Raw genomic sequence first — 72,089 nt, forward strand, 5'->3', positions numbered from 1 at the left:
TGTCTCAAAATGTCATAATAAGTTATCAAATCAACTGATGTCAAAACATATCAAAATATATGAATAAAACTCCCAGGATAAACTGAAGCTGTGGTGTGTGCCATGTCATCATCCCGAGCTCTTCCCCTTACTAGCGGAAGTACCTGAAACCAAAACTGAAAACTGTAAGCACGAAGCTTAGTGAGCTCCCCCAAACTACCACACACCATACAATAACATATAAAGCACATATTGGGCCTTGCCCACTGCATCGGACCGAAGCCGGACTAACTGGGGCCTTGCCCCCTGCATCGGACCGAAATCCGGACTAACTGGGGCCTTGCCCCCTGCATCGGACCGAAGTCCGGACAAACTGGGGCCTTGCCCCCTGCATCGGACCGAAGTCCAGACTAACTGGGGCCTTGCCCCCTGTATCGGACCGAAGTCCGGACTAACTGGGGCCTTGCCCCCTGCATCGGACCGAAGTCCGGACTGACCGAACATAGCATAACATAATCATAACTACTAGCATAAACACATATACTGCATACTGCATCGGACCGAGGTCCGGACTAACTAACACATAAACATGCCTGAATCACAAAGACATCAAGCATACTGTACTACTGCATCGGACCAAAGTCCGAGTTATCTTATCAACTCGCCGAGTTTACTCTGCAGACCGAAAACGGGAAAACCCGCTCCAACTCGCCGAGTCGCCAAGGCAAATCGTCAATTTTTCCCTTGTCTTAACATAATCAGTCCTTCCAGTCGAATCCAAACCTCAAAACTACAGATCTAGTCCCTTAATACTAAAATACCACGTAAAGTTGCAAACTTTACGTGCATGCATGGCCTCAAAAGGCTAAAACACTAAAACTAAGGTTCATACAATGCTTAGGGCATGGAAAAGGGGCTAGACTAGATAAAGTGAGCAAATTTATGTCCATGAAGACCTACAGGTGTCTAGATCTGGAACCATATCCTCATGACAAGTCCAAATCCGAGTATGACACCATTTTTGCACCAAAAGTTACCATATACTTTCATAGGATGAGATATAAGCAAATAGAGATCAAGTTAGCAACTTTTTACCTCCAAATGAATGCTAACACGAGGTAGATGTTGGATCTAAAGCCCTCTCCTCACCTCAATCTATTCAATCTTCTAGTTTCCATCCAAAAAGCACAAGATTTACTCTCCAAAGCTCGCACACACTCAAGAACGCAGTAAAGCGCAGCTAGGGTTTCTCTTTGGACAGTTAGGACGATGAGGGAGGCCACAAATGACGCATAAGTTCCTTAAATATGGTACAAACCCCTAAAAATTAGGGTTTTCCTTTACAGTGTCTACTCGTCGGGTTGGGGTCTTCCAACTCGTCGAGTAGACCCTAAGTCATGTGTCCAATATTGATCTCTACTCGCCGAGTTGGGCTCCCCAACTCGTCGAGTCCCACTACAAAACCCTAAAACATGAAAAATAAATGATACCTGGAACAAGCGTTACAAATCTCCCCCACTTGAACTAGACTTCGTCCTCGAAGTCCGCTGACACAAACAAATCTGGGTAGTGATCTCGCATCTCCTCTTTCGTCTCCCATGTCCATTCAGAGCCTCTTCGTTGCTGCCATTGCACTTTCACTAACTTCACTTCTTTGTTACGAAGGACCTTGGTCTTCCTATCCAGAATCGCAACGGACCTCTCAATGTAGTTCAGGCTCTCATCCACCTGAATGTCGTCCAGAGAAACAATTGCGGCCTCGTCTGTGACACACTTCCGAAGCTGGGACACGTGGAAGGTGTTGTGTATCTGGCTAAGCTCGTCCGGTAGATCCAAACGATAGACCACCTTGCCCACCCACGCAGAAATCCTGAACGGTCCAATATATCGGCGCCCTAGCTTGCCCCTCTTCCGAAACCTAATGACACCCTTCCATGGTGACACTTTCAGCAAAACGAAATCTCCCACCTGAAACTCGAGATCTGATCGACGCCGGTCAGCATAACTTTTCTGGCGGCTCTGTGCGACTCATAACCAATCGTGCACCTGCTGAATCAACTCGGTAGTCTTGAGCACCACTTCAGTGCTCCCCATGACTCGGTGTCCCACCTCACCCCAGCAAACAGGGGTCCTACACCTCCAACCATACAACATATCAAATGGTGGTCGGTCGATACTAGCATGATAACTATTGTTATATGAAAACTCTTCTAGTGGGAGGTATATATCCCAACTCCCTCCAAAATCCAACACGCATGCCCGAATCATATCCTCGAGCGTTTGGATCGTCCTCTCACTCTAGCCATCTGTCTGGGGGTGGTACGTCGTGCTGAAATGTAACTGAGTGCCCAGTTCCTCGTGGAACTACCTACAGAGATGTAAATCGAATATCTCGGTCAGAGACTACTGATACTGGCACCCCGTTCCTAGCCACCACCTCTCGCACGTAAATATCCGTTAATTTCTCAACGGATATGCTCTCGGAGATCGGAATAAAGTCGGCACTATTTGTCAGTCTATCCATAATAACCCATATGGCATCCACACCCCTCTCCGTCCTCTGTAACTTCATGATGAAGTCCATAGTGATATCTTCCCATTTCCACATCGGAATGGGTAACGGCTGAACCTTGTCGTGAGGTCTCTGATGCTCGGCCTTGACCTTCCTGCAGGTCAAGCACCGCTCCATGAACCATGCAATCTCCCGCTTCATGCAGGGCCACTAGCAACTTAACCTCAGATCCATGTACATCTTCGTGGCCCCCGGGTAAATTCAGAACTTAGATTTGTGTGCCTCCTCCAAAATCTTCTGCCTCACACCCCCGGTTACCGGTATCCACACCCGGCCACACTGTGTCAGAACACCTCGGACTATCCCGAACAAACAAGGGATAATGACCCCGAATCAGCTCTATCTTCCAATTCTCTTTCTTCACACCCTCCACCTGAGCTTGCTTGATCATATCCAGCAATGGAGAGATTACTGTAATCCTCAAACAAACGTTCCCGATCGGTGCACTTGCCGCTTTGCGGCTCAAATCATCAGCCACCACATTGGCCTTCTCTGGATGGTACAAGATCTCGCAATCATAATCCTTCAGTACATTCAACCACCTCCTCTGCCGCATGTTCAGGTTCTGCTGATCCATCAAATACTTCAAACTATTGTGATCAGTGAAGATGGTGCACCGAACTCCATACTGATGGGATTTGAGCATAACAACATTCCTATAGTGTACATGCAACCCTAAGTGCTTTGGAACTAGGTTTTTCTCTATTGAACATACAACTATGAATACCAAAGCAATAACCCTATGAACTAGCATACACAATTCGAAAATCACATACGATTAGGGTTAGGAACTTCACCTTACTTGTTATGTAGCAAAAACAAGAACAATCCTTCTTGATTTTGACTTCTGAAAGCCTAGTGCCCAAAGTGTTGCACCTCTAATGGAGTCACAAACACCTAATGCAAGAAGAATGACTTAAGAGAGAAGGATTTCGGCCATCTTATGGTTCCATGAAGCATGGGGCGAAAATCCTTAATATTGGGGTCTATTTATACTTATGGCTGCTAGGGTTTTAGGTGGAAACCCTAATATGACTGCTTAGGCCTTAACCATCCCATGGACACCTTCTAGAATACCCTTTAGACGAATTATTCATGGGTTTTCCATAAAATTTGTCCAACCTTATTCCAAGATGATCCATCAGCCCAATTGCAACTATCAGTGATTTGCAATATCAGTCCCCAACTATTTAATCAGCCTCTTTTGACCACGAAATTAATTCCAAATTAGTTTCTGATCAATACTAATTAAATAATGTGATTTCCAAATAATATATTAATCTTGTAATATATTAATAAAACCATTTTGAGTACTAATTTATTATTCATATAATAAATCCTACTCTCTCTCCTATTGTCATCCTATTAATTTGCATGAGTGAAGGCAACCCAAAAGGACCATGCTCATAATCGGGTCAAGTACATACCAATAATAGTTATGGGCTTAGACACCTAATCCAACAGTCTCCCACTTGGATAAGTCTAATAACTATTATTTCAAGTACGACTTCAGAACCTGATTAGCAATCGTAGCTTTCAAAAGCCGCTGTCAAACTTTGATCTTATCAGTAAAGCGTCCTTTAGATAAGGGATTATATATTCCTCCATTCTATAAGATATCGTACGAATTGAGACATGGATTATAATCATTCTCTCTGTTCATGTGTTGTTTCCCGATTTCCGATTTATGACGACTGACTAATTAAACAAATCAAATTAGTCCAGGCTTGGTCAAGCGCTTTAGGGTTGTCATCACTAAATCATCAAGGGGCCCACAGATATCGCTTTTATTCCTCTTAGGGTAAAAGGAACAGATAAACTTCGACTCATATGCTTGTACTATTTACTCATCAAATCACACACAACAATACGTTTTATAACATCAAGTTACTGATGCGTTTATGTATTATCAATGCGCAACCGATTCGTAAACAACAACTCATATGTCTCAATTTCAGGAATATAAGATATTATCGTCTCACAATTACTCATGATAAAATCCATGAAGTGATTCTAGTGAGTGTGGGTTTAATCCAATACTCAAATCTTATTTCCGGAGCACTCATGAATACTGTAACAAACTTTTGCTATGTCTAAACACTTTAGACAATCTACAGTCGGATTCATGACAACCTTACCTCATTACTTACTTCCAAAGTATGATTGACTGTGGATGTTTGAATAATCTTATTATTCGGTAAGTCAAAACATGCGAAGTGAAACACAAGAATAATCGAATCCAATATGGTCTCAGCACTTTTGAGTATAAATAAAACACTTATTATTTAATCACCATATTGATTACACATTATTCATTGTATAATGTTTCGACTAATCAACTTAACACTTGAATTAAAACAATAGTTATGTAACACCCTGAGATTTCCAGGTATTTCCGAACTCTCCTCTACCTTTTTTTCCTTGTCATTTATAGCTGTTGGAGTTTGGAAGTGAAGGCCAAGACAAGCATAAGGACCAAAGTTGTAACTTTGGGCCAAGAAGGAGTACGACGTGTGTACATAGGAGTACGCTAAGCGTATTAAGGTCCGCCTTAGTACGCTGGGCGTACACTTGTGTACGCGGGGCATACTCATGTCTGGAGGAAACCCTAATATTTAGGGTTTGGGGGCTATTTAAACAACTTTATGAGCACCTTCCCTTCCCTTACCTCAGCCTCCACTATTTAGAATCTTCCTCCCCAAAACCTAGCCCCTTTCTTTGAGTTTTGAGCTTATTGAGTGTTTCTTGAAATGTACTAAGAAGGTGGTGTTGCATCAAGGCTTTGGAGAAGAAGATCAAACTTATAGATCTGAAGTTAGAAGGTGCCTTAGAAGCTCCAGAAGGTAAAAAGCTTCAAACTTTATGCACATGTGTATACATCTTTTCTTTTTGCTTTATAAAATCATTTCTTGTCCCAAAAGGCCCAAAGATGGTGCATGTTGTGGTTAGGACGAATGATCTGTCCTTCTAGGCTCTTTTTGGGGTGTTCAGTGATGAAAATGAGGTCCCAATGACTATAGATGTCCCATGCACCTTGTAAAAAGGTCTTAATAGATTAATACCTTGGATTAAGAACTTTATGGGCATCCAAAGTGGTAAAGTTCGAGACTTTATGGGTCTTGGGCACATTGGGACTCTGGATCTGAAATTTGGGCTTAAGTGCTTAAGCCATTAAGCACTTAATGGAGTTTTGGCAAAACCCGGCGTAAAATCAGTACGCCAAGTGTACTGAGTCAACCACCCCGACGGTGGTCAAATTCCGGACGAGTACGCCCCGTGTACCAGAGGAGTACGCCCCGCGTACGTCCTATGTTGGGCTTTTGGCATTTGGACCTTAGATATTGGAATGTCTATAGACAAAAGGGGTTTGGGCCTTTGCTGGATTATATGAACATGATGATTTAGACCAAGTCTTGTTTATGGATCTAGAATTAAGGCCCAATTAGGGATTTAGGCCCAATTCCGTAAATTTGGCCAATAATGGGCTTGGTATAAGGACCTTTAAGTTAAGGACTTGGCTTTGGGCTTAGGCCCAATAAAGAAAATGGACTCAATGAATTGAGTGGACTCTTAGTCAAGAAGGTTATTTCATGTATTAACTGGATATTTATTGTGTGATAGTTCGGGATCTCCGGTGAATCAGTGAATCAGAGTTTCAACATTTTCAACACTATTTTTGAGGTGAGTTATCCTCACTATACTCAAGGGTCTAAGGCACCAAGGTCGGCCCTTTAGATTGTGATCGGGTTATGTTATGCTAGTATGATCTGTTAGATCGGTATCCTAGAGGGTAGGATAATATTATGTGCTATGTGGTATGATCTGTTAGATCAGTTGTTGTTTATAGACTATTATGTGATTATCTGTTATATGTGCACATGTTGTTTGGCGGTTGAGGTTTGTCTGCTTTGTGCGGAGGCCAATAGACTTGGGCATTCCAACCTGTTGGTTGAGGGCCATGAGTATTCCATCCCGAGGATGATTGGACTCATAGTATGTTGGCATTCCAACCTGTTGGTTGAGGGCCTGGGGTATTCCATCCCGAGGATGATTGGACCCATAGTATGTTGGCATTCCAACCTGTTGGTTGAGGGCCTGGAGTATTCCAACCCGATGGTTGACTGAACCCATAGTATGTTGTTTATGATTATATGTGTATTGTTGTGAGTATGGGTATTTTGGGGGAACTCACTAAGCTCTCGAGCTTACAGTTTCAGTTTATTGTTTCAGGTACGGCAGGGGATCGCGGCAAGGCTAAGGCGTGATCGTACAGCTCCTCATGTTTTATTATTGTTTCTGGGAAAAACTATGATATAAACTATTTTGGAAAATGAATTTGTAATCATTAATGGATCTTAAACGTTTTGAAAAGTTTTAAATTGGTTTGAATTTTTGGGTGTTACAAGTTATCCCATGATCCAAGCATGCACACTATGTTTACTTACGGTCCTTACTTTGTGAAATAGATCAATTGAACACATCTTCAATGATTCTCATTTCACAATTCCAAATATTTATCATAAGTGTAAGAATACCAAATTCTTGCCACTACTAGAATGTGTTAGATCCTAACATTTTATGCAATGATCCTTTTGTAATGTCATAGTACCAAGGTCACAAAGACTCTGCCAATGATATTACAAAGTGATCTATTGGAGATTGTTACAAGACAACTCCATAGATATGAAGTCTCACATTCAAAGTACATTCCTTTGAACATCCTTCTTGCATAAAAGTTTCTAACCTACACATAGATTCTTATTATCCAACTCCTATTATGGAAATATTTCCATAATTGCCATATGATTATCCATTCTAAATAGAATCTTATCTATTCAGAATTATATCAATATGGTCCATCCATTACTTATACTTCCAACTGTCCCAAGCAACCAATCTTTGGTAAACCTTAGATTGTCCTTGACAGTTGTTTAATAATTTTATTCATATCCGGTTCTGGTCCTTTTTCCTTCTTAATGCCATAGGCATTTGGAAAATCAGAACGGTCGAATATTACAGCATATGCAATCGACCCTATACCCGAAGTGTATGGGATATGATTCATGTCTTACATAAAGACATGACATTTTACCAGTCTCTTGCCATAATATTGTCATATATAGAATTTCCAATGTTGAAACATTTCAACATGGTAATCATATATGCTCATGACTGAGCTTGATTAATACTTCAATCTAAATTTTTAGATTCAAAATAAAGTATAAGTATCATTTCCCTTACTATAGCAAAACAACTTTTCAAACTCTGCAACTTTGAAAATCAAAACTTTGTTTCCTATAAATAGCATTGCTAATTCGCAACACCTGTCATAATGATTATGCTCCCACTAGCACAATAATTACGTCCTTACTAGAATAACACTTATTCTCCCACTAGCTTTGACATGTACCCCGAAATCAGCTAGACTTTTAGAAATCAATACTTATTGACTTTCTTACCAAAGTTTAGATTTTTGATACAAGATGCTTCGATAAGACTTTATCTAGGTTTCTTAAACTCATACACCTTTCCTTAGATAGCTCATATGTATGTCTAAACTATTTCAGAACTCATAGCAGTAAGTCCCGAATGTTCAGACTATTTGCCATTTCTCACAATTCGAACTATGAAGAGGGATGTCGTAATCATAATCAAATTTGAGAACGCAATCAACACAGTTGCTGTCCATTTAAAATCTATTTAGTAAAAGTATTTCCTCACAATCATTTTCATGAAGGAGAGAAACCTTTTGCCACTTAGATTTTATAGTGTATGTGTTCCTATCCATGTGAATTTGTCATAACAATAATCACAAGACAAGGTCTGTGACAAATCCAAAATCATATGGTCTGAACTTGTTCAATCTTAATTTCTTGCCATCTGGTAGCACAAGGGTCCTACCATTGCTTCCAAGTTATTGTGCAGCTCACTACTATAGATTAATGTACTTTCCATTGATCAGGGTTCTTTTCCTTATGCAATCAATTGAGAATTCACAGAACTCACATGCATAGTTAACTTAACTGGAATGGGCACAAAAACAAGAATATGTCAACACGATAGGTTACAAATCTCAAGTTGCACGCTAGCGATTAACAATAGGTTTACTCTTGATTAGTTCTTGAAACTTTTCAAGATCTGTAAGACTCCCAATGGCCTCTTGACATATAAGATTCTCTTCTCAAGAAACATTTATTGACAAACAAATATTCAAGAGTTAGTGCGGATTCTTATCAAGAATGACACTTCATATAATTGGTCTCAGTTGGTCTTTTTCTTATCCAATACATCACAACTACCAATTACAAATATGCAAGAAACATTTCTACACCACATTGTATGAGGTGTTATAAACCTGCTTAAGATATGTCACTCAAGTCACAATCCTGGAGTATGACTCTAAGACTCGATTTTGGAACGAAGTATGACTCACCTTAATTGATTTAACCATTTCAACAATTCCTGATTCCTCTTCTTAGCCACTCAAATGTACTAAGGTGTACTTAGAGGATCAATCGTGATATGGTTTCATAATCAATAAGATGATCATAAAACACGATACTAAAGTACTCTCCTTTCCTTTAGGATTGGAGAAACTTTTATCTTTTTGCCTAATTGATTCTTCTTATTCGTTCTGCTATACATCAAAACTTTGTCCAATGATTCAGAATTACACTTAATCTTGTAAGTATAACCATGTCCACTAAACATTTATTAAATCATGACGAACAATCTTATCGTTCTTTGTGGTGGACTTGACTAATGCACAACAATGTGTACTAGATCTCCTAGTCCTTCACTTGACTCACATCTTCATGTGAACAAATAATTAGTCTTAATTTCCCAAAGATGAAGGTTCTCATTCATCACACAATACAAGTCGCATGATTCCAAGTTTCTGTCCAATTGAACCTTGGGTGATGAGAAGCTTTCCTTATTTGGTAAATTTTTGACATTACCACAAATAACATAACTAATAATCACATCCATTTTCAATATTGCTAACAATAAAAACATAAAAACATCAATTTTCACAAATGCCATTGCAAGAAAATATAAAATAAGATAAAATCAAAAATTTTCTTTATTTATAAAAGTACGGAAAACCTTGTCCTTGCAATGCAATTACAAATGAAAACTATGTTTCTAAATATTCCTAAGCAATCTATCATAACTCCTAAGCATTAGCTCAAAAATCTGATCATCGAACCAAGCGATCCATTTCTTCGCGATCAGACTCAGCTCATTCTTCCTTTAAGGATCCTTTCTTTTCTTCGATCCTACAAAACATCAAAATGTAATCTTATCACATCATGTATTAAGAATCTACAAATAGGAACTTAATATAGTTAGATGGTGGAATTACTTGAAGTAGAACCATACAATTTGATTTTACCATCTCTCAGGTAATCAGGGCAGCTTCGCTTCTAATGTCCCTTCAAATGGCAGTAGAAACAAGTGGACTTTTTGGCATTCGCATATGGAATAATCTCATAACTGACTTTTCTCTTATGGTCAAATCTTTTGACCATAGCCAATTCCTTTCCCTTAGGAGAAGGAATCATTTCTGGACTATCTATGTCATTGCCTATATCCAGGGTAGATTGGGAAGTAGATCTTCCAATCAATTCCACCTTACCAGTGCGCCAAATCATTGCTGATTCAGCAGCAGTTAGCAGATATGTTAGATCGATAAGGGTCACATCGTGATCTGTCATATAGTAGTCCTTTACGAACTGACTATACGACTCAGGAAGTGATTGAAGAACCAAGTCAACAGCCAGCTTCCTTGGGAACACGACACCCAACATTCCTAGTTTGTCAATGTGTAGCTTCATCTCCAAGACGTGAGCACACATAGATTTTCCATTTTCATGTTTACTTGCCAATAGGGCTTGAGCGACCTTGAACTTTTTCAAGTTGATGAACACGTGGGTCAGGGAGAACTATTGGAGGAGGTGGAGGAAGTGAAGTATGGTTTCCATTTCCACGATCCAATCGTGGAACATCATCTTCATGTGGAAATCCTTTTCCAAAAGATTCGGGGAAACCATAGTTGTTAGAATAAGACATCTACAAAAGGGATAAATTCAAGTTAGTCGATTTAAGTCCTTAATATAACACCCAAATGAAATATTAATGCTAGGACCCGACACAATAATTCACAATTCGGAAGAGGGATGCCGTAATCCAATTGTAAACTATTTGTCGGTAGGTAAATGACGATTTACCAATTCCACCATGAAAAACGAAAATGAACATTAGGTTTTAAATGAATTGAAATTCCTAGATTCTTTGAGATTCATTGAACGTTTCAATGGCATGTTTAATCTCGATTATGCCCTTCAAGTTTGTGACTGGGATACCGAGGATCACAAACAAGGTGTGAATAACCATGCAAATTAGCTTGGTACTCTCGAAGACATTTATCACCTAATCAATGTGCCGGTTAACCACACACGCTCCATTGATCTATGATAATCTACGAGCTACCCATTGCCATCCTTCATTAGTCTCATATTAGTGTGTCGGTTAACCACACACGCTCCACTAACGACCAACAAGGTGCAATGTGCAATTTCATGGATTAGCACCAAATTCACATTTTTCCTAAGTAACTAAGTTTTGGGAATTTATAAAATATTTAGTTACTTTCTATTTCGTTATACTTATAATGGAAGTTTGTGTCCTATCCTACCCGTTTGGCTAACGACCCTCCACTAGTCAAGGGTGCGGTGGGTAAGAGTGGATACCAATGGCGGTCATTTTACATGCCGCTTCCTTAAACACCCCTTATAGACCAGCTTCGTGAATGCGGCCTACTAACGGTAAGACTGACCTTTTACTTATACATATATAATATATTAAACTTTTAATTTGATATAGTATAATGGTGTATTTTACACTTTTAAAATACTAGGTGGTTTAAACTATAAATTAGACTTTTAATTTAATTAAACCGTATTATTATGGATTTATTAATTCTCTTAATTAAACACTTAATTAATTTAATAAAATCCATAAGGGTATAATTTGAACTTTTCAAAGCACTAGGGTTTTAGAATTTAACATTTCAAATTAAAACTTTTAATTAAATTTTAAATTCCAAAACTTGAGGACAAATTTGAAACTTTTCAAAATATTATGGTTTAACTATTTAAATTTTCAAAAACTAAAACTTTTAGTTTCAAATTTTAAATAATAAAACGAAAATGGTGTAATTTAAAACTTTTTCAAAATTACTAGTTTAAATATTTGAATCAAAATAATCCTATATTTTTCATATTTAACCAAATTCACCAATTTTGATAAGAATATCTCATATCAATCATAAAAATCGATTTTAGGAAATAAAAACGAGTTATGATAATTATCCAAATCAAAAACTGGCCAAAAAATCGAAAATCCTAACAGCAGATCACACAACTCGTCGAGTCCACTATGGAACTCGTCGAGTTCATGCAACTCGTCGAGTCCATACTTGGACTCGTCGAGTCAGCCTGACAGACAGCATAATTTTTGACTTTTTGAGCCTTTGGCAGTTCACTTTTGCATCTATTCAATTGAAAAATGACCTAGGCTCTGATACCACTGATGGGATTTAAGCATAACAACATCTGATGGTGTACATGCAACCAGAATTGCTTTGGATCTAGGTTTTTCTCTATTGAACATACAACTATGAATACCAAAGCAATAACCCTATGAACTAACATACACAATTCGAAAATCGCATACGATTAGGGTTAGGAACTTTTCCTTACTTGTTATGTAGCAATAACAAGAACAGTCCTTCTTAATCTTGACTTCTGAAAGCCTAGTGCCCCAAGTGTTGCACCTCTAATGGAGTCACAAACACTCAATGCAAGAAGAATGACTTAAGAGAGAAGGATTTCGGCCATCTTAGGGTTTCATGAAGCATGGGGCGAAAATCCTTAATATTGGGGTCTATTTATACTTGTGGCTGCTAGGGTTTTTGGTGGAAACCCTAATATGACTGCTTAGGTCTTAAGCAGCCCATGGATACCTTCTAGAATACCCTTTAGACGAATTATTCATGGGCTTTCCATAAAATTCGTCCAACCTTATTCCAAGGTGATCCATCAGCCCAATTGCAACTATCAGTGATTTGCAATATCAGTCCCCAATTATTTAATCAACCTCTTTTGACCACGAAATTAATTCCAAATTAGTTTCTAATCAATACTAATTAAATAATGTGATTTCCAAATAATATATAAATCTTGTAATATATTAATAAACCATTTTTAGTACTAATTTATTACTCATATAATAAATCCTACTCTCGCTCCTCTTGTCATCCTATCAAGTTGCATGAGTGAAGGCAACCCAAAAGGACCATGCTCATAATCGGGTCAAGTACATACCAATAATAGTTATGGGCTTAGACACCTAATCCAAAACATACAAATAGTGCCTCCAAATCTTGAGGGCAAACACCACTGCCCCCAATTCCAGGTCGTGAGTGGGGTAGTTCGCCTCGTGAGGCTTCAACTGCCTCAAGGCGTACGCGATCACATGCCCTCTCTGCATCAGTACAACGCCTAACCCCGTGATAGACGCATCATAGTACACCACCAAATCATCCAACCCATCGGGTAGTGATAATTTATTATTCATATAATAAATCCTACTCTCTGCTCCTCCTCCTCCCTGCAACCTCGGATAATCGGCCCGTTTGTGGCTGGTCTGGTTGCATTTGAAACAAATCAAGCCCTTCTTGGGGCAATCCCTGATCACGTGGCCCGACTGCCACATGCGTAGCATCCCGAGCCTGCCGTTCGACAAGCCCCACTGTGCGGTTTACAGCACTTGGCACGCCGTCTACAACCCTGCTGGTGCCTATTGGAAGAATCCGAGGTCTTAGGCTTTTTAGCCTGACCTACTGTTGTCTGTGCCTGCTCTATCTTCCGCTTGGTGCGGAAGTCCAACTCCATCTCCCGCTCACGGGCCTTCTCTACCATCTCATTCAAGGTTTTGCACCCTGTAAAGCTCATAAACTCTCGGATATCATCCCTCAGCATGGAATGATACCTCGTCCTCCTCATGTCCTCACCTGTAGCATACTGTGGGATCAGCAGTGCTCGTTCCCGAAACTTGGCGGTGATCTCCGCCACAGTCTCGTTGGTCTGTTGGAGTTCCTAGAACTCCCTCACTAACCGTTACACCTCAATAAGGGGTGCAAACTCCAGATGAAAGTTTCTGACAAACTCTGCGCATGTCATCTCAGCCACACCAGCTGCTCCTACCTGGCTAGTCACCTCTCTTCACCAGTCCCGAGCTCGATCTCTCAACATACACGAAGAAAATCCCACCTTTGCAGCATCAGGGCAATAACTCGTGCGTTGGGCGTTCTCCATGTCTGCCACCTAGCGTCGGCTAACAATGGGGTCCCTGATCGCGAAAAACTCTAGCGCCCCGCACGCCTTGAACTCCCGGAACGAGGGAGTTCGGGCCCCGATCTGACCCGCAACAATCTCGGCTCTGAACGACCTGAGCCGCTCCTCCATGATCTCCGTCATCCCTTCCTTGATCGTCCCAAAAATCACTGGGGTAGCATCAAGGATTCCCTTCGTAACCTCGGCTACAATGATCTCGCGTAGCCTCTCATCAATGGGCGTTGTACCGTCACCCGACCCAGATCCAGATCCGGATCCTGATCCTGATCCCCCTGCTCCCAGTCGTGTCACCACCATTATGATCTGAAATACCATAAGACAGAATGATCAAAATGCCCAAAAGGGGATCTTCCTACATCGGTTCTCCTTAGAGCTTCCAGGTCTAACATTAGTTCGGGTACAGGTCATGTGCTTTCAGTAGTACGGGCCCAATACTACCTTCCACACCTACCTGTACCTTCCTAAAATCTCTACCTGAAAACCCTAATTCGTCCCAGAACAAAACATATCTCACGGGCCACTGTATAACTCAAATTCTAGGCTATCCTAAGATTTGTTCAATCCCATCAAATCAGATCTCAAATCGATCATAACAGGTAGCATTATGCATGCAAATTATACACATAACAAAATCAAATAGACTTTTAAATAATAGATTCTACCCTAGGACCACAACCAGACAAGGAACAGGAAATAAGGCCAAATCAATCATTCTAAGGCTATAAGCTCCTAACCGTATTCAATTTTTAAAGCATACGTATCGAAAAATCCATCCGGCTATCATAATCCAAATATCAGTATGGGAATCACTTACTTGAGCTCGGCCGATCACGTGTATTGCACTCTCTCCTTTTTCCATTTTAAAAGTTATTAACATTTGATTTTTGAAAAACAATTTTACCATTTCCTTAGTTTGAGTCCTGACACACCCGAGAGTATGCCCGAATCCCTCAAACCAAGGTTCTGATACCAACTTGTAACGACCCAAATTTCCAAATAAAATTTTCATTTTTAAATAATCAAAACATTTCCAATAAACCACAAAATCTCAAGAACAATTGTTTTCAAATTCATAACATCATCATTTTATTTCAAATATCAGAGAGTCCAATAAAAACGCCTGAAAGTGTGCATGTCGCACCATCAAGCCTTGCCCTTTCCCTTAGGCTCAGAAGTACCTGACAAATCAACAAACTGTAAGCTAATGCTTAGTGAGTTCCCCAGAGCATACCCCACACAATCCACATAATCACATAAACCATATTAGCTATAAAAGCTACATAAACCACATAAGCCAAGCATACAACATATACGGATGTCGTGGGCTCCCCCCCCCCCCCCCCCCAGGTTCTTACTCCAGGATGCCATGGGCTCCCCACATGGTCTTACACCTAAGTGTTATGAGCTCCACCATGGTCTTTATTAGGAAAGCCATGGGTTCCCCACATGGTCTTACATCCAAGTGTCATGGGCTCCCCCATGGTCTTTAATAGGAAAGCCATGGGCTCTCCACATGGTCTGACATCCAAGTGCCATGGGCTCCCCCATGGTCTTCCATACAAGTATAACACATATACATCTAACATACCACCTAGAATATAACCAACTAACATGCCACATAACACTACATCAACTAGTGTACCACATATCATAAAATGGGCCGGCCTTGGTTCCTTAGACACATTGGTATGGTGAGGAGACTCACCTCAAATGCAAACTGTAGCTAAATATGTCCAAGCTCCGAGTATCAGCTCTGCCAACTCCCTAATCATAAACAACTCCTTAGTATACAACTCAACCCTTCAAACCCTTAAAAGTCCAACTTGGTCAACCATGGTCAAAGTCAAAGTCAACGATCAAGGTCAACAGTCCATGTTGACCCAACTCGTCGAGTGCATATAGCAACTCGTCGAGTTCCTCCAGTATTCAGAAAACTGGGGAAAACCCTATTCAACTCGCCGAGTTATCTTATCAACTCGCCGAGTCACTCGTCAGACCGAAAACGGGAAAAATCTGATCCAACTCGTCAAGTTATCTTATCAACTCGCCGACTTTACTCTGCATACCAAAAACGGGAAAACCCGCTCCAACTCAACGAGTCGCCAGGGCAACTCGTCAAGTTTTCCCTTGTCTTAACATAATCAGTCCTTCCAGTCGATTCCAGACCTCCAAACTATAGATCCAGTCCCTTAAGACTGAAATGCCACGTAAAGTTGCAAACTTTACGAGCATGCAAGGCCTCAAAAGGATAAAACACTAAAACTAAGGTTCATACAATGTTTATGGCATGGAAAAGGGGCTAGACTAGATAAAGTGAGAAACTTTATGTCCATGAAGATCTAGAGGTGTCTAGATCTGGAACCATATCCTCATGACAAGTTCAAATCCGAGTATGACACCATTTTTGCACCAAAAGTGCTCATATACTTTCATAGGATGGGATCTAAGCAAATAGAGATCAAGGTAGTAACTTTTTACCTCCAAATGAATGCTAACACCAGGTAGATGTCGGATCTAAAGCCCTATCCTCACTTCAATCTCTTTAATCTTCAAGTTTCCTTCCAAAAAGCACAAGATTTACTCTCTAAAGCTCGCACACACTCAAGAAGGCACTAAAGCACGGCTAGGGTTTCTCTCTGGACAGTTAGGACGATGAGGGAGGCCATAAATGACCCATAAGTTCCTTAAATATGGTACAAACCCATGAAAATTAGGGTTTTCCTTTACAGTGTCTACTCATCAAGTTGGGGCCTTCCAAATCGTCGAGTAGACCCTAAGTCCCGCGTCCAATATCGATATCTACTCGTCGAGTTGGGCTCCCCAACTCGTCGAGTCCCAGTGTAAAACCCTAAAACTTGAAAAATAAATGATACCTGGAACAAGCGTTACAAAGCTGTTAGAAACTCAGTGCCCACGACATGGCCATAGGTCGTCGCGACGTGGCCATAGGTCGCCGCGACATGGCGACTAGGAATTTCCTGTAAGTTGGCTGGGTGAAGGCCACGGCGTGATCAAGGATGGCCACAACATGGCGGTCAGCTAAAGTCAACTCTGGCCGTAGACTTTGACCGTTAACGTTTGGTATGGGTTGACTTTTTGGTCAATCTCTATTTTTGGAAGGTTTAGGGTTTGCCTTGTATGGATTTGGTAGGAGGTGTTTGCACCATCTTTTGGCAGGAGAGCAGTTAGTTGTGGTCGACGTGGTTTTGAGCCGAGTGTTATTCGGTTTTGTGATTCAGGTGAGTCTCCTCACTGAACTCGTGGGTCGAAGGCACTAATGCCGGCCCATTACGATATGTTATGCTAGTTGTCTTTGTGACTCTTGCATGGTATGTTGGGCTAGGCCCATTGTATTATGGGCTAGGCCAATTTGTATGTTGGGCTAGGCCCATTGTATTATGGGCTAGGCCAATTTGTATGTTGGGCTAGGCCCATAGATCAGGAAGGATTAGGCCCATTGTATGTTATGTATGGTGTTAGCCGTCTTTGTGACTCTTGCAATTGTATGTTGGGCTAGGCCCATTACGGTGGGTTGGGCCTAATGTTCGGGATAGGCCCAATGATATGTATGGTATGTGGTATTTTGGGAACTCACTAAGCTTTATGCTTATGGTTTTTATGATTATGGTTTCAGGTACTTCCGATTCGAAAGGGAAGGGTCCGGCTTGATCGCAACGCATCCACCCATGTTTTCGCAACTCTATGATTTTGGGATTGTACTCTAATAGCTGTTTTTATTCTGAAATACTTTTGAAAGATTGGAAAAAAGGATAATTGGTGTTTCTGGTTGAATTAAAAATGAAATTTTTACCTTATATTTTTGGAACGTTACATTCTAACTATTTTTTATTTATTTGTTTGCTAACATTCACATATGGATTCTTTAGACTTTTCCGGTGAGCAGTTTATTTGGTACCCGACAACAGAATGTGATCCATTGGGCTGTTGCATGGCCAAAACTTAGGTCGTTACAAAAGACTCACTGCAACCAAATTTTACAAATAGACGACGTATGGTTACTTTATTATTTAAATAATTATTTATTTTATAATTTATGCTTATTTATAATTTTATAATTTTGCTACAGTGTAATAGACTTGTACCGAAGTTGGAGCCGACGTAAAATGAGATGCGTTCTCAATGGTGGGTTGTTAGCTCGGAGTGGATTGATCGCCCTGATTTTCCCGACCCTGAAGTTCACAGGGCACCTTCCCTAACATCATCACCCAAAAACTCCCCTACCCATGAGCATCGAGAAAAGAAGGCACGTATAGATGATCCATCTTACCCGCCACCACAACCACCGTCAGCCACTGACCCATCAATTGACAATGACCAAATTATTAGTGACTTGCAGAATGAGGTCGGTCAAATGAAAAATGAGGTCCGTGAATGTCGCGAGCAATTGCGGTCTCAGGAGAAGTGTTTAGTAGAGCATGATGCTACTTTAGCCATGGTTCTAAAACTTACCAATAAGACTCCTGGAGACGATGTTGGTACCTCGAAGGGGATGGAGGTACATTTTTAATTATTTCATCGTTTATGGTTGTTATGTTTTTGCATCGTTTACAAGTATACATTATTCAACCGTACATGGATACTACAATGACAATGAGTTATGGGAGCATGATTATGTCTTAAGAACCCTCGAAAAGCCATTGAATGTCGGCCCCGAACAGCCGTTGAATGACGGCCCTGAACAACCGTTGAATGTCGGCCCTGAGCAGCCGTCTCCGGTCATTCTCTCGTCAGTTGTAATAGAGATTCCGCAGGATGATTACAAAACACCAGTACAAGAACCTCTTAGGCGTTCTAAATGCCAAAAATTATGTCCATATAGTATAAGTCGTCATGGATATAAATGAAGAAGAAAAGTGTTACACGGCAGCAACCAGCACCGTTGGACAATCTTGTAGATCCTACCGTACACATTGTATATAAAGAACGAGATGGTTCGTTGTTGTTTGCTTACAATTATTTGACCGGTTTTGCTACGCTTGAGTTTTGGAAACTGTTATATGCAGATAGTCATGGAGGATGGTTGTCATGTGATGTAAGTAATATAATTATTTGCTTATTACATAGTACGCTTCTAATAATAATACTTACTTTACTGCAAAAAAAAAACTTAATTGGCAACACGTCATGATGTGGATCTCATTGCTACTAGAGCGTAGAGCAGATGATACTTGGTAGACGGTTGTGCCATCAGTTTTCAACACTGATACATATAACTGGAGTGACATGGTTGACGGATCCGTTTACCCAGCTTAGGCATAGTGTGATACAGTATAATTTTGTTTGGATTACATTACCTGAGTATTTATATACTAATTAATTATTTCTACCTTTTGTAGCTTTACATCTCAATCAACATACCACATTCTCATTGGTTTTTGGGTTCTTTGGATTTGAAGACATTCAAAATGACTATATACGATAGCCATTGGAAGGGCGACTATTGTTCGGAAAATGAGGATTGGTTTATAGGTCTGAGAGCCCGCATCCACAAACTGCTAGTGGGACTGAACTACTGGGTACCGGACCAACTGATTCAATCCCACTTGAGAGCTTCAATGTAACCCTCAAAAAGGCCCCAGACGTATCACAACAGATTGAAAACAGAGGGGATTGTGGGGTGTTTTTGTGTTGGTTCTTGGAGACGTTGATCACCGGAAAATCAATTTCTATAGAGGGTAAAACCACCGGTCCATGGGCTATGGGATATAGAAAACGACTAGCGGAAATATTTTGGGGTACTAGGACATAGATAATTTGAATGTTGTATTTGTAATATGACCTACAGACACATCCTTTATTTATTTTATGTTTTTATTAGTTGTTTGTTCATTTTAATTGCATTTTATATTTTATAAAACCAAAAATTATACATTTTATGAAAGCAAAACTTATACATTTTATAAAAGCAAACCTTACATGCAAAAAAAGTCAAATCTATTTCGGAACTATGGCCCGGAATCGTACTTTGGAATTCCGGAGACATTTCCAGAACAATGTGTTCCGAAGAATTGGTTATTTTATCAAAAAAAAACTGTGGTCATTTTTGTCAAAAATGTCGTTTATAAGGTTATATTACTCAATTTCCCATATATATTTGTCATTAATTAATGTAGAAAATAAATTTATATTTTACTATTATTTATTTTAATTAAATTGTTTTCAATAGAATCCAATGAAAATTTCCATAAAAATGATTAAATCTTTGAACAAATCTTTTTAAGTTAACTAATTAACTTTTATTTTTTTATCTTTATATGTTAATCAGGTCAAGAGGTCATTCATCTACATATAAATTATATAGATGTTCGATATTATTTTTTAAGGTGCGTATTAATGCATTATAGTTTGATAATGTTAAATGGCATTTTTGACTATTTGGGTTGAAGAAATGTGTGTAATATGTTATTTACATTTTAATATTACATGTGTATTGTATTTATATGATATACTCACATGTGCATATATCTTTTGTATATTATATGGTATATTCATATGTGATTATTAAATGTTATATTCATATGAATATTAAATGATATGTTCACAAATAAAAACTTTCGTCGCAATGGGAGGGTTCAGTCATAATACATTTTCCCATTTCCACCGAAAAGGTTACCCTAGAAACAAATGTCCATCTTTTGTCATGTTTTAAGAAACAAATGTCCATCTTTTGTCATGTTTTAAAAAAAAATCATCAAACATATACGAGAAAAGCATGTAAGAAAAAAGCATTTGGTATGAAGGGGGGTTTTAGGTACTTGGTCACAAAGACAAAGTGTTTATCCAACTTATGACTTAAAGAACTTGTAATATTTTGATATGTTATTAATTCTTCGAATTTCTTAATACTTAAAACGTGGGTTATTCATTAGATTGAATAAAGTATTACATATGACATAAAATTACATAAAACTTAACTACTCATCGTAAGGGAATTTGGATTTTACATCATCAATCTATTTCTTTTGTACCATATATCTTTCTCTACATGGTGTATGAACCCATATAATTTATAATATGAGTTATTTTATACCATGTCCATAACTTGCCTTTAACCCGATCACCATATAAGGTGGAAGGTTGTTTTAGTTTAGCATGCATTTTAGACAATTTTGAAGATATTTTCGATTTAGGGTTTGAAGTAATTGTGTTTGTGTTGGGAAACATTTACATTTCATACATATTTATAGTAACATTACTAAAAACAAAACACACAATACTAATCATTATATAATAGAGTGGACGGTTCAAACAAAAATACTAAATAGTATGAAAACTTAAAAACGCTACTTTTATGTTATTATTCAGCAATGAATAGATGAATAATCACACGTTAAAACTAATATTAGAATTACTACAATAATTGCACATACACAAAATGTATAATAGAATAATAACATTCTAATAATATATGAATAATCAAACATTAATATTCACATTAGAATTACTTCAATAATACACATATACAACATTCATTGCAGAATAATAACATAAACATAATGTTTTTATGTTTTCACACTATTTAGTGTTTTTATTTGAACTTACTCATGTAATAAATACTACTCATCATGTAATAGATACAATTTGTTACATGGTTTATGTTATGATACAAGTAAAGATATTTAAGTGGCTGTATTATATAAAAAACATACGACTCATATAAATGTATATAAAATAAACAAGCCACATTGTCTAGATAAATATATCGTTACGTTTTTACATATTAAAGTTATAGTTGCTAATAAAAATATAGGAATAAGTATATATATATATATATATATATATATATATATATATATATATATATATATATATATATATATATATATATATATAAGTTCAATTGAGAAAATAAAAAAGGTTGAGAATGGGGGAATCATTCTCAGTCACTCATTTATTTTTGCCGCAAAAGCTTCCATCGTACCGGCGGAAATGGGAAAGGAATACACATGTCTTTTCCAACAAAACATGTTTCCTTAAACTATGTTAATCATTCCCATATGTATATATATATATATATATATATATATATATATATATATATATATATAAACATTGTTTTTTTCGATTTTTTATTTTTTAATGAGTTATTTTTATCGAAAAATAATTTTAAATATATCAAAATTCATAATTTTTTATTCTTTACAAATAGACATCCATATTGATATACTTTTAAGATAAATTAAAAAATTTATTTTTTTATAGTTTCAACTATCGTTATTCATAAGTAAATAGAAATGCATCAGATTTTTACTACAGTACATTCGTTATTCACTTATGAATAAAAAATATTTTTAATTTTTTTTACAATTTAAGTATCATTTATACTACTTATTCATATATTAATAACAAATTAACTGTAACAAAAATCTAATAAAATGTTTTATTCATATATGAATATAAAATATGACGACAACTAATACACGTTTTATTCATACATAAATATAATATATGACGAAAGATGATGTAAAAAAAATATTTTAAGTAAAAAAACTTTATTACGTGTTATATTCATATATGAACGATACTCAAACTATAAAAAAAATTAAACAAACGTTTTATTCATAAGTGAATAACGAATGTACTTTCACTTATAAATAACGATGGCTGAAACTTAAAAAAAATTATTTTATTTTAAAACTATATCAATATAGATGTCTATTTATAAAGAATAAAAAATTATGAATTTTTATATATTAAAAATAATTTTTCGAAAAAAATAGCTTTCTAAAAATCAAAAAATCAAAAAAACAAAAAAAAAATATGTTATTTGGTATATTAAGGTAATGATTAGCATAGTTTAAGGAAACATTTTTGGTTGGAAAACACATGTGTATCCGTTATACATTTCCGTTGTTACGCGTAAGTGTTTTGCGGCAAAACAAATGTGTGGCGGAGAATGATTCCCCCATTCTCAACCTTTTTTTTCTCAATTGAACCCTCATATATATATATATATATATATATATATATATATATATATATATATATATATATATATATATATGAGGGTTCAATTGAGAAAAAAAAGGTTGAGAATGGGGGAATCATATATATATATAGGGTCGGCCCAATACATGGGCGAGTTGGGCGGAGGCCCATGGCATCAAATAGGAGAGGGCATCAGTTTAGCCCATCGTTTATTACAGTGGCCCAAATAAGTTCAGCATCCCATGTTATCGGCTGCGTCGCCTTCAAGACTGTGAGTAGGAGTCTGGTTCTCGTCTTTCCTGTCGCTGCCTAGAAAGACGAAAGGTCAAGTTGAAGAAGACGATGAGTCGATTGGTTTTTCCAATCATTGATTTGTCAAGAGGTACTTATGTGGATAGGTAATAACTATATACTCTCTCCATGTTTACTGTTTGTGTCAAGAACACCAGAAGAACAATAATTTTCCTAAACTCTTTTCTCTCGTCTCCCGATTTCTAAATACACCTCCATATCCCTATTTCTATGACTTTGCTAATGTTTCTGCTATCTAAACTCATCAGACCTCACTCATCACTCACCCCCTCATAATCTGATTTCTATTTTCTCTAATTTCTCTATTTTATGATTTCTAGATATCGAATTGGTTGTGGATTCTCCAATTCCTAATTTCTAGGACTGCAATCTAAAGAGTCATAAGAGTAAAGAGGGGATTTCTGAATTTCCGATTGGTTGATAATAAGACTCAAGGTATAATTTTTATGCCCAACTTATAATTTCTTATTTTCTAGACTTATGATTTCCGGATTTCTAGAGTTCGTGTATTTTCATATTTTTGTGTTTTGATTCAGGACTAAGGAGTTACATTTTTTTAATATTTGGAGTTTGGTGGAGGTATATACTTTGCAAGTATTTAGAAAAATGGATTCTAATTTCTGATTAGTTTTTTTGATTCATTAGTTTTTCTGATTCATTTGTTCAGGTTGTAATTCACACTCCGTTCTTTCCTTAAATAAGAAGTCAAAAATCTTTTAGCTGTTAGAAAGAACTCCCCATTATTTGAACCTGTTGTGATTTTGAAACTGCTGTGATTTTGAAACCTGTTGTCCACTTAATTACTTGACCATTTTGATATTTGGATAGGAGATTTGGTGTTCAAAGCTACTTCCTTAATTTTGTAGACTACTCATCCTTTTTGGCTAACATATAAGTATTACCATGTATATATGTAGTCCTTCAAAATTTTAAACTTGATTAAGGATTCGTCCTTATTTAATTAATTATTAATATCTTGTTTTAATTTTCAGAAGTAGGACATGCATAGTTTGCTTTTGGCTAAGTTATTGTAGATAGTGTGAGATAGATTCTCAATGGGTAAAAATGTTCTGATAATGTATTTCATTTTGAAGGGTATAAATGTAAAGTTGTACTTATATAGAATTTAATTAAATTAAAAAAATTTACTGTAATTCTATCTAATAAAAAAGATTTTATATAAACGATATCATTCGGTACAAACATATGGGCATCATCTATTCTTCTCGCCCTGGGCATGAAAAACCATTGGACCGGCCATATATATATATATATATATATATATATATATATATATATATATTTCATTCGACAATGAGTCACGTAAAATTTTAGTTTTAAATACATTTTCACCTCATTTGTTAGCAAAAAGAATATAATACTTATTTAGTTCACGAATATATATGGCCCATCTTTCTTCTAATACCATCTATCTATTCCAGACCGTCCATGATGAAGAATGAAAGAGCATTTTTGCTTCTTATTTGTGTGTGTGTCTGGGGGTTGTTCTAGTAACACATTTTTAGCCAACAAATTCGGAACTACTCTAGGTTTTTGGACCATCGCCACTTAAACAACCAACATGGTTGCTAGGATTCCAAAAACAAGATTTTCTTAGTTTGCTAACAACATAATATCCTAAAACCTACAAAAAAATATTTTATTAGCAAATTCACAGATGACAATTTTCAGCAAACTATTTACTTTTGACTAAGAAATGCTATTGTCACCAATCTCATCTGCATAATTAAATTTTTTCAACACATTTCTTAATGAGAAATATCATTTTTTCATATGTGATCTACAGAAATGTGATCGGTGTTTAGGGGTAACATTATCTGAAAATAAAATTTTGTAGATTTGATATTGCGAAAGTAGCATTTCCCAAGTTAAAAGTTTGCCTAAGAAACGTCATTTTCGTTGATCAGATCTGCGCAAATAACATTATTTTTGTATATTTTCGCTGAAAATAAATTTCTAGTACCTTAAAGTATGATTTTTGAAATGAGATTGATGTTTAAGGGTAACATTAAGTGTTGGGTCAAAAATATGGTTTATATTTTGCTTTTCTAGGCAATTGGGTTTTCGGTTATGTAATATGTGTTTGCAGTTGTGTGTTCACGGCCCAAGTGGTTGTTTACGGCCGTGAACCTGTTCACGGCCCATGTTCCATATAAATAGACGTAAGGGTGAAGAGTGCATGTGAGGCAATGTGAGAGTGGCTGGCTAAGAGAGACGAGGAGCTTAAGTGTGTGAAACTCAAGGTGTGTTCTAGAGAGAGAAAGTGAATTTTGTGTAAGGAACTTCATTCTAATCATCAAATCATACGAGATTCATATCATTCTTCTTCTCCTTCTTCTCTATTTTGATCTTGCATCATCCAATTGATTAGGATTCCGCACCATCAATTGGATATGATTGATACGTCAAGCAAATTTGGGACTTACAGTTGGTATCAGAGCTTGGACTGTATCAATCAATTTGGCCAGATTTGAAACGATTTTTATCTTATTTTTGAAGGATTTTTGCGTTTTTGGATAGTTCTTGGCAAAATAGTGGGGGTTTGTTCTTTGAGTTTTTCATAAAAAACGAGTTTTTGATCAAGTTTTGGAGCAAAAAGTGGTGAAAAACGCTGTTTTTTCGCGATACGAGTAAGGGTTCTTGAACACCGAAGAAGGGTTCACGGCCAACCGAAGCTGCTTTCACGGCCGTGAACCGAAGAAGCTTTCACGGTCCTCGGTGGGTTCGCGGTCCGCGGTTCGTGTACGAACGAGAAGCGTTCACGGCTCAGCAGTCTCGCACGTTCACGGTCTTCGCACGTTCACGGTTCTCACCTCGGATTCACGGTCAGCTTCATTTGTGGCCTCGTTCTCGGGCAGCACGTGTTCGAGTCTTCAATCAGCGGGTCTGAAGTTCGCAGCCATCAGCAATATTCAAAAAAAAATTTGGGGGTTGCTAGGGATCGAACCCGGCTCCCCTGATTCATCAACCACGCGCCTTTCCAACTCATCTAGCTTGCTAGATGATATCTTCTTTCCCGATTTAATTCATAAAGCTTCGCTGTTTCAACCTTAGTTTCACATTTTTAACCCTTTTAGCCCAAACATCAATTTTTCAAATTTTCAAAATCCATTTTCAACCAAAAATTTTAGTTTTTAATTTTTGACTTTATAAATTGACTTTTGACTTAAAAATTTTGACTGTGACCTTTAAGTTTGACCTTTGACTTTACGTTTAACTTTAAAATTTTCAAATTTAGCTTTTCGGTTTGACTTTTAAGTTTGACTTTTTAAATTTGACTTTTAAGGTTGACTTTTGAGTTTGTAAGTCAAAGAGCAATTTTTGGATAAACAATGAGTTCTTCAACCATCCCGGTAAATGAAGTTTCATGTACTCCATCTTGTGAAGCTACGATTAAATTTCTTCGCGAACAAATTGATTTGCTAAAAAGGGAAAATGATGACCTTAAATATGAAGGATATACACTTAGGAAGGCCCAAAAACCCCTAAAAACACAACTAGAGGACAAAACTAAGGACTTTAGAAAGCTTCAAGAAGAATATAGTAATAAATGTGAAATATATAGCTATGTTAAGAGACAGCTTGCCGAATTAACTGCCGAACTTGATGCATTGAAATTTAAATATAATGATGCTGAATTTAACATTAAAAAGTTTGATGTATCAAGTGAGGTAGTTGCATCCATGATTGAAAAACAACTAAAATTCAAAGATAATCAAAACAAGGGTCTAGGGTATCACAGTGTACCACCTCCCTTTAATGACAACTATAACCCACCCTTTGAGACCAACGAGGAAGAGACACCTGCTCAGTTTGGCCCACTCCCTGAACCAGCTCCAACTTCAGTTAAGACTAAACAATCAGGGCCAACTAAGGGTGTTGAGGTGAAGAATACTGATGCTTCTACTTCGTGTGCATGTAAAGTAGCGGAAGATGAGAACAAGGAGGACACTATTGAACAAACGAATGTCTCCTTAAACTCTGAATATGTTGCTTCTAACTCAGTTACTCCTAACAAACCTGCTGATAATAAATACAGGCCACCAAAACAAGCGAAACCGACGACTTGTTGTGTGTGTGCATGTGAGAACAACCAGAAGCGAGGCAAAGGCACGCCACCAGGGGCAGGAAGAAACAACTTCCCAGTGAAGAAAAAGACATGTTTTCACTGTGGAACACCTGGACACATTGCCCGAAACTGTCCAAATCGCACATACGTTCCCTACTATGCACAAGGCTGGCAAAACGCGTCAAGAGGGAGATACTTCAAAAGAAACCCTTCGAGGACACGTTCAAACAATGGTGACTGGAACGCGCAAGAAGGGAATGCTGGACCAGAAGTCAAGTTCAAGAGATGCTCCTGTGAAGCCAAGACCGGTTAGGTCAAAGCCATCTCGGTAGCCGACTTCAAGTTCAAAATCAAGTACCGAGGCACCCATCTTCTCGAAAAAGAAATGGGTTAAACCCAACTACAAATGGGTACCAAAGGTTCAATCTCCTAAATCGTCTAATGATTCTAACATTTCTTTGCTTTCTGTGTGTGATAAGCAGGATATGTCATGGGAGAGAGTACCGTGCGTTGATGACAAAGGTCAAACCAGTTTCAAAATGGACTGGGTTCCAAAGACCAACTGATCCCGCTCTGTTCTGGAGCAGCTATGAAGGCATATCATCAGACTTCGTTTTGTTGGTAGTGGCTATTCCAGGTACATGATAGAGGACATCTCTCAACTGTACAACATTCAAACCTTTGCTTGAGAGTATGTGTCCTTTTTGCGGGAAAAAAAGAAATGAAAGGATCACACATGGGGTTTGTGCTTAACGATGTGAAAAAACTTTGGATCTGTTCTGAGATTTGCGTGCTGTTCTCAGACCTTCTGGATGCAAATTAAATCGGTGACTTACGGTTTGAGTTTTCTTCTCGATTCTCCTGAGTTTTTCTTACATTGATTCGTTTTAAAGATAATTTTTTATTTTCTTATAGTTTTTCGTTAGTAGGTATTGTTTGGGAAGTGATATCAAGTGAGTGATAACGGGCAGTCTAAACATGTGTAAGGGGCTGAATCTGAATTGTCTAGACTCTGTCTTCAATGTGCTGGTACGCACGAAGGATTTGACAGTGTGGATTTAGATAGGATTGTTTGGACTGGCCATACGACGCTCAGGTAGATTGAGCAGTGAGATAAACATGGGAACCAATGGGATACATTAATTAATACGCATCTAGAACTGTGGCTTAACTTTTCCTTGATGTACGGACTTATGTCATTAATTCTGGTTCTGATAGTGCGACTGGGGGGTTCTGATAAAGTAGGTTTGTAGGAAATTATTTTCTTCCTTTCTATCTGTCAGTCATATGTTGCTTCCTCTGCGTGATTGGAAGAGATCCGACCTGGATTGCAACATATGCAACTCTAATTCTGCGCACCTCCTTATCTATGAAATTCTTTCTATCTGTTAGCCATATGTTGTCCCCTTTGCGTGATCGGAAGATCCGACCTGGGACACATCATATGCAACATTCTACCTCTCAATCCCTCTATCTCTGTTAGTCATATGTTGTCCCCTCTGCGTGATTGAAAGAGATCCGACCTGGGACACAACATATGCACCTATTTCTAAATTTGACTTCCTCCTTAATAATTGTCTATTCACCTAAAGTAAGGAGTTCTTTGGAAGTTCTTTATAATCAGGGTATATCAGGAAGTGGGGAACACGTTGTAGTACAACTAAAATTGAACAATTAATAGGTTGTCTGTAGATCTCGCTGCTTAATTTAAGTGGACAACAATACTCGTGGTCGTCATCAGCTAAATGGTTTATTTAGAAAAGTTTGTCAATATTCTTCGTGTTTAAGTGGACCACAATACCGGAAATTGACCAGATCTATTCATGAAGGTGAAGGTACTGATAAACAAAGTTAAGACATTCTCAAAACTTTGATCCCAAAATTAGTCTTAAATCTACTTATCATTTTTGTTTTTGTTAAATTTGTTCATAGTTTTCCTCTATGCACAAATTTAGGGGGAGAACTAAAATTAAAAAAAAAATTCAATCAAACAAAAATCAGAAAAATTCAAAAATCAAACAAAAATCAGAAAATTAAAAATCCAAAAATAGTGTTATTTCTGTTTTATTTTTTCAGAAAATATGAAAAATCCAAAAATATTGTGTGCTAAGTTTTCTTTTAGTTTTGTATTGTCTTGAAAAGTGAATTCAGATGTAGATGAGACTCATGGAGACTGTATCGAGATTTTCTAAGCCAAGGCTTCGTACGTGATCATCGAAGAATTCTCATTCGAAGGAACAAGAAATGAACACTATTCTTTCAACATTCAATCTTTCAATCCCAGAAGCAAGGTGAAGCTGACTTGAAGATTATGTGACAGATTGCACTGAAGCCTCCTCAATCAATTTGCTGATATCTTGTACCTGCTGAAGTGATCCACAAGATTAGTTCTCTCTATCATTCTCTCTGAAGATTCTCAAGCTGAAAGCGCTATCTTTCAAGAATCTCTACATCAAGCCTCCTCACCCAATGTGCGTTCAATGTCAAATTTTGAAGAAAAGCCCAACTGCTCAAGATGAAGTCATTTATTGAAGATTCATCAAGTTCATCTTGAAGCTGTGAAGAAATCGAAGATAAAAGCTGAAGCCAAGCTCCCAATGAATATTGACAAGAAAAGCCAGCTACATTTTTAGGGGGAGTTTGTTGGGTCAATTAGAAAAGAAAGCTATAAAGCAAGGGGGAGATTTTTGGGTCAAAAATATGGTTTATACTTTGCTTTTCTAAGCAATTGGGTTTTCGGTTATGTAATATGTGTTTGCAGTTGTGTGTTCACGACCAAGCGGGTGTTTACGGCCGTGAACTGGTTCATGTCCGTGAACCTGTTCACGACCCATGTTCCATATTAATAGATGTAAGGGTGAGGAGTGCATGTGAGGCAATGTGAGAGTGGCTGGCTAAGAGAGACGAGGAGCTTAACTATGTGAAACTCAAGGTGTGTTCTAGAGAGAGAAAGTGAATCTTGTGTAAGGAACCTCATTCTAATCATCAAATCATACAAGATTCATATCATTCTTCTTCTCCTTCTTCTCTATTTTGATCTTGCATCATCCAATTGATTGGGATTCCGCACCATCAATTGGATCTGATTGATACGTCAAGCAAATTTGGGACTTACATTAAGAGCTATGTGTTTGAGTGTTTTTTTTGGAGAACTTTCAGTTTTTATTTTTTTGAGAAATGAAAGAAAAAAGACGAAAAATGGAGGTTTTTATACATTTAATTTGTAGGGCCTATCATTTTCGCAGATGACATCTACAAAAATGCGATAATCATCAAAAACAATTTTGTTTTAGTGCAAAACGACATTATTTTAATTATTTCATAGATGATCCACTATTTTTTAAATGACGTCTACGAAAATCATATTTATTTAGTGATTAGCCAAAAAAATTATTAAATCGTTGAAATGTTAAATGTTATTAGTCTGATTTGTTTTTCTTTTCCTTTTTCTCTATTTAGAAGTATGTTTTCTTAAATAACTATAGCCTATGACAAATATGACTTGCAACATACTTTAAACTTATGTCTACCGATCGTCATCCATATTATGACATTTTTTTGTATATTATCTTTGGCATTATTTAACCAGTTTCGATTGTTGCCAATTCTTAGATAAGACTGTTAGACGTATTTTTTATGTTGTGAAATATGTTGTATTTTATTATTCAGTGCAGTCCATTTATTCTAGGCCTTTTTGTTATGTAAGCCCTATACAATTGTATTTGTAGTATATATTTCTGAATGGAATGCAACAGAAATTATGGGAAATTATTGATGCTTACATCGTATCAGACTAGGTATCTCAAAACCCTAGTCGATCCTTCTCATCCTTTCCTCTCTCGATCTGCATTATGTTATGTCCCGACTCTTCTCCTTCTACTTCAGACTTCGACAATGACAGATTGACAGGTGATGTTGCTACTTCTGGAAAACTTTCTTCCTTTATAAACATCAAACATGTTGTTCCCCTCGTGTTGGATCTCGATCAGATGAATTACAACATCTGGAGGGAATTATTTGAGACTCATTGCATCGGTTTTGGTGTGGAAGATCACCTCAAACTCGCAAAAAACAAAGTTGTTGCTTCTTCGGGTTAGATTCAACATGACTCAATTGTCAAATCTTGTTTATACAGTACTCTTTCTCAATATCTTCTTCATATGATTTTGAAAAATAAACCTAGTGCTCATGGTATTTGAGATAGTCTTGAAAAACTCTTTGGTGCTAATAAAGAGAACAAGGCAATCCAACTTGAGAATCAACTTCGGAATATCACCATGGAGGACTCCACAATTTCAGAATACTTCACCTAGATCAAAACCATTGCAGGCCAACTTGATAATCTTGATGTCATGGTTCTAGAATGCAATCTGGTCTCATACACACTCATCGGGTTGTCTCCTAAATATAATTATATTGCAATCACTATCTGTCATCAAATACTTGTTCCATATTTCTTGGAGGTTCGATCCATGCTAGAAATGGAAGAACAAGAACTGGTGAATCAACAACACAAGCATGGAGTTATTCCTCGCACTGATCATTCATCATCTCCTCAAGTCCTTGCCACCGAAGGAACCTATCGTAATGGTGGTTCTTTTCGTGGTGGAAGAGGTGGCCGGCACAACCATAGAGGACGTGGTGGTCGAAATAATAATGGGGGACAAGGTAATAGTGGCCATCAAAACAACCGAAATCAATAACCCTCTCCTGTAGGTTGGGCGTTTGGCTGGTACCAGCCCTCGTTTTTTGTCAGAGCATTCCAATAAGGGCCTCCTGCCCACTACATCCGCTGCAGCCCAACATCCTCCCATCAACTCACAGACTTCGGCCCAGCAACAACATTATTTCTTCAGTCCAGTAGCACTAACTACTCCAACTCAGTAGACTTTTTTCACGCCCCAACAAGCTCATCAGCATGCTCAATTCACGGACCAGCTGCCCACTTCCATTTCTCAAATGTTTAATGCCATGACACTCCAAGATCCGGCTAATACGGGATGGTACATGGACACCGGGGCCACCTCTCATCTACATTCTGATGAAGGTATACTTCAAACTATTTATGATAATTGAATATATCCTTCTTCTGTTTTAGTAGGGGATGGATCTTATATTCCTATAAATAAAAACGGGCACTCCACTCTTCCTCTTTCACATTCTTATCATACTCTCAACCTTAAAAATGTTTTAAACACTCCTCAAATCATAAAACATCTGATATGTGTTTGTCGCTTTACTTGTAATAATCTTGTCTTTATTGAATTTGACCCATTTGGCTTTTTTGTGAAGGACCTCAAAACCAAACAAATTCTCATGTGCTATGATAGCACCGGTGATCTCTACCCTATCACCTCACCGCCTGCTCAAGATTTTATTACCATCACTTCGTCTCTAGGGAATCAACGTCTCGGTCATCCCGGTCGTCAAGCTTTCAATAAATTAGTTGATAGTAATTTTATTTCTTGTTCTACTAATAAGATTCCATATGTTTGTGAATCATGTCAAATGGACAAACATGTCAAGTTACCATTTAGTTCTTCAAACTATGTTTCTATGTCTCCTTTTGAACTTATTCATTTTGATGTTTGGATATCCCTTGTTACTAGTGTGAGTGGAATTAAATATTATGTCATATTTTTAGAAGATTTCTCTCATTATTTGTGGTTGTACCCATTACGTGTCAAATCTGATGTTTACTCTAAATTTGTTTATTTTCGTGCTTTTTTCCAAAATCACTTCAACACTGACATCAAAAAATTTCAAAGTGACAACGGGGGTGAGTATCGCAATCATCAGTTTCAACACCTTTGTGATCAAAATGGTATTCATATGCGTTTTTCTTTCCCTCGTACCTCTCAAGAAAATGGCAAATCCGAACGCATTCTTCGTACTATTAACAATATGGTGTGTACCCTTCTTCTTCATGCCCACCTCCCTCTCGAGTATTGGGTTGAGGCTCTTCATATGGCCGAACATCTATTAAACATCCTTCCATTCACCACCATAAAAAATGACACTCCATTCCACAAACTATTTCTCAAAATACCCTCATATGACCATCTTCTTGTTTTCGGTTGACTTTGTTTTCCAAATATTATTCCTTCTCACAAACTCTCCCCTCGTTCTACTTCATGTGTTTTCCTTGGATATCCAACAAATCACAAAGGATATCGATGTCTTAATCTTCACACCAAACAAATCATCATCTCCCGGCATGTTGTCTTTGATGAAATTGTGTTCCCTTTCAGCTCTATGACTCCCAACCATGCATTCTTCTACTCGTTCCTTGAATAGGCTATTCTTCCATATTCTGGTTCCTTTACTCCCACCTCCACCATAGACCCTCCTCCAACCGAGGGTCTCTCTCTTGCCGATAACTCATCTCTCACCAATGACTCTCCTCAAACCAATAACCCTCCCACCATCGAGTCTTCGTCTTCCGTTGCTACTCCTGCTACCAAAACATCTTCTCTCAATGAGGACTCTCACACCGAATCCTCCCCATCTTGTTCCGATGTTATTTGCAATAATACTCTTCAACCCCAATCTCACCATCCTATGATGACTCGTGTCAAACGTGGAATTAAAAAACCACTCCAAAAACTCAATCTCTATGTTAACTCCTTCTCTCCTCTACCTCGCACCTATTTACAGGAATTTAAAGATCCTAACTAGCTAAAATTAATGAAAGAGGAGTATTCTGCTCTTATCTCCAACAACACGTGAATTCTACTTCCACGACCACTGGGTGCCAATGTTATTAATTACATTTGGCTCTTAAAAAAGAAGCTTAATGCGGATAGATCTTTGTCTATCTATAAGTCATGACTTGTTGCTAATGGTAGAAGCCAGAGACCCGACATTGATTGCAACGAAACGTTCAGTCTGGTTATCAAACCAACCACCATTCGCACTGTTTGCAGCATCACGGTCACTCATAAGTGGTCAATTCGATAACTTGATGTGAAGAATGAATTTATTCATGGTCACTTACAGGAGACAGTTTACATGTAGCACCCCCCTGGATTTTAGGATCATTCCAAGCCAGATCATGTTTTTCTCCTTCAGAAATTCTTATATGGTCTCAAGCAAGCTCCACGTGCATGGTTTCAGCGAGTCACTATGTTTATTACCAGACTTGGTTTTACTGACAGCAAGTGTGATTCTTCTTTATTCATTTACAGGAAGGGATCTCACATTGCATACTTGCTATTATATGTGGATGATATTATTCTTACAGGGTCATCGCCACTGCTTCTGTCCACCATTACGTCAGTTCTATCTACTGAGTTTGCTATGACTAACCTTGGAGATCTTCATTACTTCTTGGGTGTATCCGTTACCAGAACTACCGATAGACTCTTCTTGTCACAACAAAAATATGCCAATGAAATCCTTGATCGTGCCTCCATGACCAACTGCAAACCGGTTTCCACTCCGGCAGATTTGGCTGCCAAATTTGATGGCTCCGGACCCCCTGTTCAAGACCCCACATTATACCATAGTCTTGTTGGAGCTCTTCAATATCTCACATTCACTCACTCGGACATTACCTATGCATTTCTTCAAATATTTCTATACATGCATGATCCTCGTGAACCTCATTTCAAATTTCTCAAACACATATTACGATACATACGTAGCACCTCAAATTATGGTATTCAAATCTTCACATTTTCATCTCGAGATATTATTGCTTACTCTGATGCTGACTGGGATGGTTTCCCGGTCACCAGAGGCTCCACCTCTGGTTATTGTGTTATTCTGGGACACAATCTCCTCTCCTGGTCATCCAAACGTCAGCATACTGCATCCCGCTCTAGTGTCGAGGCTAAATATCGCGGGGTCACAAATGTTGTTGTGAAAACTTGCTGTGTTTTATTTTATTATTTAGTGTAGCCCATTTATTCTAGGGAAAATGTCATTGTAGCCCTACGAACTTACACATTTTGGTTTAAAATGTCCCTTATGTTTTTTTTTTGTTTTATAAGGGCATGAAGTCACATTTTACTAGTTTTAAGGCCATTTTCTAAAAAGTGAAGGGGTCGCCCGGCGACCCCCATCCCAATCAGCCGGTTATCTTGTACATGTCATTAAAAAAAGCCACCTCATACGCCAAATCACATAGCACATAATGTATCGTTAAATGAGATATTTAACCCTTCCTCTACAAGATATATTTTTCTTTAGTCGGTTTCATCGGCCCCTTTCCTCTCTTTTCTTCTATTGTTCCTCGAAAAAAGTCTCCCTTGGACTCTTGCTATGGCCGTCTACATGAAGATCGATCTTCATTTTGCTGGTATGTTTACGTGGTATCCATTGATCAATTACTCAGATGGAGCGGAGTAGAGGTTTGAGGATGTGGATTTTGCTGGAATGGACAAAAACGAATTTGTGTTGTTCATTCAAAGATTCACAAATGAGACATGCATTAATGTGTACTTTTGCATGCCCGATATTGAGTTCCCTGATGGGTTGAGGATAAAAGCAACTGAGAAAGACTATCAGGAGTTAATAGAAGTAGGGTATGATTTTGGTTGTGTAATTTATGTGTACATGGATCATGTTGTTGTTAATGTTCATCAATGGATTCTTGATGAGATAGCTTATGTATGCACCCTCGAGGACAAGTTTTCTGGTGTAGGTGAAGTAATAGAAGAGTTGCATGCTGAGACAGAAGGAGGCATTGACCTAGATGAAGTGCAAGTGCAAGGTAATTTGGACGATAACATTTAAGATGGTGATTGCATTACAATGAACAAGACCTTGAATGATGTGTTTTTGAACAAGCTCTACCCCAAGGAGCAGTCAAATCTAGACAGTCCACCTCATGAGGATCCATATGATCATATGGATGAAAATGTGCCAATTCATGAAGAGGTAACAACTTTTAATGAAAATGTTCATTGGAAAAAGCAAAATCATGTGTTAGGAATTAGATTTGAAAGTCCTAAACAGTTAAAACATATGTTGTGTAATTATGCTATTGCAAAAGGTTATCAATTGTGCTACAAAAAAATGACAGTAGGAGACTTTTAGTTAAATGTTGTTCAAGGCAGTGCAAGTTTAGATTGTGGGCTTCATGGATGAGTGAAGAAAATTCTTTCCAGATTAAGTCTCTTATAGATGAGCATAATTGTGCAAGAAATTTCAAAATGGGGTCAATTGTAAACTATGCATGGATTGGTAGCCATTTCAGAACACAATTCTTACAAAAAAAAACAAAAAAAAATGAGTGTTAGGCTACTTAAGGAAGAAGTGAAACAGAAATTTGGAATTGATGTGAGTATGGGACGGTGTAGGAGAGCAAAGAAATATGCAATTGAACTAATTGAATGCACACTAGTTGAGCATTATGCCAAGCTTTGGTCATATGGTGAGGAGATAAGAAGATCCAATCCAGGATCAACTGTCAAAATGGATGTTAACAGTATGTCTGATGGGAAGATATATTTTAGTGAGTTTTATATATGTTTTAGGGCTGAAGCAAGGTTGGAAAGGAAGTTGTAGAAGAGTAATAAACCTGGATGGTTATTTCTTAAAGGGGTTATGTAGTGGAGAGTTGATATGTGTCGTAGGAAGAGATGTTAACAATCATATTTTCCCAATAGCATAGGCAATTGTTTGTGTGGAAAACAAAGAAATTTGGAAATGGTTTTTGGAGAATCTTAAATATGATCTAGAAATGGAAAATGGTTTTGGTATTACCCTGATGTCAGATCAACATAAGGTATGTCACTTACTATACAACTTAATGTAATTTCTTAATGAATTTGTATTTTCTTAACAGAGAAATTTAAATTGTGTAGGGGCTGTTGGAGGCTGTGAAGGAGGTATTGCCTACTGTTGAACACGGACAGTGTGCAAGGCATATTATTGCCAACTTAAGGAAAAGATTCAGTGGTGTACATTATGAAAGGATGTTTTGGAAGGCATGCAAGGCATCCATTAAACCTTTATTCAATTCAGCCATGAAGGAAATACAACTACTTAATCCTACATCATTTGATTACCGTATGGAAAAGAACCCAAAATCATGGTGTAGAGCTTTCTTTCAAGAGGGCATGATGTGTGATGCAGTTGAAAATGGATTATCTGAAAGTTTTAACAATGTCATTAGAGATGCAAGAAAAAAACCAATAATCATAATGTTATAAGAAATTAGGTTGTATGTTATGGAGAGGCAGTTCAATCTAACCATCAAAGTTTGTTCATGGCCTGATTATAAACCATGTCCAATTATTACAATCCTACTGAATCAGTTGAAAAGAGCTCAAAGGTATTAACTTTAATTTTGAATTTTAATTGACTACTTACACTATATACTAACTTCGATACAATTTAAACAGGTATTGGCAGGTTTTACCAACTGGTTTAAACCAGTTTGAAACAAGAAATTTGGCAGAGTCTTATGTTGTGGATATAGATAAGAAGACTTGTTCATGTAGAGTGTGGCGACTAAATGGGTATGGATGTGTGAATTCAGTTGCAACTATCTCATACCTAAATAGTGATGTTGGTAGTTATGTAGATCCAATGTACTATCGAGCAATTTACAAGAACACCTACAAGTATCCAATGCGTGGGATGAATGGTAGCAATATGTGGCCATCTACTGAATTCATTGCACCTTTGCCACCATTGAAGAGAAAAATGCCAGGTAGACCTAAAGTTAATAGAAGAAAGGATGCAAGTGAAAGGGGTGCAAGACACACTGTGTCAAAGGTTAGGAAAAAAAATTATGTGTAGTGTATGCAAGCAAGTAGGACATAACAAGGTTACATGTTCTCAAGCTGAAAAACCAACAAAATTGAAGGTAAAGAAAAGGAAGAGAACAGATGGTAAAGATTATGAGGGAAGCAGTGGTAAGAAGGGAAAAGGTGGTACAGATGGGGAAGGAACCAGTGGTAAGAAGGTAAAAGGTGATAAAGATGGGGAAAGAACTAGTGGTAATAAGGGAACCGATGATAAGTGTGGGGAAGGAAGTAGTGCTATCAAGGGAACTAATGGTAATGATGGGGGAAGGAAGCAGTGGTAAGAAGGCAATTGATGGTAAAGATGAGCAAGGAGCTAGGTGTAAGAAGGTAATTATCAAGAAAAGAAAGAAGTCTGAAAGAATTATCAATAAAAAACTTGCTACAAGGGTCGAGGGTGAGAATGGGGAAGGCAACACTAGTGACAAGCCAATGGAACTTGAATAGGAATTAAATTTGAATGTCTATCATTATGTACTTGTTATTTAGGATCAAATTGTGATGTTTCAAATTAAGTTTGGATGTTTGGTGTTATGTACTTGTGATGTTTCGAAATAAGTTTGGATGTTTGGTGTTATGTACAACCGTTTTTAATGTTAATGGTTTGAATGTGGTTATGATTGTGTGTTAGTTATGGACGTGCATGGTATTGGGGTCCATTTTATACATTAGTTTAACTGCATATGGTCCCATTTGTCCAAGTTGAAGCTATTTCAATGTCACTATCAACAAATAAAGTACCAATCTAACATATCCATTGTTTTTTTATTAAAATAAAATAAAGATACATGGACAATAGAGTACTTTCCATTACAAGGAAATTAACATCAGCAAACCATTACAACTTGTAAACAATTATGCCAAATAAAACAATCCAACTAACAACTAAACACATCTTTAGCTTCCAAATCGTTGATTCAAGCTTCTTTTTTGACCTAGCCAAACCTGCAATCATAACTGCTTCAACACTCATATTCTTAGTGTCTGCTTATTCTACCTAACAAATAAAACCATTACGAGGTCCCTAACAAAAAGAATTTTCGAGTGAGAGACTGAGAATGGAAGAAACTAATCATTAGGGCCACAGTGGACAAATAAAGAAACTAACACACACCTTAGTGGGGCAAGCATAAAAGGGTCTTCCAGGGTTGGACGGAGTGGAAGACATTCTTATTATGGCGACACATCCACACGAGCATTTCACCATTTTCGCTTCGTTAATTCCAAGGGCTCCTTAATTCCAAAACCAAACAATCACAGGGAAAAAGAGAGGGATGTATGTCCATTTCACTGTCGAGTAAGGAAGTAAAGTACTTATAAAGAGGAAATGACGAAAATACCCTTTATTTGACCTCACGCACATTTGTCATAGTTGGTGCACCAAACACACTTAATTACCATTAACTAAGGCAAACAAAGTACATTCAAGTATTCATATTTACCAAACAACAACATCTTCATAATCTTTTCTACTACATATCGTGTTCATGGATCCACCAAAAGTTACCCTAAAACAACACCAATGAACGCAAGAAATTATAAGCCATTCATGCCTGATTTTATCAGGCATGTATTTCAATTTTTATACTAATCATACCAAAATGCCTGTTACAGGTAACCAGGACTTCAAAACACAGCCAAACATTACCATTACAACCACCACTGGAGTACCACTACCTACACAAACTTGATTACCACTAACACAAACTAAACACACATAATCCTAATAACATATATATATCAAGAAACACCATTAAACCTAACAGTAGACTACGAGAACTAGATTAGCATACCACCACAACCCATGTCCATGAGATTCACTTGCTGATTATCAAGTGAATGATGAAAATCATGACCAGGAATATGACGACGACAACACCCACAACCAACAGAGCAATTGCTTTAATCTGCTTCTCAACATGGTCGAACATTTGCTGCATGTTGAGGACATCCACCCTGGAATGAAGGTAATCTCGACCCATCCTCCTTCATACGCTCGACCTGACCTTGTTGCTCAGCTATCCTTTCGCCACAGTCACAGAAGATCGTGTGCAAATCATTCAAGTTAAGCCCGTCTGTTGAGCTTATGGAGTTTTTGGAGTTTATAGTATCTGGTGTTGGTGGTGGGGTAGGATCCATGGAAGACAGTGAAGGGAAAAGGGAGTATTGTCGAATGGTTTTTGGCTAGTGTTTGGCCAGAAATGGTAACAATATTTTAGGGTTTTGTCCAGCAGATCCTTCTATTATATACTAGGGGACCACTGAACCCTTAGGGCCCAAGCAAGCCAACTCGTTCGTGAGTCGGTGACGTGTCATCCGAGTTGGGTGAGTTGACTCTCTAACTGAGTTGGGTGATGACTAGGCAAGGAAACCGGTTGAATTGGGTCAAAATCCCTAATTAGCCGGTAAAATGTGACTTCATGCCCTTATAAAACCAAAAAATAACATAAGGGACCTTTTAAACCAAAATGTGTAAGTTCGTAGGGCTACAGTGACATTTTCCGTTTTCTTATGTAAGCCTTATACGATTGTATTTGTAGTATATATTTCTAAATAGAATGCATTAGAAGTTATGGGAAATTATTGATGCTTTCAAAGACAAAGTAGACATCTTAAAAAATATAGTTACCTTTATTCTTCTTATGTTAAAAATGGTTAAAGGGTTGTAAAACATTGGTTGTCTAAATGAAAAAATATGAAAATATTGATTGTTGTTACAAGAATTTTACCCAAACAGGATATATATACAATAATGAATCAAAAATGAGATTAATACCAAATCAATATCAAAATGCTTTGCTAAGGATGAGTTACTGATGTAAGCAAATCCAAATCGTATACTTGTATATTTGTATCATGTAGCACATGGTTATTGGCGTAGCTTACATTTTAGTTTTGCAAATCTTAACGTTATAAACAATTGTATATATCTTTAAATATTATTATAGTTGTATGGATTAAATATGTATATATGTATACACATATTGTTGTAATTAAGCACGATTTGTCCATGAGAATAATACATTATGATTATTTTGAGAAAGTCTCATTTACCGAGCAAAAGTTGAGATGGCCGAGTTGGTCTAAGGCGCCAGATTAAGGTTCTGGTCCGAAAGGGCGTGGGTTCAAATCCCACTCTCAACAAATTTCTTTTTTCAATTTTTTTTCTTTATGCTTCAAACTTGCCCTTCTACTTTGTGTTCTCTTACACTATCATCAGCATTAAAAACATTTGCAACATAGTCGTACACTAATTACAACTTTGGAAAATCATTTTTGACAATCTCTTAGGTCCAATACAAATTAAAAGTAAATAAATCTTCTTTGATTCACTATATTTTTTCGTTACCCTTCAACAATCAATTTTGTAATAAAATGCTGTATTAATTCATAATAGAAAATTAGAAACACTGGTTTTGCTTAATGTTTTGCTTGTACTATATCTTCTTATCAAATCACAATTGGATTGGAGCAATAGTCGAAACGAATGAAATCCCAAAAAAATTAAAAATAGGTAATGAGGTCTAATGGCCAAAAAAACTAAATATTATATAATATTATTGGTTGTCAAAAATCGAAATATTCAACTAATTAACCAAAAAAGATTATAAAAGATAAACATGATGATTTACAAAATGAACTACAAAAACACATCCGGCTCACGTTAGCCCAGACTCATAAAAACGAACTGTAACCACCACCAAGAGGTACTCTTGGATTAAATTTGGCAAATACCTTCAAACATGGGCAAATGCTAAATCCAACATTCTGTAACCAAATAGCAAAATTTGTTAGATTATATGGTTATATGAAACAATGAAGTTTTCTAAATGAAAAAAAAAAAATTACTATTACAATAGGGTCACTAAATTAACTTATTTAAAGGGTTGAGCTTACTGGAATGCTTAAAATCTGCCCTACGGGGTTAACTAAAACCGGAAAGCTTCTTCTTGCAGCAACAGGAATTGACTTTAATACCCTCAGAGCTTCTCGTGCGGATACTTTAACAAAATCAGAGCACAAATTCTCACTCTTACTTAATTTAGAAAGATACAACCAATCATCATCAACCATGTGGCGCACCTCCATGACCGAATATTGACCAAACACACAACCACAACCACCACTGGAAACAAACTCCCACGAAACCAAGAACCTATCCATGAAATGACCAATTTGCCCTTGATGAAGTTGTTCAACATTATTAACCAATTCCACCACCTTCCGTGATCCATTGTCGGATAAAGTTTCGGTTTTTAATTTGAATTTTTCGTGTTCGTTTTTTTGCAATGAACAAATGCTTGTGTGAGTTGACTCGCTAAGAATCTTGACACGTGTGGCTTCGGTTAGAATAGACTCAGAAGATTTTGTGTTCAGAAAATGCACATCAGATGTATTTAAGAAAACCATTTTGTTTAAATATAATCTTCCATTTTCTATAATCTGAGTCAACTCACTTGAAAATTTGACTTTTTCATTAGAAGCAGCAGCATAGAATGATTTCATCTTCATAGGTAAAGTGGAATTCACAGAACAACATATAAGAAGCTTGGTGCCTTTGGAACTAGGCGATGGACATAGGTAACAACCTGCTGCGGTAAAAGAAGACTACAAAGGGCAAAAAGGTAAATTTACATTTAGGTAAAATGGGAGTTGAAGATGGTAAAAATTAACACAAACCTTGCATGGAAACATACGTATGTAATCCAATAGTAACTTTTGTGCACTCCCACGAACTGGTCTTTGCCTTTGTGATATGAACTAGAAATAGAATATGACAAATTATGGAGAATTAAAAAATCTTGAACATGAATGTTTTTTTGTATTTTTGTTGAAATTTTAATTGTTGAAACCTGTAATAGGAGTGTCACAAATTTGGATAGACAAATATCGAGCACTTTTGATGGATTTAAAATACTTAAATCAATAATCGCGTATCCTTCCTGCATATCCAACAAAAAAGAAAGCTACTTGTTTAAGAATAAATGATGTTTAAAAAAATAGAGTTAAACTCAAGAATTAGCAATGTATTTACATTTATATGTTTATTGAAAACTATAAAGAAATATTATTTTGTAGAAACAAACAGCTACATACTGGCATAACAGTCACGGATTGATTCATCAAACTGCAACAAATTTGGTCAACATAGACACGAGTCATTCGACATGCTGATATAATTGCTTGCAACTCTGACTTGAATATACCTGTAGAAGGTATTTGACTATTTGTGAAATGTCTAAAATACCCTTTAGTAGTAATCACATAACAAAGGAACCATGTGGATTCAAATCAGTATATCATCTAATAGTAACTGTTATAAAACTATAGCTATCAAACTCACATGATGATAAGTTTCCCAATGACATTCGGATCCTATTTCGTGTAAATATTGTATTTTGATTTGTGGGATCTTCCACCCACTCTTGTTTACTCTCTTCACATATCTGTCAATGAGATATAAAGATATAATCATATAAATTTATCAAAAACTCAAAGTAATGTAAGAACAATAGCAGACCTTATACAAATCTTGTTTTGAGAAATCCAAAAGTGGGCGAACAAGTAGAATGCTATTTGAAATTCCATTATCAAGACTCTGATGTGTAGCAAATAATTGAGTGGCTAATGCCATACCAGCTAATCCAAGAACACCACTGTTGCGAGATAGCCTAAGAATAAATAATTCCGCCTGAATTTTATTCATTTTTTTAGTATCTCAAACCATGTAATTCAAGAAATATAAAGTAAACATTTTGATTTTCTCATTGAAAATGGTTAGAATAATTACAAACCTGGTCATCAGCATGATGTGCAATTAGTAGCACCTCTATCTGATGTTGAATGCATATATTCTGTAACTTTTCATACCTGAAAAGAATATATCAAATTTATCAACAGATCACACACACACACTCATACACACATATATATAGAAGTCTTGTTACCTCATATCACGAGCTGCTTCTTGCAAATGACCGAGTTTTGGCCTACCATCTGTCCATTTGCAATGGGCAATCTCACATCTGATTCCTACAAAGATCCAAAATTAACCATCTTTTGTCCAGTAAAAAGTTTGAGTTTTTTACTTTTTACTGGCAAAAACAACTCAAAATTTGTACTCATATTTAGGATTCGATGTTGAACTGTTTCTGCTTCTTCTTTGCTTTTAGGACGTAATCCATGGTCAACTATTATTGCCAATAATCCATCAATAACATCTTTGTTTTGCCTTAAAGCAGCATTCAGTCCATGAGTTTTCCAATCAGCTGCTAGTAAACATAACGCCATGCTGTCAGGACCACCAGAGACACCCACAGCTGAAACAAGATACAATTTGTAAAAATAAATGATTAGAAAAAGAAGAATCAAGAATTCAGATATGATTGTGTAAATGGGTATATGTGAAACTAACCAATATGATGATGGGGTTTGAGACCTGCCATAGCCATACGCCTTGAGAAAGTTTCTTTGTGCTTTGAGAGTTGAATTGATTCATCATGGAGATTAGAGGAACAACCACACAGCAATCGAACATAGATTGATTTTCTTGAAATGGAAGAAAAGGTATGAAATTTAGGGGAATTCTTTGAGGGTGATGATAACCCGATTCGAATTAAGTGTGATTTTGCATTGTAATGTGGGAGTATGAGTAATCCTCGAGCCATTCATACCAAGGTTGTCAAGATTCTACCAAAGATGACATAGTTATAAGTTTAAAAGTTTAAGAAATAACAAGTACAACAAATCATCATACTGCAAGACAATAATAACTTAATAAGTTTAAATAAGCTTAGAAATCATCATACTACAAGAGCCCATCATGAATTAATTATTCTATGTTTGATTTCATCCGTTTTTCACAAAATTTTGGCTTCATCCATGATGGGGCTACTGAATGTGAGACATGTAATGCAATAGTAAAAAGAACTTGTTAGTGACAAACTATCTTATTCACATTCATAAATGAAAAGGTTGCAATCTAATGCCTCTATAGTCTAAACTAGACCAATTAATGACCATTAAAAAAACCAGTTTAGACTTTTGACATACCGAATGAAAAGAGACATTTTTTTGTACTTAACTGAGTGACTCATAATTTCTTTTTTGGAAGAATATTTGTTTGATTAATGTGGAGGTTTTCTGATAAACTCCGTAAACTAGGACTACCTAAAAGATGTGAAGATCATGATATAGATACACAAAAAATGGTTTGTTTTATTCCGCAATTAGTTAATAGACATATTAACCTTTGTTATGTCAAAATCTCAAAAACCCTAAGTTATCTCAATGCATACCACACCAAAAATCCTAGCCATACCCCTAAACTGGGACTACAATGATCAAAGTGCAAGTTTAAATATGTCATTACACACCTAACCATCAATAAAAAGATAATCACTTTACATGGACGGATTATGGATATATAATTCCATCCTTTTATATTTGAAGATTGTTTTGTTACTTCTGATAAAAAAAGAAGTATTTGTATTTATACACATTAGGTAAGATGTCCATGTCTTTCATCTACATAGAAAAACAGATGAAATCAAACATAATAACTACAAGTCCATACTACAAATCACATATGCTTAGAAATCAGATGCACAAGATTAAGATAAGCTTAGAAATCAAATCAGAAATCAGATGCTTAAAATCCCTCAAATCAGACTAACATATGCCATATGCCTAAAATCCCTCAGAAATCAGATACCTAAAGTCCCTCAGACAAACTATACACACAGAAGGGGAGGCAGAACTAACCTTGGCAGAAGATGGGGCCTAGTGTCGGGCGAGATGGGAAGAAAGCGATGACCAGAGGAGCAGAAGGCGTACCGGAGAGATGGGAAGCAACGGCGTCGGAGGAGCAACGGCGTGCTGGGAAGAAGACGATGCCGGCGGTTTTTTTTTTTTTTTTTAATTTTCAGCTAGCGTCGTGGAGAGTACAGAGCGAGAGTGGAACGATGGAAGTGGGAAGTGGGAACGTGTTACTGAATTTGACAATTTTGCCCCCGAATTTTTTTGAGTTTTTAACTTAAGTGGGAACGTGTTACTGAATTTGACAATTTTGCCCCCGAATTTTTTTGAGTTTTTAACTTAAGTCTTGTATTTTTTTTAAAATATTTACCAAACAATAGTGTTTTAAAAATTATTTACCATTTACGTGTAATTTTTACAAAAAATAGAAACGTAATGATCCCCCTGCGTTCGCACACGCACACAGTCTTCTCTGCCACTATTCGTTTCCATCATGCGTCTTCTTCCTTCCTCTCTCCTCATCGGTTTTCCCTCCTTTTCCAGTTACACAAGTGGTTGTAGTTACTGTTCTTGATATGTATAATGTATCAATTACAATCTACCACAAATGCAAGTAGCATAGAGCCTTACCTTCTTGTTATTCTATTGGGTTTCAAAGGTTTGGGAATCGAAAGATCTAAATTGGGTGTACCGGGAAGAAGTGGGTGAGGCTTTTGCGTGTAAATTCGTGTCTGTTTTGTTCCATTTGGTTAAGCAAACCTTACTTCGTGTTTCCTAAAATTGTCTCAATCAAGATTTCTTGAATTTGCAGAAGATAATAGCAACCAAAAAACATTGGTTGAGTTCAAAACTTTTGTTTATTACAAAGAAAGCTTTAACATAATAAATATGGGGAAAAGATTAAAATGGAGGGAGGCGTTTGGTGGCTTTGTCTTGGAGTTGTGGCAATGATGTGACGGGTTCGGGAGAAGAGAGGGGTGCTGGTGTCAATGGTCACCGGTGTCTAGATCTTGGGCGTGGCTCAAGGAAAAGACACGGGGCAGGGAATGTGGTTGGCGATGGGGTTCGGGGTGGTGCTCAATGTCCAAAATAACAAAATGAAACAACTATGTCTTTTAAGAAATTCTTTCTTTAATTCAGTGGCGGATTTGAGTTGTTGAATTGGAGCTGTTGGGGGTCAACCATTTTTGGAAGAATTGTGTGATCGTAATTTGTATTAGGGAAATTATCGAGGTCGTATGAGTATAGAATTCAAGAATTAATATTGTGTTTTCATAAATTTGCATATAGTTTCTTTTTACTTGGTTTTGTAGTCATAGAGAAAACGATGACCGCAAAATATGAAAAAAAAAAAAAAAAAAAAAAAGTTTTTAGTTTTGACAGGAACAATGGCGGTGGTTGTGGTTATGGATATATATAATTTTTAAAAATGAAAACGAAATCAATAGAGGGGTGATCTATTATGTTTTGGTAATTAAATTTTCAACTACTATGATTTGGTAATTTTCTTTAAAAACTACCATACCTTGGAACAAAACTCAATTTTTTTTGAATTTGCGTTAACAGTGTTTGACATTTTAGGAAGCCTAGCTCAGGTTTTGACCAACTCCAATTATCTTGGTCGATTAGCACTAACGTTATCGGATAGAGGACGATTTGCAACACTAATAATTATAAAATATTAGATGATGATATTTAATATTCTGTAATGATGTATTTTAGCCGTTCTCTGGTTATATAAAATAAGTTCCTTCTTAGCAATATCACTAAGTTCATTGTTAACAACATAAATTTACAGCAACAAGCAACTTCATTGAGTTCACTATGATGTTGAAATGAACTACATTGAGTTCATTACAATGTAAAATAACTCATTCACTGTGATTGTTGAAAAATATGAAAAACCAAGTAGCACTATAGCAGCAGGTAGATAACTCTCGATCTAAAATAAACCATAAAGCTCTCAAACTTAGTTCGATGGTAAACCAATAAACAAATTCACATGTAAGCGTAGAATTTGAAGTTTCGAACCGCTGAAGGAATAAGTTAGTAAATTGTGAAGCTATATCTCAAATTCTAGCATCAATTTACATGGCTGAGGATAAACGTATTGAAATGAGTATAAAAGCAATTGTATGGTTTTTTTACTCCTATACGGTTCAACTCAAACAAATCAAAAGAATGGAGGGTAAAAACATACAAATAAAATAATACATCGATAGTGATCTTTTGGGTAGAGAGTGAAATAATATTAATTGGATTTTGAAATACACTCTAGATATGATCGAATCAGATTCCAATCCCGAATTAGTGATACCATGATCTCAATTTTAATCAATTAAAAAAATGATGCAATGTCAAACTTGAAATTCCTATAATTATTCCATAAGCAATCATGAAAAAAAAATGATCCAACCTAAGGAAAAATATATGTACTTAAAAAATAAATAAATGCCACAAAAATACATTTTTTTGTGTTTGTCACATGTCGTTGCTTCCAAGTACTTTAGTTCATTTTTATAAATCACATGGTCAATTTTTCTAGGCTAAAATGGACAGATTTGTGTTGCTCACTAGTTTCATTATATGTGCAATATAGTAGAGATGTTGAAATCCAGGGGATCGGCTTCAAGGCAGGGTTTTGGGTAACATAATTGGTGGAGGATGTAATTTTATTAGGGAAATTGTCAGAAAAGTCCAAATATTTTCGGAAAAGTTTCATTTTAGTCCAAAAAAAAATAAACATAAAAGTCTCGATTATTTCATTTTGTCTCAAATTAACAAAAAAAATTCATTTTTTTCTTTTAACAGGAAATGACATATTATCGTGTAAAATCAAATAATCGGGACTTTTCTGTTCAAAAAAAAATTGGGACTGAAGTGAAACTTTTCCGAAAATATTGAGACTTTTCTGACAAATTCCCTTTTATTAAATCAACCTATTGTATGATTTTGGACATACTGCTATCACAAGGGTGCCTTATGTGCATTTTGCATGTGTATATTCCTTCACAATATATTGGTTAGACAAAAGTTTAGGATTTCCGTGATGGTAGGTATTTCTTTTTCATCTTTTGTGTAAGAACCCAAAATTTAGAAAGATTTGACTTTTACTCAAATATTGACCAAAAAGGTAAAATGATCATTAATAAGGAATAAGTGAGAATATGTAGTTGTAACTTCATGAAAATGGCCAAGATGAGTTTAAGTCGCTTATAAGAGGTTAGATTAGTACGTTCAAGAGAAAGAATGCATGAGAAGATGCATTTTGGATAAAAGGGTAAAATAGGAAGCTCCAAAAGGCCAAAATGCTTTTTGGCTAAAAACCACCAAAACTACAAGATAGACCATGAGATCGTAGATCTGGACTCTAGGGACTAATAGATCGTGTAAAGTTCCAAATTTCTCTTCATGCATGGCCATAAGAAGCTCCAAAAGGCCAAAATGGTGGTCTAGAGGTTGCATGGGACCTCCATGGCCATAAATTTGGCACCTTTATGCCATGAAAACCCCTCAAGATCCTAGATATGAGGTGTTAACCCATTTGGGACGTCCAACTCCCAAGGATCATGATATTTGGACAAGAACCAAGCAAAATAACCCTAAAAGAAGATCTAATGAACTACAAGACAAGCTTCAAGCTTTATACCAGAAAAGTGGCGTGGATGAGGCAAGGATTCTGGATCTATATGCTCCTTCTTGTGTCTCCAATCTCTTCCTTCTTCCAATGGCTTCAACACGCACCAAAAACACTCAAAATGGCTCACAATCTCTCAAAAAAGCTTTAGGGTTTCGAGATTTAGGGTTAGGGACTTGGAGGCTAGAAATGAGGCCAACATGAAAGGTTTAATTAAATAGGGTGCAAACCCCGGAAATTAGGGTTTCATATCTGCCAGCCTACTCGTCGATTTGAGGCCTCCCAACTCGTCGAGTAGGTTTCTCAAACCCGCGGTCCAAATAATCTCTACTCGATGAGTCTGGGGCTTCCAACTTGTCGAGTTGTTGTGAAATCATGAATAAATTATAAGTTTAAATGCATACCAGGAACCAGGATTTACAATTCTCCCCCACTTGACTCAGACTCCGTCCTCGAAGTTTTCTATCTCGAATAATCCTGGATAATGTTCTCTCATCTCCTCCTCTGGCTCCCATGTCCATTATGATCCCTTGCGGTGCAGCCACTGCACCTTCACTTACTGCATAACCTTGTTCCTCAAGGTTTTTGTCTTCCGATCCAGAATAGCCACTGGCCTCTCAACGTAGTTCAGGCGGTCATCCACCTGAATATCCTCTAAGGGCACCATTGCAAAATCATCCATTAATGTAACATCCTAAAATTCTTGACCAAATTTTTCATTTTTAATTACGTAATTACAAAATCCAGTAGTCTAAAAACATCAATAGTGTCATCACATGTCATAATCAAAATCAATATCCAAAACATGTCATAAGAAAACAACATCAGAGTACAACACCCAAAGATCTCATGTGCGGAAAATCATAGTGTAATGCGATGCGATCATGTCAGCTCCTTTCCTTTCGAAAAAGAGGTACCTGAAACCAAAACCAAAAACCGTAAGCACGAAGCTTAGTGAGTACCTCCATCATACCACATACCATACAACAAATACATTTCCAAGCATATCTGGGTGTCGGCGTCCCCTTTAGTCTATTTCAACCGGATACTGTCGAGCATATCTGGGTGTTGGCCTCCCCTTCTGTCTATTCCAACCGGATACTGCCGAGCATTTCTGGGTGCTAGCCTCCCCTTCGGTTTATTTCAACCGGATATTGTCGAGCATATCTGGGTGCTGGCCTCCCCGTCGGTCTATTTCACCCCTACCACTACCACATAATATCGTAACAAATAAGCACATAAAACATAACAGAGGCATACCAGAAAATTATCACAAAGGCAATCATCTCTACTACAAACAACTACTAGTAGGCTGACATTGGTGCCTTCGACCCACTCATATAGGAAGGCAACTCACCTCAATTGTGTGTGCCGAAATCGTACTCCTCGAATGGCTCGGGACTCCTCTCCCTAAAGCATAACAAGTCCCTTAGTTAGTTATTGGGTCCAAGTATGACTCTCTTATGGCCCAACTTCTAATTTATGTCCCAAGGCAAGGTCCCCTAGTCCTTGCCCTAATGTGCCTTTTCCCCCAAGGTCCAACCCATACTCAATCTAAGGCCCAAGTCCATTACTTTAAGCTTTAAAACCCAATAAGGCCCAATACCATAAATTCCAGTCCTAGGCCTAGACGCCTTACTCCACAGTGGGCCATGATGTCCAACAAATTTAGGCCCAATCTTCTAAGGCCTGAAAACCCATGTTAACCACTCTGTATGCGTACATGCGGCGTACTTGGCATGTACGCCCGACATACGCTGGCCTTGACCAGAAGCGGGAAACTGACCCAGAGCGCGCAGCGTACTAGGGGCACGCCCAGCGTTCCTGCCAGTCACCCTAAAGTTCTTCTTTTGAATTAATCCATTAAGTCCCAATGTCCAGAACATAGATCTAGGCTCCTAAAAACGTCCTTAACCATAAAGTTATGAACTTTATTCTTTTGCATGCATGGATAGGGATTAAGACACCCATTAAGTCCATAAGCTCACTTTGTGGGCATCTATCACTTGCATGGTTGGGGCTAAACCATCAAGATCTGATTTTTATGGTCCTAAATGCTTTCAAGGGCTCAAAAGAACAGCTCTTATGGACAGATTCTTCCAAAACTCAAAGGACCTCAAGTATGGGACCAAAATGCGACATAAAACGCCCCAAAACTACATCTAAGCATGAAATGGTTAAGGTTGGAGCTTGATACCTCAAACAAGTCAGAAAAGATGCCAAACTTTTGGATCTACAAGCTCTCTTCAAGTCCTTGCTCCTTCTTCAAACTCCTTGCTCTTCAAAATCACCAAAACAATACCAAAATGCTCAAAGTAAGCTCAAGATACATGCAATGGAGTTAGGGTTCGAGTTGGGCACTTTGAGGACAAGGGAGGCTTAGAGGATAAGGGTTTGGAGGATTATAAGTTGTTTAAATAGGGTGAAAACCCTAAAATTTAGGGTTTGTGGTCTGCACTCGCACGTACACAGGGTGGTACGCCCAGCGTACGTCACCCTGAAGCCCAATTAGTAAGGACATGTGCGATCATTCCTTGTTAGTACTATGCGCGTACAAAGGGTGGTACGCCCAGCGTACGGCACCCTGAAGCCCACTTAGTAAGGATCCAATGGATCCAAGCCCAATCAATATAAAATAATTAACCCAATAAATATATCGATAATACCTTGGAGAACTACTGAGCGTTACAATTCTCCCCCACTTGAATCAGACTTCGTCCTCAAAGTCTGTTGCGGCTGGAAATAGCTCTGGGTAGTGCTCCCTCATCTCGTCCTCCGGCTCCCACGTCCATTCTGAGCCCTTTCGGTGCTGCCACTGCACTTTCACCAACTCTACCCTCTTGTTCCTCAAATCCTTCGTCTTCTTGTCAAGAATGGCTACTGGTCGCTCGATGTAGTTCAGGTTGTCATCCACCTGAATGTCCTCCAAAGGAACCACCACGGTATCATCGACTATGCACTTCCGCAGCTGCAAAACATGAAAAGTGTTGTGGATCTGTCTAAGCTCTTCCTGAAGATCCAACTGATATGCTACTTTTCCCACCCGGGCTATCACCCTGAAAGGTCTGATATACCTGGGGCCCAGCTTGCCTTGTTTTCTGAAGCGGATGACACCTTTCCAAGGTGACACCTTCAAAAGGACCATGTCCCCGACCTGAAACTCCAAGTTCGATCGGTGTTTGTCGACGTAACTCTTATGCCGACTCTGGGCTGTCTGGAGTCTACTCCGGACTTGTTGGATCTTCTCCATCATCTTGAGTACCACCTTGGTACTCCCCATGAACCTCTGACCAACCTCACCCTAGCATATTGGGGTCCTGCACTTCCTCCCGTAAATCATCTCGAAGGGAGGACGGTCGATACTGGTGTCGTAGCTATTATTATAGGAAAACTCTGCCAAGGGAAGGTAGGTATCCCAGCTACCACCGAAGTCTACAACGCACGCCCGCAGCATATCCTCCAAGGTCTAGATGGTCCGCTCGCTTTGACCATCCGTCTGCGGGTGGAAAGTCGTGCTGAAGTGCAGACGAGTACCCAACTCGTCATGAAATTTCTTCCAGAATCTGGAAGTGAACCGCACATCCCTGTCAGAAATCACAAAAACCGGCACCCTGTGTCGAGCTACTACCTCTCTGATGTAGATGTCTGGCAGCTTCTCGGCCGAGATACTCTCCTGAATCAGTATGAAATGGGCGCTCTAGGTCAATCGATCCACGATGACCCATATCGCGTCAACTCTGCGCGCCGTCCGAGGCAACTTCGTAATGAAGTCCATGGTAATATCCTCCCATTTCCACACAGGGATATCCAACGGCTGCGTCTTTCCGTGAGGTCTCTGGTGTTCGGCCTTGACCTTCCTGCAGGTCAAGTGCCTTTTGACGTACCAGGCTACATCCCGCTTCATGCAGGGCCACCAGTAATCAGGACGGAGATCTCTATACATCTTCGTTTCCCCGGGATGGATGGAAAATGTAGATTTGTGCGCCTCCTCCATCAGGACTTGACACACACCGCCCGAGTACGGAACCCACACTCTATGATGGAGTGTAAATAGCCCGCGGCTATTATAGTCGAAGGAGGAAATCTGACCCACGATACGCTCACTCTTCCGGTGCTCCTCCTTTATAGCCTCCTGCTGAGCCTCCCGAATCCGCTCCAAAAGCGGAGTCACTACTGTCATCCTCAGGCAGATGTCTCTGACCGGGGCCGCGAACGCCTTGCGGCTAAGTGCATCGGCCACAACATTGGCCTTCCCTGGGTGGTAGAGGATCTCGCAATCGTAATCCTTCACCACATCCAACCACCGTCGTTGTCTCATGTTCAGATTTGGTTGGTCCATCAAGTACCTCAAGATATTATGGTCCGTTTAAATGGTACAACGGAACCCATAGAGGCAGTGTCACCAAATCTTGAGGGCAAAAACAACTACCCCCAACTCCAGGTCGTGCGTCGGGTAATTCGCCTCGGGAGGCTTCAACTGCCTCGAGGCGTAAGCGATGACATGCCCTCTCTACATCAACATTGCGCCCAAACCCGAGATAGACGTGTCACAATACACTACGAAATCCTCAATGCCCTCTGGCAGGGCTAAGATCGGCGCCTTGCACAACCTCTGCCTCAAAGTCTCGAACGCTGCCTGCTGCTCAGGGCCCCAGCGAAAGACAACAACCTTCTTCGTCAGCCGGGTCAGGGGTACCGCTATCTTGGAGAAATCCTGAATGAATCTCCGATAATAGCCTGCTAAACCGAGGAAGCTCAGAATCTCGGATGGAGACCTCAGAAGCTCCCATCTCATCACGACCTCCACCTTGGCCGAATCGACCAGTATACCGTTCTGGTTGACGAGGTGCCCCAGAAAATGCACCTCGCGCAACCAAAACTCGCACTTGCAGAACTTTGCGAAAAGTCTCTCCCTCCTCAGTGTCTCCAGCACCTCCCTCAAGTGCTCCTCGTGCTGCTCCTACGCCTTGGAATAAACCAATATATCATCAATAAAAGACTATCACTGACCGATCTAGCATCGGTCTACATACGCGGTTCATGAGATCCATGAATGCGGCAGGAGCATTGGTGAGCCCAAATGACATCACCACAAACTCATAGTATCCATAGCGAGTTCGGAAAGCAGTCTTCTGCACATCCTCATCTCTGAATCTCATCTGGTGATAGCCTGAACACAAATTGATCTTGGAAAACCAAGATGCCCCTTGAAGTTGGTCGAAGAGATCGTCAATCCTTGTGAGTGGGTAACAGTTCTTCACAGTTACCTTATTAAACTCCCGGTAGTCTATACACATCTGGTGAACCCGTCCTTCTTCTTCACAAACAGAATAGGGGCTCCCCAAGGTGAACTGCCCGGCCTGATAAATCCCTTGTCAAACTGCTCCTGCAGCTGTGTGGACAACTCCTACATCTCGGTAGGAGCCAACCGATACGGTGCCTTGGATATCGGAACCGCACCCGGAACTAGGTCAATCCTGAACTCCACCTGTCTCTCTGGAGGTACCCCAGGCAAGTCCTACGGGAACACATCTGGATACTCCCGCACAACTGGAACACATCCACGGTTGTCTTACCCTTCTCCCGGGTATCCACAACGTAGTCGACATAACTTGCACATCCCTGATGATGGTAGTGTCTGGCTCCCGCTGCTGAACACATGACCGGTCCACGCTGCTCACAGTCGATCACCGCCGCATTAGGGCTCAACCAATCCATGCCTATGATGACCTTGTTCCCACGCAAAGGAATGGGAACCAAATCCACGAGGTAACGCTCATCATACATCCTCACGACACAATCTTTATAAATCTCTGATGCCCTGACGGATTGGTCGTCCGCAATCTCGACCTCTAAAGGACAATCTAACGTGCCTGAAGACTCAGCAAACCTCTCGCTGAGTGCAAGAGAAACGAAATATCGGGTAGCTCCTGATTCAAATAACACCAACACTGGGATACCGTTCACATGGAACGATCCTAAAACAGAATACATGGAACATAAATATCAAAACTGAAATATAATAAAAGATATGGAGAAGAAACATACCCGTCACCACATCTGGTGCGACAGGCGCCTCCTCGACGGTCAGCTGGAAGGCTCGACTCCTCACCACAAGAGCATCTGGCTTGCCCTGTCGGCCATCTGTGATCTGCAGGGTCGCTGGAGCTGGCGCCGCCACTGGCGCTCCTGATACCAATCTCGGGTAGTTGGCATTTTTATGGCCTCGTTAGTTGCACTGAAAACAAAGCATGTCTGATGTCTGAATAGTGGGGATAGGGGCAGTACAATCCTTGCCGAAGTGCCCAATCTTGACGCACCAATAGCAGCCCGATCCCCCTGCTCGGCAGCCTCCCTCATGCGACTTGCTGCATTTCCCACAGCGGCCCCGACCCTGCTGATCCTTCGACCTCGAGTCGAATCCCTTGGGTTTCTTTACCGAAACCCTTGTCTTCTGCCCAACCTCTGCCTTCCTCTTCCTAATATGCTCTATATCAATCTCCCTCTCTTATTCCCTAGCTATCATATCATCCAAAGTCAGGCACGCGGAATAACTGACATATTTCTGAATGTCAACTCTCAGCATATCATGGCACCAAGTTTTCTTCATCTCCTCATCACCCATGTACTGAGGCACCAACAAGGCCCTCTCCCTGAACTTGACGGCAATCTCTGCCACTGTCTCTATAGTCTGCCTCATATCCAAAAACTCCCTGGCCAGCTGCTGAACCTCCACAGCTGGTGCAAACTCGACCCGGAACCTGGATACAAAATCCGACCAGGTCATGGCCTCAATGGTTGGGACTCCCAAAGTGTCACCAACTGCCTCCCACCAGTCTCTAGCCCACTCGCTCAAACAACCAACAGCAAACCTAACCTTCGACCCCTCAGGGCAGAAGCTCGTCAACTGTGCAGACTCAATGTCCGCGATCCATCGTCTCGCCACAATGGGGTATTTCACCCAGCAGAAGTCTGGTGCTCCGCATCCCCTAAAATCCTTGAAGGAGAGTGCACGAGTCCCTGACTGTCTAGGTGCCATGTCACTCCTAAATGCCCCAAGACGATCCTCCATCAGCTCAATGATACCTTCCTTGATCGACCCGAAAATCACCAGGGTCTCCTCAAGGATGACTCTCGTAATCTCGTATGCAATGATTTCGCAAAATCCATCATCGACTGGCTCGGAACCCGTACCCGAACCTGACCCAGACCCTGAACCTCCTGCTCCATGACGTGTCACCACCATTCTAAAACAAAACACACAATCTTCAGGGTCATACATAACATCAAGGGGTCTCACTCTCTGCCACTCTTGGTTCCCCTCAGCTTCCCAAGAGTCAAGTACAGATCCTCTGCCTTCAGTAGTACGACCCCATACTACCTTCCACATCTATCCTTACTTTCCCCTTGGTTTTCCTTGGTTTACCAAAGCCGCTTCCTATCCATGTATACGATTCACTATCAAATAATTTCTGATACTAATCTCATCCTAGGCTTGCCCTAGGGTAATCTCCAACCCACTCTCCGCCATCAGTTGCATAAGAAGTCCCTGCTATATCTCCCTAACCAGCTCGCGAATACCATTACATATTACTAAGACCAGATATTCTTCGAATGAGAGGTCCTACCCTATAACGGTTGGGCTCAGACAAGAGCTGCGAAATAAGGCTAGACCTAATCTTCTGAAATTATCTAGTCCTCGTAATATGTAACTTAACGTATTCGTTTACTAGTTAATTAAAGATAACTAGGACTCGTAAAAGCACAAAGCAAGCAACATTCGAGCATTGAGTAACCAAAACCAAGCATATCCTAATCAAGCCATCATATCACCGACTAATCAGTACTAGCATGCAGTTCAATAAGAACATACAGTAGGCATACAAGGCATCCTTCCTAGATCCTTAGCCCTAATCTAGCATGCAGTTCACATATTCATACTTCATATCATAACATAACATATATGGGTATCTTGGGGAAAACTTGCTTGAGCTCGGCCAATTGCACGCATCACACTACTTGTTCTTTATTAGAAACCTTTAATTTTAATTTTTGAAAACTTATTTTTCTTGTAACAACCTCTCAAACCCAAGATTTGAGTCCAGACACACCCGAGATTGTGTCCGAATCCCTCAAACCAGGGCTCTGATACCAACTTATAACATCCCAAAATTCATGACCAAAAATTTCATTTTTAATTACGTAATTATAAAAGACAGTGGTCTAAAAACATCAATAGTGTCATCACATATCATAATCAAAATCAATATCCAAAACATGTCATAAGAAAACAACATCATAATACAACTCCCAAAGATATCATGTGCGGAAAATCATAGTGTGATGCGCTGCGATCATGCTGGCTCCTTTCCTTTCAAAGAAGAGGTACCTGAAACCAAAACTAAAAACCGTAAGCATGAACCTTAGTGAGTTCCCCCATCATACCACATACCATACAACAAATACATTTCCAAGCATATATGGGTGCCGACCTCCCATTCGGTCTATTTTAACCGGATACTGCCGAGCATATTTGGGTTCTGGCCTCCCTTTCGGTCTATTCCAACCGGATACTGCCGAGCATATTTGGGTGTTGGCCTCCCCTTCGGTCTATTTCAACCGGATACTGCCGAGCATATCTGGGTGCTGGCTTCCCCTTCGGCCTATTTCAACCGGATACTGAGTCTATTTCACCCCCTACCACTATCACATAATATCGTAGCAAATAAGCACATAAAATATTACAGATGGTTGCATACCAGACAATTATCACAAAGACAATCATCTCTACTACCAACAACTACTAGTGGGCCGACATTGGTGCCTTCGACCCACTCATACAGGAAGGTAACTCACCTCAACTGTGTGTGCCAAAATCATACTCATCGGATGGCTCGGGACTCCTCTCCCTAAATCATAATAAGTCCCCTAGTTAGTTATTGGGTTAAAGTATGAATCTCTTATGGCCCAACTTCTAATTCATGTCCCAAGGCAAGGTCCCCTAGTTCTTTCCCTAATGGGCCTTTTCCCTAAGGTCCAATCCATAATCAATTTAAGGCCCAAGTCCATTACTTTAAGCTTTAAAGCCCAAAACTACATCTAAGCATGCAATGGTCAAGGTTGGAGCTTGATACCTCAAACAAGTCAGAAAAGATGCCAAACTTCTGGATCTACAAGCTCTCTTCAATTCCTTGCTCCTTCTTCAAACTCCTTACTCTTCAAAATCACCAAAACAACACCAAAATGCTCAAAGTAAGCTCAAAATACATCCAATGGAGTTAGGGTTCGAGTTGGGCATTGTGGGGACAAGGGAGGCTGAGAGGATAAGGGTTTGGAGGATTATAAGTTGTTTAAATAGGATGCAAACCCTAAAATTTAGGGTTTGTGGTCTACACTTATATGTCACGCGTACTCTCTGGTACGTTGTGCGTACGTGGTACGCCCAGCGTACGGCACCCAGAAGCCCACTTAGTAACGATCCAATGGATCCTAGCCCAATTAATACAAAACAATTAACCCAATAAATATATAGATAATACCTTGGATAATCACCGAGCGTTACAATTAAGCATTTACGTAGCTGGGAAACATGAAAAGTATTGTGGATCTGACTAAGTTCGGCTGGCAGATCTAGTCGTTACGCAACCCGGCCCACCCGAGCCAAAACCCTGAACGGATCGATGTACCTGGGGTCCAGCTTTCCCGCTTCCTGAACTGGATGACACCTTTCCAAGGTGACACCTTTAGGAGAACCATGTCCCCCACCTGGAACTCCAAGTCTGATCGGCGTTTGTCGGTATAGCTTTTCTGCCGACTCCGAGCAGTCTGGAGCCTGCTCCGGACCTGTTGGATCGTCTCAGTCGTCTTGAGTACAACCTCGGTACTCCCCATGAGTCTCTGACCGACCTCGCCCCAACAAATCAGAGTCCTACACTTCCTCCCATAGAGCATCTCGAAGGGAGGTCGATCTATGCTAGCGTGGTAACTGTTGTTATACGAAAATTCCGCTAACGGAAGAAACTCCCACCAAAATCCAATACACATGCGTGTAGCATATCCTCCAGAGTATGAATCATCCTCTCACTCTTCCCATCCGTCTAAGGGTGGAAAGTTGCACTGAAGTGGAGACGAGTGCCCAACTCGTCGTGAAACCGCTTCCAAAATTTGGAAGTGAATCGAACATCTCGGTATGACACTATCGAAACCGGTACTCCATGAATTGCCACTACCTCTCGAACATAGATCTCAGCTAACTTCTCAGCCGATATACTCTCCTGGATCAGGATAAAATATGCACTCTTGGTCAACCGATCCACGATGACCCAAATCGAATCCACTCCACATGCGGTCCTGGGAAGCTTTGTGATGAAATCCATAATGATTTCTTCCCATTTCCACACGGGAATATCCAACGGCTGCATCTTGTCGTGAGGTCGTTGGTGCTCGACCTTGACTTTCCTGCAACTAGAGCATCGTTCCACAAACCAGGCCACATCCCGCTTCATGCAGGGCCACCAATAATCAGGGAGAAGATCCCGATACATCTTCGTCGCCCCGGGATGGATGGAGAACCTAGAATTGTGGGCCTCATCCATCAGAACCTGACGTACACCACCCAGATATGGCACCCTGACCCTCCAATGGAGGGTCAATAACCCACGACTATCATAATCAAAGGAAGCCACCTGACCCATAATGCGTTCACTCTTCCAGTGTTATTCCTTCACAGCCTCTACATGTGCCTCTCGGATCTCCTCCAACAATGGAGTAATTACTATCATCCTCAAGCATATATCCTGAATCGGTGATTCAGCCGCCTTGCGGCTGAGAGCATCGGCCACCACATTGGCCTTCCCCGGGTGATATAGAATTTCACATTCGTAGTCCTTCACTATGTCCAACCAACGACGCTGCCTCATGTTCAGATTCGAGTGGTCCATCAAATACCTCAGGCTCTTGTGGTCCGTGTAAATGGTACAACGAACCCCGTAGAGGTAATGCCACCAAATCTCGAGGGCGAAAGCCACAGCCCCCAACTCCAAATCATGCATCGGATAATTCGCCTCATAAGGCTTCAGCTGCCTCGAAGCGTACACAATCACGCGACCCCGCTGCATCAAAACTACGGCCATACCTGTGATCGAAGCATCACATTAAACCACGAAATCGTCGACACCCTCTGGCATGGTCAGAATTGGTGCCTTGCACAATCGCTGTTTGAGAGTCTCGAAAGTTGCTTGCTGCTCAGGCCCCCAACGAAATGTCACCGACTTCTTGGTCAGTCGGGTCAATGGAACAGAAATCTTGGAGAAATCCTGGATGAATCTCTGGTGATAACCCGCCAAACCAAGAAAACTTCGAATCTCAGATGGAGACCTCGGAACCTCCCACTGCATCACGGCCTCTACCTTGGCCGAATCGACCAGAATACACTTCTGGTTGACAAGGTGCCCCAGAAACGGCACCTCGTGCAACCAAAACTCACACTTTGAGAACTTTGCGAAAAGTATCTCCCTCCTCAATGCCTCCAGCTCCTCCCTCAGGTGCTCCTTATGTTGCTCCTGAGTCTTGGAATACACCAAGATTGAAGGGTTTTGAGCATTCTAACACTCTTATGGTGTACATACAACCCTATAAACTTTGGATCTATGTTTTCTCTATTATACATGCAAATATTCAATATTCCAATGTTTCATCCTAACTAGCATAATAAGAAGTAACTATACTACAAGAATCTATAGAATGACATACCTTTTGATGGAGCTTGAAGTCTTGAACCTTTAATTTCTTGCCATCTGGCAACACAAGGGTCTGCCATTGCTTCCAAGTTGTTATGCAATCAATTGAGAACTCTCAGAACTCATATGCAAAGCCAACTTTAACTAGAATGGGCACAGAAATAGGAATATGTCAACACGAAAGGTTATAAACCTCAAGTCGTGTGCTAGTGATAAACTACATGTTTTATTCTTGATTAGACTCTTTCAATATCTTTTAGACTCCCACTGTCCTCTTGACATATAAGACTCTCTTGCCAACACCCATTGCTTGACAAAAAAATATTCAATAGATAGTGCAGATTCTTATCAAGACAAACACTTCACACAATTCGCCTAAGTTGGTCTCTGTTTTATCCAAAACATCACAACTTACCAATTTCAAATGTACAAGAGTAGGACACATTTTACTCTTACATTTGATAAGTGTTAATAAACCTTCTTGAAGATGTATCACTCAAATTACAATCTTGTAGTATGACTCTAAGACTTGTTTTGGAACTAAGTATGATTCATCTTTTGATTTAACCAATTCAACAATTCACGATTCTTCTTCTTAGTCAAACAAATGCACTAAGATGTCCTTAGAGAATCAATTGTGATATGGTTTCATAATCATTAAGATGATCATAAAACATGATACTAAAGTACTCTCACATCTTTTCAGATTTGAGAAACTTTTATCTTACTGCCAAATTTGATTCTTCTCATTCATTCTGCCATACATCGAAACTTTTCCAATGTTTCAGAATTATACTTAAACTTGTAAGTATAACCATATTTACTGAACTTCAATAAATCATGACAAATAATCTTATCGATCTTTGTGGTGGACTTGACCAGTGCACAAGAATGTGTACTCGATCCTTTAGTCCTTCACTTGACTCACATATACATGTGAACAAGGAACTAGTCTTAATTTTCCAAAGATGAAAATTTTCATTCACCATTCAATACAACTTGCATAATTCCAAGTTTCTATCCAACTGAAACTTGGTTGATGAGAATCTTTCCTTATTTGGTAAATTATGACACTACCACAAACGAAAGAATCAAATCCATTTTCCAATGGTGCTATCAATGGAATCATATAAACAACAATTTTTTCACAAATGCCACTGTAAGAATATTTAAAATAAATAAAAACAAAACTTTTCTTTTATTTAAAACTTGCGGGAAAACTTATCCTTACAATGCAAATGCATATGACAACTATGTTGTTATCTATTCCTAAGCAATCTATCACAACTCTTGAGCAGCAGCTCAAAAATTCTAATCACCAAACCATGCGATCGAAATCCATCTTCGCGATCAGAATCACTTACTCTTCTTTAAGCTTCCTCTATTTTCTTAGATTCTTAAAACTTCTACATGTGACCCAGTCATATCTGTTGGGTTTCGAGCATAACATCAATCCTATGGTGTTCATGCAACCCTAATTGCTTGGATCTAGGTTTTCTACTTTGAACATGCAATAAACCTCCAAGACTTACAAACCCTAGATCTATCATATAAGAACTGAAATAAGGGTTTAGTAATTACCTTTGATTGTTATATAGCAATAACAATCAATCCTTGCTTTGATTGGCTTCAGAAAGCTTAGTGCCTCAAGTGTTGCACCTCTAATGGAGTCACAAACACCACTAAGCAATTGGTGAAGGAGAGAAGAAGAGAGGCTGCCCAAAATCATCCAGAAACCCTAAGGGGATCATTCACCACGTTTTTGGGGCTTAGAGGCTCCTTAAATAGGTAGACTATTAGGGTTATCTAACAAGGAAACCCTAATTTGACTGCTTAAACCCTAAGCAACCCATGGACCCCTTCTGGAACATGCCTTGGACGATTTCTAATGGGCTTCCCCATAGAATTCGTCCAACCTATTATTCCAAGGTGATCCATAGCCCAATTGTAATTATCTTATAATTACAATTCCAGTTCCCTAAGTTTAATTAATCTCTTTTAGCCACAAAATTAATTCTTGACTAATATTAATTAAACAATATGATTTCTCCTTTAATATATTATTCTTATAATATATTAATAAATCATAATTAAACCTTTCTCTCCTTAATTCATCCTGCATATTGCTATGGTGAAGGCAACCCAAAAGGACCATGCTCATAATCGGGTCAAGTACATACCAAAATAGTTATGGACTTAGACACTAATCCAACAGTCTCCCACTTGGATAAGTCTAATAACTATTCTGCATAACTTCAGAACCTGATTAGCAATCGTAGCTTTCAAAAGTCGCTGTCAACTCTGATCTTATCAGATATACGTGTCCTTTAGATAAGGGATCATATATTCCTCCATTCTCAAGATATCGTATAGACGCGAGACATGGATTTAAATCATTCTCTCTGTCTGTGTATTGTTTCCCGACATCTGATTTATGACGACTAACAACAGACTACAATTGAACACATCAACTTAGTCCCGGCTTGGCCAAGCGCTTAGGTTGTCATCACTAAATCATCGAGGGGCCCACAGATATCACTTTTATCCCACTTTGGGTAAAAGGAATGGATAAACTTCGACTCAAATGCTTGCTTGCACCTACTAATCAGATCACACACAACAATAAGTTTTATAACACCAAGTTACTGGTGCGTTTACTTATCATCAATGTGCAACCGACCAACAAATAACAACTCACACGTCTCGGTTTCAAGAATATACAATGTTATCGTCTCACTAATCACCCGTGATAAATCCATGAAGTGATTCAAGTGAGCATGGGTTTAATCCAATACTTTAATCTTATTAAAGCACTCATGAACTCCGCAGCAAACTTGTGTTATGTCTAAACACTTTAGACAATCTACAGACAAATTCATGACAGTCTTGCTTCATACCTACTTCCAACGTATGACCGACTGTGGAGGTTTGAATAACCCAGTTATTCTGGAAGTCAAAACATGCAAAGTGAAACGTAATAATAATATTAATCCTATATGGCCCCAAAACTTTTGAGCGTAAATAAAAACACTTTTATTTAAACACCATATTGATTACTCATTATTCATTGCTTACTGTTTCAGAAAATCAACTTATTACTCGAATTATAACCATAATTGTCCCATGCTCCAAGCATGCACACTTTGGTTTCCTATGGTCCATACTTTGAAAAATAGATCAATTGAAAAACTTTTCCAATGAAACTCGTTTCACAATCCCTAATCCTTATCATTAGTGTAAGAATACAAGGTTCTTGTCACTATTAGAATATGTTAGATTCTAACATTTTATGCAACGACCCTTTCGTAAAGTCATAGCACAAAAGTCACCAGGACTTGGCTAATGAAATTTCTAAGTTCTCTATCAGAATTTGTTACAAAACAATTCTATAGATGTGATGTCTCTCACTCAAAGTACATTCCTTTGAACATCCTTTTGCATAAAAGTTTCTAATCTACATTGATTCTTAATTTCCAACTCCCATTTATGGAAACATTTCCATATTTGCTATATGACAACTCATTCTTAAAAGAATCTTATCTATTCATAATAATGTCAATATAGTCCATCCAATACTATACTTCCAACTACTCACAAGCGAGAAATCCTCAGTGAACCTCAGATCGTCCTTTGATAGTTGTTTAATTATTTTAGTCAAAACCGATTCTAGTCCTTTTTCCCTCTTAATGCCCTAGGCATTTGGAAAATTTCAGAATGGTCAAATATTATAGCATATGCAATCGATCCTATACCCGAAGCGTATTGGACACAATGCATAATGTCTCACATAAAGACGTGATACTTTATCAGCCTTCTGCCATAATATTTTGTGTGCCATGTTCCCACAATTCGAACTATGAATAGGGATGCCGTAATCATAATCGAATTTTGAGAATGCACTATGTATCCTTGACTACATTTATTAACATTTCTCGATCTAAGCTTTAGAATTTTGAAACGAAGTATAATATTCTCTCCCTTAATTATAAAACAACTTTTCAACCTTTGCAACTTTGCAAAGTGAATCTTTGTTTTCTATAATTAATATTGCTAACTTGCAATACTTACCATAATAATCATGCTCCCACTAACATGATGATTATTTTCTTACCAGCATAACACTTATGCTCCCACTAGCTTTGACATGTATTCAGAAAACAATTGAACTTCCAGAAAACAATGCTTATTGAATTCCTTGAGCCAACCACGGGACATCACCTTCATTAGGAAAGCTTGTTCCATGACATTTGGGAAGATCATAGTTGTCTGAACCAGACATTTACAATGGGAGAAATTCGAGTTAGTTGATTTAAAGTCCTTAATATAACACCCAATATGAAATATGTAACGACCCAATTTTATAAAGAAAATTTTCATTTTTAATTAACCAAACACATTCTTATAAATCAAGAAATTCCAAAACAATTGTTTCAAATCCATATTCATTACAACTTTATTTTCAAATATCAGAGTGTCCCATAAAGTCTCCTAAGAGAGAGTGCACGTCGCGCCATCAAGCTTTGCCCTTGCCCTTGGACTCAGATGAACCTGAAATAAATCCACAAACTGTAAGCGAATGGTTAGTGAGTACCCCAGAGCATATCCCACACACAAACCACATAATACATATCGAAGTAGCCATACGCTACATATATCACATAAGCCATGCATTCGTCAAATAAGGAAGCCCTGAAAACCCTCCCGGGTCTTATACCAAATGCCACGGGAACCCCCACGTGGTCTTTATCTGCCATGGGAACCCCCACATGGTCTTCCTGCCTTGGGAACTCCCACAAGGTCTTCCTGCCTTAGGAACCCCCACAAGGTCTTCCTACCAAACAAGACATAATGCAAACTATACAAGCAAATGTTTTAGGATGCCATGGAAACCCACCAAGGTCCTATGCCAAATGCCACGGAAACCCCCAGGTGGTCTTCCATGGAAATGACATACTATCACATCGCATATTCAAACAATAAACCGTATCTCATAAAATGGGCCGGCCTTGGTGCCTTAGACCCATTGATATGGTGAGAAGACTCACCTCACAAAGTTGAATCAGTAACTGAATTCAGGTATGTCCTGTGCTGCTCTTCCCAAACTGCCTATAGCCAATAAGTAAATAATCTTAACTCAGCCCCTAAGGCTCTTCTGAGTCAAACCTGGTCCAAGTCTAGGTCTATAGTCAAGGCCAATAGTCCATTTTGACCTTGACTAGTCGAGTACAATCAGTCACTTGTCTGGTCCCTGCTTAACCCATCGACTCGCCGAGTCATCCGAGGGAATCGTTGAGTTCCTTGATGTTCACGGCCGTAAACCGCCAACCGAACACCCTTGACCGTAAACCCTTGGCCGTAACTCTTGGCCGTAAACCCTTGGCCGTACACAAGAAACCCCTCTCGAATCGTCGAGTCTCTTGCACGACTCGCCGAGTCCCCCTTAGTCCCTTATGTTTACGGCCCTTTCCAGTGGGACTCAGGGTCCCAAACTTCAGATCTATCCTCTACTAGTGCAGATAACACGTAAAGTTGCAAACTTTACGTGCATGCAAGGCCTCTCATGGCCATAATACTCAAAACTAACTCTTAACAAGTTTCTCATGCATGGAGAGGGAATGAGCACATAAAAAAAGATGTAACTTTATGACTCCTGGGACCTAAGAAGGTCCAGATCTGGAACCATATCCTTGTGATAGGTCCAGATCCAACCTTGTCTCCCTTTCCTTCTATGATGGCTATAATATTCCAAAAGAAATTTAAGGATCTTAAACTGAAAGTGACAAATTGATACCTCAAACGAATACCCAACACGAAATAGACGCTTGATCTAGTGCTTTTCCTCTTGGTACTTCCTCTTCAAGCTTGGAATTCTCCCCCAAATCCCAAAGGTAGCCCCCAAATGCACTCACTTCACACCTTTGAGAGTATACGGCCGTAAACGGTCTTTTATCATGATAAGGGAGGCCACAAGGGTTTATAATGATGTTTATATATGGGGCAAAACCCCAAAATTAGGGTTTTCTTTAAACAGCTCGGACTCGCCGAGTCAGTCCCATCCCACGTCCATGATATCACGACCCTACTCGACGAGCTAGACTCCCAACTCGCCGAGTCCATGCACAAACACCCCAAAATAGCAATTTCCAACCACTAATCGAAACAGGTGTTACAAAATATTAAGGCTAGGACCCAACACAATATTTTATAACTTGGAAGAGGGATGCCGTAATCCAAGCTACACAATATTTGAAGGTAGGTGAATGACGATCCATCAATTTCCACCATGAAAAACGAAATGGGAATTAGGTTTTAATTGGTTTTGAAACTCCTAGATCTTTTGAGATTCATTGAACTTTTCAATGGCATGTTTCAATCTCAATTGTGCCCTCTCAAGTTTTGTGACTGCGATGTCGAGGATCACAAAACAAGGTGTGAATAACCATGCAAATATACTTGGTACCTTTAATATTTATCACTTAATCGATGTGTTGGTTAACCAAACGCGCTCCACCGATCCTATGATAAACATTAAGTTACTCTTTGCCTACCTTGTTAAATCCAGGTTAGTGTGTCGGTTAACCACACACGCTCCACTAACGACTTAAGCAAAGTGCAAAGTGTAGTTTCATGGGTTAGCACCAAATTCACATTTTCCTAAAGTAACTAAGATTGGGAATTTATAAAAGGTTTAGTTACTTTATATTTATCATTATACTTATAATGAAGGGAGAATTATAGTCCTTTTTCTATCCGTTCGGCTAACGACCCTCCACCAGTCAAGGAACCGGTGGGTGAGAGTGGAGACCCATTAAACTGCCATTTTATAGGCAGTAACCTTATACCCCCTTATAGACCGGCTTCATGAATGAGGCCTACTAACGGTAAGACTGACTTTGTTCTTATACGTATATATATTATTAACTTATAATACTATAAAGTATAAGGGTTGAATTTTAACTTTTAAAATTCTAAGGGTTTAACTTGGAATTAAAGTATTCATAAGGGGAAACTTTACAAATTCCAAAACTTGAGGGAAAGTTTTGAACTATTCAAAAACTTTTGGATTTTCATAACTTATGAGTTTAATTAAGGTTTTAAAACCTTTAATGAAGAGACTCTTGAACATCCATAACTTGAGGACAAGTTATGGAGTTCATAAGACAAAAAGACTCTTCAATTGTGTAACCAATGAATTTTAATGGATCTTTAAAAGAAATGAGTTTTGGTAATCCATAACTTGAGGACAAATTATGGACTCCATTAAAAAAACATTTAGATCAAGAATTAACTAACAACCAATTTGCAAATAATTCCTATGATTTACCAAAACTCATAAGTGTATGAACAATCATATCAACAATTTCAAGAATCATATAAACACATATAAAACTTGAAATTTTGATAATTACCTTGAAATTGGTTTACCATAATCATTACCATATCAAAAACAGGTTTATAAGTTCAAAAACAGCTTAGGGTAATGATTCTAGTCCAATTTCAGCCAAAAACATCGAAAATCTGCAAACTGGAAGGCCAACTCATCGAGTTCTATAAGGAACTCGTCGAGTTCTATAAGGAACTCGTCGAGTTCATGCTCTAACTCATGAACTCGTCGAGTTTTTGGCTAGAACTCGTCGAGTTTTCAGTCTAGGCAGATTCTTGGTTTTGAAAAATAAGTTGCATCAAGTATAAATGAAAACAAGCCTAGGCTCTGATACCACTGAAGGGTTTTGAGCATTCTAACACTCCTATGGTGTACATGCAACCCTATAAACCTTGGATCTATGTTTTCTCTATTGTACATGCAAATATTCAATATTTCAATGTTTCATCCTAACTAGCATAATAAGAAGTAACTATACTACAAGAATCTAGTAGAATGACATACCTTTTGATGGAGCTTGAAGTCTTGAAACTTTAAGAGTCTAGTGCCTCAAGTGTTGCACCTCAAATGGTTCACACAACACCAAGAACCATTGGAATAACTAGAGAATAAGGATACTTAGGTTCACACTCATGAAATCGGTTTGCCCTCTTTGTGTACACACACTAGTGTCTAGCACTCAACAACCATTTCATGAACCGTAACTCTCTTTATATAGTGCGGAGGATTATGGTTACATTCATGTAAACCCTAATACCCATGACCTTTCATTTCCATAGGATCCATGGGTTAAACACTCCATGTACTATCCATGAAAGCTTAGCCCAACCTAAATGAACTTGGTCCACCATATATATATATATATATATATATATATATATATATATATATATATATATATATATATATAAGAGTTCATATTTAATTAGTTCCTTTTTTATCACTAGATTAATTCTAAATTAATTCTTGATCAATATTAATTAAATAATATGATTTCATATTAATATATTAGAATTTATAATATCTTAATATAAATCACTAGTATCCTTTTTCTCATTTTGTCTATCCAATTGTTCTGATGCCATGCAACCCAAATGGACGATGCCAAATCGGGTCAAGTACATACCAATTATAGTTATGGACTTAGACACCAATCCAACAAAGATGTCATTGATGAAGACTATCACAGACCGGTCCAGCATCGGTCTGCACACGCGGTTCATGAGGTCCATGAACGCGTCATGATCATTGGTTAGCCCAAACGACATCACCACGAACTCATAATGACCATATCGAGTCCGAAAGACTGTCTTCTGCACATCATCGTCCCTGACTCACATCTGGTGATAACCTGATCGCAGATCAATTTTGGAGAACCAATATGCACCATGAAGTTGGTCAAATAAATCATCAAACCTCGAGAGGGGATAACGGTTCTTCACTGTTACCTTATTCAACTCCCAGTAATCTATACACATCCGATGTGATCAGTCTTTCTTCTTCACAAACAGAATTGGGGCTCCCCATGGCGAACTGCTCGGCCTAATAAATCCCTTGTCTAACAGCTCCTGCAGCTGTGTCGACAACTCCTGCCTCTCGGGAGGAGACAACCGTTACGGTGCCTTGGCTATCGGGGCCGCACCCAAAACTAGGTCAATCATAAATTCCACCTGTCTCTCCGTATGTACCCCAGGCAAATCCTCCGGGAACACGTCCGGATACTTTCGCATGATCGGTACATCGTGCACGGTCGCCTTACCCTTATCCCGGGTATCCATAACATAAGCGACATAACTTGTGCAACCCTGCTAAAGGTAGCGCCTAGCCCTCGCTGCTAAACACAAAGTCGGCCCACACTACAGCCTCTCGCCCTGAATCACCAACCCTCCCCCACTTGGGATCCGAACTCGAACTAGCTACTACTTGCATTCGATCTCTGCCCCATTGGGACTCAACCAGTCCATACCTGTGACATCCCCAAAATCTCGGCCAGAAAATACCGGTTTCATTTATGCTTTTAAAATAGTTTCAGAGTAAATCCATTGATTTAAAAGAGTTGCGGAATTTGTCCCCAAAAACATTACATGATAAAATAAGGTTTATCAAAGCATTTCTTAAAGAAATGTATTTTCATTATATATCAAAACTCGGAATGTCATGTTCCGACAAAAAGCATAAACATTTCAATACAGACCTTACAACAGTTATTTACAACAACAGGTCTATAATCCAAAAATAACTTGACAAGTCATCCAACTTATGCTCTGGCGCCACTACCTGTAATACAAAGAAAACTGAGTGGGTCAGGCTTGGGGGCCTGGTGAGCATATAGGATTTTCAACCCACAATAAATAATTATGTTTAATTCCACCAACCAAAAATAACCCAATTACCCATTCCCGTTATTCTCACTTTACGTCCCTAAGACAACTAACATAAGGGACCTAGTCTAAGAATATTTCATCGGGGCGACAACACATGCATTCGGGGGTTTCCCAGCAATATATGTCAAATAAGGCAACCATGAGGGGGATGGAGTACAGCGAATGAACACCCAAGTTCATTAACACCTACAGGTAATGAGCCTGCTAGCGTTCCACTGGACTGTCTAGAAAAGTCCGTGGTCGTCATCTAAACTCCGCTAGATGACTAAATCAAAAACATCGAGGCCTCTCATCTTTTTATCACAAGACAAATATCTACCCATGTTCTACCCAACATTTTAGTAGATAAAATATACATTTTTATACATAATTTAAAACATGTATAGTATGTTCATTCAAAACACATTCCAGATAAAAGATGAGACACATAAACATAACATGTATTTCATAGAGAATAAATCATATCTATGAGATTAGAAGATAACATCGATACACTCACATAACACATATACTTAGTACGTTAAATCGACACTTGTATAAAATCGTGCATTTGAAAGAGATTATGTACCCCTTTCAAATCAACACCAATATATAAACACATAACACGTATTTCATAGTAAATACTTCGTATTTATGTATTAGAAGAAAGTAACTACACACTCACTTGATCAGAAGATGATCGGACAGCACTACGGCTTGTAGAAGTAGTATTCTTCGGTAGATCTGGAAGATCTTCACAAAAACCGGGCTTCTCGCGGGAAGAGCTTCGGCTCGGGAATTGCACTTCTCGGGATCTTCGGGGCTTCGGGACTTGCTTCGGGTCTCGGGATTGATACCGGGGCTTCGTGGTATTTCTTGCACGAAAAACAAGGTAAAACGGGAGAGAGAGAGAGAGAAGAGAAAAGGAGCAAAAAGGCCGGCTGCCCTCGCATCCTTTATATAGGGGCAGAAGCCTCGCATTACGCTGGGCGTAATGCTCAGCTACGCGGGGCGTAGTGCTTCGGAATCGTCATCGCTTACGTCATCGGAGCACTCGAGTCCGAGGCGGTTCATGCACCGAGGTACGCTAGGTGTACTCAACTACGCTGGGCGTAGTTCGGATAGGATCA

The 72,089-nt window shown here is 38.7% G+C and overlaps 2 protein-coding genes and 1 non-coding gene across 4 annotated transcripts; 2 read left to right on the top strand and 1 right to left on the bottom strand.

The window, feature by feature from the left end:
- The first annotated feature begins 36,556 nt into the window (after nucleotides 1-36,556).
- LOC145131314 (uncharacterized) lies at nucleotides 36,557-37,482 on the top strand. The gene is made up of 4 exons (XM_079066022.1): nucleotides 36,557-36,755; nucleotides 36,805-36,839; nucleotides 36,942-37,055; nucleotides 37,135-37,482. Exons 1-4 carry the CDS (start codon nucleotides 36,557-36,559, stop codon nucleotides 37,480-37,482), a joined length of 696 nt encoding a protein of 231 aa, XP_078922148.1.
- Nucleotides 37,483-41,142: 3,660 nt separating this feature from the next.
- TRNAL-AAG (transfer RNA leucine (anticodon AAG)) lies at nucleotides 41,143-41,223 on the top strand. The gene has a single exon. It is a non-coding gene; the product is annotated as a tRNA-Leu (tRNA).
- A 384-nt stretch (nucleotides 41,224-41,607) lies between these two features.
- On the bottom strand, nucleotides 41,608-46,065 carry LOC145134129 (uncharacterized). 2 transcript variants are annotated; one of them, XM_079069033.1, is made up of 12 exons: nucleotides 45,844-46,065; nucleotides 44,495-44,769; nucleotides 44,202-44,399; nucleotides 44,028-44,112; nucleotides 43,875-43,950; nucleotides 43,601-43,771; nucleotides 43,424-43,526; nucleotides 43,177-43,328; nucleotides 42,933-43,022; nucleotides 42,760-42,840; nucleotides 41,977-42,687; nucleotides 41,608-41,847 (listed from the first exon to the last, which is right to left on the bottom strand). In XM_079069033.1, exons 2-12 carry the CDS (start codon nucleotides 44,745-44,747, stop codon nucleotides 41,755-41,757), a joined length of 2,013 nt encoding a protein of 670 aa, XP_078925159.1. In that variant the 5' UTR covers nucleotides 44,748-44,769; nucleotides 45,844-46,065; the 3' UTR covers nucleotides 41,608-41,754. The 2 variants fall into 2 exon arrangements, with proteins under 2 accessions (XP_078925159.1, XP_078925160.1); XM_079069034.1 differs by having other exon boundaries at nucleotides 43,177-43,286; nucleotides 45,844-46,063.
- Between the last annotated feature and the right edge of the window lie 26,024 nt (nucleotides 46,066-72,089).

The sequence above is a fragment of the Lactuca virosa genome, chromosome 8 (genome assembly GCF_052849685.1).
Source record: "Lactuca virosa cultivar CGN04683 chromosome 8, Lactuca_virosa_CGN04683_v6, whole genome shotgun sequence".
Taxonomy (NCBI): Eukaryota; Viridiplantae; Streptophyta; class Magnoliopsida; order Asterales; family Asteraceae; genus Lactuca; species Lactuca virosa.

Excerpts from the sequence above, each read along its gene's own strand:
- LOC145131314 (XM_079066022.1), top strand. The coding sequence starts at position 36,557 with ATGAGTGTTAGGCTACTTAAGGAAGAAGTGAAACAGAAATTTGGAATT. Across the intron at positions 36,756-36,804 it reads TGTCAAAATGGATGTTAACA|GGCTGAAGCAAGGTTGGAAA; the intron begins GTATGTCTGATG and ends TATATGTTTTAG. Across the intron at positions 36,840-36,941 it reads GGAAAGGAAGTTGTAGAAGA|GCAATTGTTTGTGTGGAAAA; the intron begins GTAATAAACCTG and ends CCAATAGCATAG.
- LOC145134129 (XM_079069033.1), bottom strand. The coding sequence starts at position 44,747 with ATGGCTCGAGGATTACTCATACTCCCACATTACAATGCAAAATCACAC. Across the intron at positions 44,113-44,201 it reads ACATCGAATCCTAAATATGA|GAATCAGATGTGAGATTGCC; the intron begins GTACAAATTTTG and ends GGATCTTTGTAG. Across the intron at positions 43,023-43,176 it reads AATCCGTGACTGTTATGCCA|GAAGGATACGCGATTATTGA; the intron begins GTATGTAGCTGT and ends TTGGATATGCAG.